This window comes from Cyprinus carpio, chromosome B23 (genome assembly GCF_018340385.1).
Source record: "Cyprinus carpio isolate SPL01 chromosome B23, ASM1834038v1, whole genome shotgun sequence".
In the NCBI taxonomy this organism is placed as follows: domain Eukaryota; kingdom Metazoa; phylum Chordata; class Actinopteri; order Cypriniformes; family Cyprinidae; genus Cyprinus; species Cyprinus carpio.
This window is the reverse complement of record NC_056619.1, coordinates 15,377,869-15,449,957: the sequence shown is the minus strand read 5'-3', so window position 1 is coordinate 15,449,957 and position 72,089 is coordinate 15,377,869. Positions and strand designations below refer to the sequence as shown.

Sequence of the window (72,089 nt, the reverse complement as noted above, 5' to 3'; positions counted from 1 at the left end):
AATTTGGAGACTGGTGACTCGATGGTGGCTGGACTCATTTCCATGTAGATGTGTTGGCTTGGGGACATGGAGTTAGCTGTTATCCTTCAACTTAAAGGCTGTGTGTAAGTTAAAAGAAGGTCCAGCTGCTTTCATCTTCAGTTGACAGCAAAACTTCAATTCACAGCTGCCCTTCACCTTGAAGCTGAATGTCAATGTGCTTGTTTAGGCTGCTGTTCCTGCATTGTTTTGACTCAATTCAACTCTGATTTGAAACGGTCTGTGCCCACAATATCAGGTCAGAAATCTTTCTTTCTAGGATCATAAATTTGTCTTGTCTAGTTTCTGACACACCATTATCTTTGCTGTCACATCACAGGTAGGGGAAAGCAGGAATAGTTTTAGCAGTTTCTGGCTTTTGCTCATTTATTCAGTAGACGTTTGTCTCAAGAACCCAGTTCAAAGCTGAACATAACACAAACAACATTACTGAACAGCATAAAATAATGCACATTTTTGTTCAAATGTTTGAGGTTTCATTTTTCTGAAAGAAGTCTCTTATGCTCAACAAGGCTGCATTTATTTGATCTTACACAGTAAAAGCAGTAATATTGTGAAATATGATTTTTATTATAATATATTTATTTCTGTGATGGCAAAGCTGTGTTACATGATTCTTCAGAAATCATTCTTATGTACTGATTTTGTGCAGAAACATTTCTCATGTTATAATGTTAAAAACGGTTCAAACTTTTTTCCCCCTTTTTAAATTTTTTTTGATGAACTAAATAAAATATCGGTGTCAAGCTGTAATTTTTTTAGGATGGTGGCAAAGGTTTGAATAGTTACAATTATTTAGGGTTCAAATAATCTCTGCTCTTTTGCCTTGTGGCAAAATATAGATTCTTCTTTTTAAATCAGTTTTTTGCTTCCTGTTCTTGACTGTTTTTGTGCTGTTATTCCAGTTTTCAGTTCTGTTTTTCTCTTAAATTAGAGGTTGAAATACTGTACTTGACAGGTATCAATTTTCTTTCCTTTCACAATAACATAAATTTCACATCATAATACAAATATAAATAAATAAAATGGAGGGTTTTGATTGTATGACTACTTTAATTACATATTATTTTGATGATATTTTCAATTGCAGTCTCTTACAGTTATAGTTCAAAAGAGGTTTTGTTGACTGGGTGTTATTCTTTATGTAATAATAGCACCTGACAGAAATATATTTGACAAATTACTGTATATCACATTTATGCAACTGATTTTAAAGATCTGTAAGCAACAATGTGGGTTCAGAGAGCATTTCAGGTCAAATAGACAGAGAATCAGCTTCCATCAGTGTAGCCAGAGGAAAGTAATGAGGCATAAGGCTTGTTTGAGTCATTTTACAGAATTCTGAATATAAATGGGTTCTTGTATCTGAGATGAATACAAACCTCCAGCAATACCAACCTGTAATTAGTCTTTTATCGTTAAGCTAATTGGCATCGCCTCTTTAGCTCATTTGGTTGTTATTGTCATCAACCCCTGTGAGTCTTTAAATACCACAATGGATCCTCACTGTCAGTACTATTCATCACCCGAATTCTATTAACCTGCTATTTTTTGCACCTTTAAAAACCTGATGTTGTGTCAACCCTCATGGTGATTATATGAATTTCTGAGAGAGATAAAAGGGTTAAAGGAATCATTTACTCAAAAATGAAAACTCTCTCATCATTTACTCACCCTCACGTCATTCCAGAAATGTGACTTTGACTTTCTTCTGTGGAACTCAAAAGAAGATATTTTCTTCTGTTAATTCAGTGAAAGGTGTCCAGTGTTGTTTTCGACCCCACTGACATTTTTATATAAACAAAAACAGTAATTCAAAAATCTTCTATGGTGTTCCACAGGAAAAAAAAGTGAAGATGAGTATGAAGTGAATTTTCATTATTGGGTAAAATATCCCTTTAAGTGCCAGTAGAGAGATAACTGAAACCCTTTCTAGACATTTGACATGGTAACTTATGGTTTGTGAACTCATTGTGGTCTATATCTTGCGGGTGTTCTTCGTTCTGTTCAGTGACTGAATCAAGTCCATATTTACATTCATTACACATAGATGCCTGAAACCCTTGTCCTATGGGACACATGTACTTGATTCGATAAATCTCTGTCAGCTGATGTATGGGCTTCCTTTGGCTGTCTCTGTCAGCTCCTCTGTAGTCATGGCAGAATAAGAAATAAACATCATTTGCAAGGCTCTACTGACTCTAAGTTCGGTCTTTGCCTTTTCGACTTAATTCCCCTGGTGTTTCCCGTCATTTGTGAAATAGGATGGAAATAATTTATTGTGTTTCAGTCACATTAGGAAGACTAGCACTTCCCTTCACTTGCACAAGAAATGTATTTATTGCACACATCTTCATTTTGTCAAAAATGCATTAGGATGCATTAGTGTTTACTCTTGTATTTCAGCCACATTTATCAGAATCTGCTCTTTTATTTACACACTTGGGAAAGGGAACAAGGGCCTCCAGAGTGTCCAGACTCGACCAACATTCATCCATCCATTTACCCTTTATCCGATGCAATCAATCATTCTGTCTGCAATTGAAAGAAAGGCCAGCACAGCATTACTTATTACTGTAGTAAGTGTCTCAAAGTGCTACTTCTGCACAAGGTTCAAAAGTAACCTGAATTGACTTAAGGAAGTGAACTTTAAACAGTTTTTTTTTTTTTTTTGTAAAAAAAAAAACATTATTTTATACTAACTTTTTATGCAATAGATGCAGATGCAACTAAAAAAGGACAGTAGTGAATATAAATGTAATATTTGAATTTAAACTCAATCAAATGTCTATTTAAATTACTTTTCCCACCTGTGGAAATTCATTTGTACATTTGGTGTTTCTTATATTTTGCAATATTCTATTTTTTTTATTTTATTTTTTTTTTATGCAGAGAGGATGCATTAAGCTGACCAAAAAGGACAGTGAAGACTTTTACAGTGTTACAAAAAAATCTGTTTCAAATAAATGCTGTTCTTTTGTGCTATCTGTTCATCAATTCATCATTTTTTTTACTATATTTATATTTATATTTGCTCCAAAATCCAGAGAACCGTGACATAACTTGCAAAATTAGAAAAAAAAAAAATAATTTGAAAGAGTAGAATGACTTGAGTGAAGCCCTGAAATTTCAGCAACATTTCCAACAGCGTATAACAGTTTTAGACTCTCATGGGCTTAGATCACAACAATAAGATATAATAATTGCTCTTTCAGAACTTTGTCATTGACTCAAATTCATTGACAGCAGACGTCTTACGACAGAGCATCCTAGAGCATCCTGACATGCTAAAACTGTTAGTATGGCTTTGTTCACACATTGCATCATTACGGAACTTTGCTGGCATTTTGACAACAGGTCCTATTCACACATGACCTCTAAACAGAAAAATAAGCCATTCAATTTATAGGAACTGCTGCATGTGTGAAAGCACCTATTATCCTAGAGTGGTTCTGTCTCCCAGCTATTCTCAGACCTTCAATTTAGCATGAACTGTGACCTGTAAAACTACAAGAACAGAGTGTGGAACTATGGGTCAAACAGAAAGTGCTGTAATGAATATAATACAAATACTGTGGTTGAACTACTACCATGTGCTACTTATACAGGTCCTTCTCAAATAATTAGCATATTGTGAAAAAGTTCATTATTTTCCATAATGTAATGATAAAATTTAAACTTTCATATATTTTAGATTCATTGCACACCAACTGAAATATTTCAGGTCTTTTATTGTTTTAATACTGATGATTTTGGCATACAGCTCATGAAAACCCAAAAATTCCTATCTCAAAAAATTAGCATATCATGAAAAGGTTCTCTAAACGAGCTATTAACCTAATCATCTGAATCAACTAATTAACTCTAAACACCTGCAAAAGATTCCTGGGGCTTTTAAAAACTCCCAGCCTGGTTCATTACTCAAAACCGCAATCATGGGTAAGACTGCCGACCTGACTGCTGTCCAGAAGGCCATCATTGACACCCTCAAGCAAGAGGGTAAGACACAGAAAGAAATTTCTGAAAGAATAGGCTGTTCCCAGAGTGCTGTATCAAGGCACCTCAGTGGGAAGTCTGTGGGAAGGAAAAAGTGTGGCAAAATACGCTGCACAACGAGAAGAGGTGACCGGACCCTGAGGAAGATTGTGTAGAAGGGACCGATTCCAGACCTTGGGGGACCTGCGGAAGCAGTGGACTGAGTCTGGAGTAGAAACATCCAGAGCCACCGTGCACAGGCGTGTGCAGGAAATGGGCTACAGGTGCCGCATTCCCCACAGAGAAGCAGCACTGGACTGTTGCTCAGTGGTCCAAAGTACTTTTTTTCAGATGAAAGCAAATTTTGCATGTCATTCGGAAATCAAGGTGCCAGAGTCTGGAGGAAGACTGGGGAGAAGGAAATGCCCAAAATGCCTGAAGTCCAGTGTCAAGTACCCACAGTCAGTGATGGTCTGGGGTGCCATGTCAGCTGCTGGTGTTGGTCCACTGTGTTTTATCAAGGGCAGGGTCAATGCAGCTAGCTATCAGGAGATTTTGGAGCACTTCATGCTTCTATCTGCTGAAAAGCTTTATGGAGATGAAGATTTTGTTTTTCAGCACGACCTGGCACCTGCTCACAGTGCCAAAACCACTGGTAAATGGTTTACTGACCATGGTATTACTGTGCTCAATTGGCCTGCCAACTCTCCTGACCTGAACCCCATAGAGAATCTGTGGGATATTGTGAAGAGAAAGTTGAGAGACGCAAGACCCAACACTCTGGATGAGCTTAAGGCCGCTATCGAAGCATCCTGGGCCTCCATAACACCTCAGCAGTGCCACAGGCTGATTGCCTCCATGCCACGCCGCATTGAAGCAGTCATTTCTGCAAAAGGATTCCCGACCAAGTATTGAGTGCATAACTGAACATAATTATTTGAAGGTTGACTTTTTTTGTATTAAAAACCACTTTTCTTTTATTGGTCGGATGAAATATGCTAATTTTTTGAGATAGGAATTTTGGGTTTTCATGAGCTGTATGCCAAAATCATCAGTATTAAAACAATAAAAGACCTGAAATATTTCAGTTGGTGTGCAATGAATCTAAAATATATGAAAGTTTAATGTTTATCAGTACATTATGGAAAATAATGAACTTTTTCACAATATGCTAATTTTTTTGAGAAGGACCTGATATGCTACTGTCTATATATTTATGCTCACCAAGGAAGAGTTTATTTGATCAAAAATTACAGTAAAAACAGTAATATTGTGAAATATCATTACAATTTAAAGAACCGTTTTCTATTTCAATATATTTAAAAAATTTCAGTTTATTCCTGTTAGGGCAAAGCTGAATTTTCAGCAGACATTACACCAGTCTTCAGTGTCACGTAATACTTCAGAACTCATTCTGTTTTGCAGATTTGCTGCTCAGGAGACATATCTTAAGATTATCAGTGTTAAAACGTGCTGCATGTAGAAACTTTTGTAGAAACTGTTAGACATTTTAAAAAGTTCAAAATGACATTATAGAAAGTTCAAATTAAATGTATTTGGATTGAATTTGTTCCTAACAATGTAAACATCTTCATGCTTTTGATCAATTTAATGCATCCTTGCTTAATTAAAGTATTAAATTCTTTAAAAAAAAAATCTTACTGACCCCAAAAATTTAAATGGCAGTGTATGCAAATATTGATATTTTCTGTAGAATATATTTTGTTAAAAAAGTAAATGGTAAATCAGCTGTCTTTACTTTTTAGATACCAGGCTGGTCAGTCTCTTATTTCCCATTTTGATATTTCTCAGCGTGTGTCTCAGTGTCTGTGCACCCAAGGATGAAACTCTCCTGTCAGGTTTGGAAATTCAGTACAACTCAATCCAAACCCTCTCGAATCAAATCCTAAAAATGTATGGATCACAAAAGTGGCTGAGACAGCAGGGTGAGCCATATCAGAACATGGCTGAACAACTCCTTGAGATGGCCAACAATGCTAGACTGCACTTAATCTGGTTCTGTCATGGCAAAATAACAAGACATTACACCCCAGGAGACTTGAGAACCACATGTCCCTCACAGTCTGAAGTACAGCTTTGCCTCACCCTCTGGAGGACCCTTCAATTAGCTGGCCCATCACAGGGCGGCTAAACAGCTGTGTCATTAAAATGGAGCCTCAGTGGGCAGAGAATGAAGTCAACTGATCATTAACAGGAATAAAGTGGGGCTTCACATTGACTAAACCTTTTTGAAGAGGCTTCTGACTTTCGAACAACTGCAGATTAAAAAATTCAATCTGGGCTCTTCAGACACACAGCTTGGGAGTGTATTTTTATTCACGTTCAGACTGTTCAGATTCGACCGCTGTGCTATTGTGAATCAATATGTATTTCCGACCAAGTATGCTTTTCAAGAAGTTGCTAAACATATCCGTTTTTCTCAGTGTTTTGATTATTACGGTATATCTTAATTATATGGTATCTCAATTATGGTATCTTGATTATATGGTAGTGGTAACACTAAGCCATCTTTCCTGTCAGTGCAGCTCATGTGAAGACATTCAATTACAGCTCAACTCCTATAGCAATCTCATCTTTTCCCATGTAATTCACTTTCATGATGAGGTTTCTCTCTCTCTCACCCACAAAACTTCACACTCCATTTGAACTTTGACTCTGCTTTCGGTCTTTATTATATTGCCGCTCACCCTCAAATCACCTCTCTGCCTGCAGCTCTCTAGAACATGACGGGGAAAGAAGAAAGGAGAAGAAAATTTGGCTCAAAGTCAAAGATGCACATCATCAGGTCTTCACATGTACTGAAGGTAAAAACCACACTGATGCTCTTTACTGTGGCGAGCTACTGAAATGTGTAATTATCCATTATATTTAACATTTCTGGCCATTCCAATTATTTCTATGTGGACAAAACTTAATGTGATGCCAAATGGAACAGTCTAGAGAACAGTGTCATTTTCATGGCATCTCAAATTTTGTAGTTTGTTTTTTGGTTGATTCCAAACACTTTAAAATAAAATGGCTGATTCTTCCAAGATGTGCTAAAACTAATTCCAAGGTTTGCATTTTATGTATCCCAAATACACAAAATTAATTAATATTTTTGTACTATTAAAGAAAATTATAGCCTGATGGGAATTATGCATGTGTGTGTAAAAAAAATTGTGTGTGTGTGTTTGTGTGTGTGTGTGTATATATATATATATATATATATATATATATATTATTATTATTATTATAATAATTCAGACATCATATTTTTTCATTTTTTAATAATTTATAATTACTTCAGACATCATATTTTTTCATTTTTTAATGCATGCTATATATATATATATATATATATAACTATATATATATATGTGTGTGTGTGTGTGTGTGTGTGTGTGTGTGTGTGTGTGTATATATATATATATATATTATGTATATATATATATATATATATAAAATATTGTAAGAAATGTTCACATATAAAAATAATAATAAAAAACTAAAAAATATTTGTTAATATATTAAAAATAAAAAATAAAAATCTAAGGTTATATGATAAGATGGTCATGTTTTTTGGTTATATGATAAGATGGTCATGTTTTAGCCATGTAGTAATTCATATTTTTATAATGGAGTTACACAGTTTATGATGGACAAGGGTATAACAATAAAATATATATTACAAGGCAAAAAGTGATGAATGCATGATAAAAAGTTTCTAAGACAGTTTTTAATGTGACCTTCATATAACCATGAGAAAAAAGTTAACAGAAAAATAACCTTTAAAAAGTCTGAATAAAAATCAACCCAAGGGACACAAAAATAGCGGGAGTTGAAGAAACGCCCATAAATATTTATTTTACATAGTATGATTTGTGCAGCGGTTTGAACATGAGTTAAGTTTTAAGAAAGCTTTTAGTGAATTTAATTGGCATAGGTAGGTTGGAGTTTTCTGCATGACCTCTTTCCTCTGACATTTCTCACTGTTTCTGCTCTTTCTTTGTTCTGGCTGCTGGGAAACTGTATCTGGGGGTTATCTCTCGGCTTCTCAGTCTATTTTTGTATGTGACGGCAGTTAGTTGTGTGACCTTTTGCTAGATGTCATCAGTGTGTTTTGCCCAGTGTTTGTGCAGTTGCGGTAAATGGCAGCATCCAGAACTTTTCTCTGCCTTCCGTGCGTTAATCTCCAAGATTGCCTTCCAAGTTGTTTTTGGTTATCAGCTGGTCTTATTGATCCAAAGTAAATGAAATGATATGTGACTCCTGTCTAAGTATAGACAGCATTTATTAACCGTGGAAGAATTGTACTTGGAAGAACTAGTTTTATAACAACATATAATCATATGTTGAAAGTTATTTCAAGAAAAGCTGGCAGTTGCTTGGTCATAATGATTTCCTCACCATGACAATTCTAAAATTAAATCAAGGGCCAGGAGATGGTGGTGAAAGTTGTATTTATCCACACAAAAATAAATCTTGCACCCCGGCATCACAGCCAAATCATTTCACCTGACTGATTTCAAACATTGAGCGACTGCTATTAGACACAGCACAGCTGGAGAGAAAGCAGCAAACTGGGGCTCAGAAAAAAGCTTTATTAGTACACTGATCTGAGACCAGCTGCACAGACTTACTTTCAATCAATATGTGTGGTATTTGAGAAAGGGGCAGCTGCTCCTAGGTCACTGTAAAGTCTCTGTCACTCTCGCTAAGAACTTTGCACTCTCTTGTCTGCTTCGGTGCAGACAGACTCAGACGGCTCTTGCTGTTGACTCGCTGGCTGACCGCGCAGCACCCGTAATTTCCCTGTCCATCTTAGGCTTTTAGTTACCAGAGTGAAATGGTGCAATTACAGTCATAGGCCAAATTAGGCAGGAGACTTAGAACAAAAGTTTTCATTCAGTACAAGTTTTAGAACTTGTATTTGCCTCGTATTATCGACATGAAAACATCTGTCAACTACAAAAACCAGATTAATAATTTTCAATATCCTCTTACTTTGTAAAAATGAGTTGTTTAAGAATTAAAAAAAAGGGCTTGACATTTTAAGTTAAAGTAAAGACATTTGAATACAATAAGTAAGAAATGTAATTTATATGTCAAGTTGATATGATGTCAAATCTTCTATGATTGCAGCAATTACCTGTAGATTAAGATTTATATACAAATTGTTTCCTTTATTTAGCTTAATTTTGTTCAATATTATGTGCTTAATATGATGTTTTTAATTAGAAAAGTTTGATGTGTTATAAAGGATCAACCAATGCAAGCATATTAATTATTCATAACACTGTACATAACACTGATTTAACACTGTACATAACACTGTACATAACACTGATTTAAATTTAAAATCAGGTTAAAGGTAATTTACACTAAATTAGGAGTTCAGCTGTATTAAAGAGTTTACAAACTATATGCCACTTCTCTAAAAAAAAAATGGAAAACACTAGTTTGGCTATTTGTCTCTGTCACTGATAAATTAAAAACAAGTAAGATATTAATTGTAAGAGTCACCTGTACAAACAGTGGCAGTAAAGTATAAACTACCACATCTGAGATGACAATGACACACAGCCTTGAGTTAATTCCACATCCTCGGCTCAGCAAGACAAGACAACCATGCCATGTTTGAGTCAGATAGGTGAAGGAGTTTTGACATGATCTTACAATGTATCACTCACATCACCTCAGGTGGAGCAACGATGCGACAGGGACATTAATAACAAAGTAAATATGAAGGGAGAGAGAGACTCTAGTGGACTTTTACATTGTAATGTGAACAAATGAGGCCTCTGAAAAAAAAGAGTGAAAGCAGCTGAAACTTTGATATTAGCCTACAGACAACAATATGATAAAATGTGGAAATCAGCATAATAACCACACTGTGTTCTCATGACTCAATGGACAACTTAAAAAACCTAAACAAAAAAAAATGTGAATTAGATTTTTTAGCTGTTAATATGATTTAGTTTTAGTGAGATTGTGAGTGTATTAGTTAAGAACTGACTGAAAGAAATCTTTTAACAAACTCAACTTAATCTGTAAAATGAATTAAATGGAAACTTCAAAGCGTTTGGCTGTTTAAAAAATGGAGGCAACAGGTGACCCGTGTGTGTCCTCAATATCAGCTTCTGTCTTTGAGGGTAATATTCAGTGCCTGGCCTCCCTTAAAGAGCAGCACATCATTTGCATCCCATCCGTCTCTGTGATCTCCTTTTGGATGAAATCAAAGTTGGCCATGGATTTATGCTCTTCTCTTTCATTTTGCTCTTATCAAAAAGGTTGATTGTGTACAACCTATTTCATTTCGGACTGAAATTAAAGCACTGTGCAGGAGAAAGGAAAGCTGTAAATGTTACTCGCCATGCAGCTATGATTTTGAATATTTCACGCTACTTGTTAATATTATTGCCACCAAATTTGAATTTTGTATACTTTAGTTATCTCATATTACTTTATCTGAATCATCATGTATCTTCATACATATTTTATTGTTGCTATTAAAGCTGTGTAGCCAGTTAAATATCTTTAATGTGGTAATCCAATTGTGTATTTTAGCATCACTTATGTGGATAATATGGCTTGTTTGTTGTCAGGTTCATGTTCAGTCTATTCAACTATCATGTTGTGTTTCAGTCCTTTTATCCAGAGGGGATAAATTTTTTGCCAAAAACTAAAGTTCTGTCATCATTTAATCACCCTCCACTTATTCAAAATCTTCCTTCTTTTGAGCACAAAAGATGATGTTTTAAAGATAATCAAACAGTTGATGGTGTGGCAAATAAGGTTGATGGGAATAAGTCTGTTAGTGTGTTGGATAATTATTTGATGTAAAATCTGGGTCCACTGAAGCAATACCAGTTCAGAACCACTGATCAAGGCAGTTGCGTGAAACTATTTTTGTGCTAACATGGTCTTGATTGAACTTGTGTACTTAATATTGTACCTTTTAAAATCACTTCCACATTAAACCATTCACTTAAGTGTAATGTTTGATTAAAATAAAGCTTCATTTAACCCATTTATTAGACACAGCTGGAAATGACAGACTGTATCAGAAATATGTTCTATCCTCCAAGAGGTGCCTATTAAGGGAAATTAATTGGCATGCAGGCAGAGATGTTTGATTACAGGGTTCAACTTGTAGTCGAGATGAAGGCTCGTGTTTTATGCTATCAAATGTAAATATCCTTGTACCACAGTAATGAAGGTATAGTATTTGAAATGCGATGCTTTGATAAATGTAGAGGATGTTATGATTGCAGAAGATGAGTGAAACGGCTGCACTCGTATCCGTTTTTTCCTCTGAGGTTTATGACGCTGATGGAAAAAATGGCATTCCAATAGGTTACTGCATGGTTCAGTGTAAGCTTTGTTTAAAATTGGATGCACTTCCTCTGGGGTTGGGTTATATTTGCTGATGGTCATGGTTATGTTTTATGGATGTCATATTTCCTCTTTGTCCCTTGGATTCATAGGCCATAAACTGACTAGAATCATATACTTCCATTTGAACAAAATGCATTCTGTTTGTTTATAAATACATACAGCTTTTCTGTCTGCAGCATCAAACAGTCCTTGATTAGCATGATTTGAATAAGCGGGCTCTTATGCCATGCGACAGGCAGACAGAGAAGTTTTGCACCTGCAGGTACGGCCTTGTCACTTCAGAGACTCATCACTGCTCTTGGACAAACTCCAAACTCTTGGAATTAACTTTAGTTATCTGAACTAAAAGTCTGTTTGGGGTAGTTTCTGAGTCAAAAAATAGGACAATAATATGACAGAATCTGGGGATAATTTTTAATATAATAGTTAAAAGAGGTCATTTTTCCAAGTAGTATAAATATTTCCATGGTCCATGTGAAATCATCACTAGTATTTACTGATTTTACTATTATTATTATTATTTTTTTGAATTTGTAAATAACACAAAGATCATTGGGGTATGTTTAAAAAAAAAACAATTTCAGTTTTTCTACTTTAAAATGTCATATGCAATTCAGTGTGTTACTTGCCATTGTTTGTCAAATTTACTAATTTCTGAATGAAAGTTTTTCTACACCATTTTTTTCTAGTATAGATCACTTAAATTAATGTCATGACATTCCTTTATGAGGCATTTCAGAAAAAAAAGAAATGTAATGCTATTGATATTTCAGTTCCATTTCCATGTTTGAAATGAAATGAGGGTGTGTAAATAATGGCGAATTTAAATGTTTGTGTGAATTAAACTTTTAAGAATATAAAAGGTGAGGGGAAAATATGGTGATGTGATAATGACATGAGAAAAAGTAGGATTTTTACACTACAACATAATGGTCTGTTCATTTTTTTAATACTTCACATGTAAAATTCACTTCATGAATAATTAACCAAAATGTATTACATTCCCCATTGTTGAAATCTGCTTGACTGGAGTTGATTGACAGTCTCAGTTTTCTACAAAAAAAGTGAGTACAACTACAAATAATCACAACAGTGTATCCTTCCAGATAAAATGCTGAATCAATAAAGTCCTGAGATTAGTTTTTTTTTTCTCTCCATTTAGGATGTTGTTTGTAGCCTTGATGCAAATGAACCTGGGGTTTATTGGAGCTGCTAGTGCCTGCTTTAAAACTTCGATGCAAACCATAATCTCAGTATCGATTTATTTACTTTTTTTTGCCCCTAAATGTAATCAAGTTATGGCAAATTCCTTAAATTTTGAAAGCTGAAATATCACAACATACACATTTAATCAACAATCCAATGTTGATTGTAATCAGAACCACTCAGTTTTTTTGATTAGCCTCTGGTCATTAAGCTGAAATGGCCCTAATGTAAAGGTGCAGTTCACTTCTGTTTAGGCTGTAGGCAAGAGGCTGAGATTGCGTCAATGGAGTGATTTGAGTTGCTGGAGGAAATTAGTGAACATGAAGGAGCATGAATAACCAAAGTGTCACCTCTCTGATGCCTGTCATCCCTCACTTTTCACAATCAGATCAGTGCAGCCAGAAGAAATAATAATCTAATGATGCAGAAAGTGAGCACCTGCTTAACCCTGTGTGTTCAGTGGAAAACACGACATTGCCAAAAGCAGGTTTATGATGCTGAGGATGGTACTGGAGTGGTGATTCTGATCCAGCTACAGAATATTATAGTATATTTGGGTGTTTTTTCAACTTTTATGTCCCACTTTTTATGTGTTCAGTATCATTAAATCCAACTATTTTTGCTTTTAATATATGAAGGTGACAATATATATTTTTTAATAATCTTTTTTGCCATAAACACAATACATCATATGCAATGTGATGGAAATTACACTGTTGTGGAACTTTCTTTATTTTTAAGTACACTATTGGATACTTTTTGTAGACAGATTAAACAAGCTAGTGATGATATGAAAAGTGTGTTTAAAGAGACTTTATTTTTTAAGTCTACAGGACCAAAAATGCCTTTGCTGAAGACACCCATTTCAGAATCCTGAGCATCATTCTTTCTGACCAAGTATTATTTCTTTTTGATGCCCTGCAATAAAAACATCAAGTACTGAGCCACATAAAAATAAGAATTATGGGTCTGCTGGTCTAATCATGACACTGTGATATCACTGGAAAGCACAGCACAGTTATAAAATTATGTTTTGCCCTATAGCACCCTGTAACCATTGCCTGACGGAGGCATTTATCTAATAATTTCTCTCTGTGATGGAATAACCCTTTATTATAGACAAACAGCTATCATCTGACCCTTCAGGGTGCACATTGCAGATAAAGTAAGAAGAATGCATGAGTATAAACAAATGGCTTTGTTAAGCCTTAGACTACTGACTCTGTTCTTATTAAACACGGTAACACCGAACTATCAGGGGAGTCTGGATGAGGATAAGCAGTAAATTAAAATGTCAATTAGCAAGCATTTACTACTTCTGTGTCACATCTTTAATTCAATGAAACTCACTGCATTGAGCTCTACAGTATTTAGTGAACTGTATGAAGCTTTTAGGAATCAAATTCATTTTAGAAGCCCTGCATAGGTATGTTTATTTAATGATTTATTTTATTCGCTTGAATTTAGAATTTAGTGTGTGTATATCAAATTAATATCAGCGAATGATTTCACACTGCATACACTTTGGTGTGTGTCACAAAATGGGGTTAAATATGTATGATTAATTTCATTTTCTTGCAGTTTACCTGACCTGACTGTAATTTACCTGGCCCTTTGTCTCAGAATTTATTTAGTACATTTTTATTTAAAGTGGTAGATTAAAATAGATGTAGACAATATAAATGGTTGTTGTGTATTTATATTATACATGTATACTGTGTGTGTGTGTGTGTGTGTGTGTGTGTGTGTGTGTGTGTGTGTGTGTGTGTGTGTGTGTGTGTGTGTGTGTGTGTGTGTGTGTGTGTGCATGTACAGTACTTATGTAAAATTTGTTAATCTCATATTTATTTTAGTCCATTTAACCACAGGCTGTCAAAATTGTTTTATTTCTACTTGATTTTATGGGTTTTAACTCGACTGTCATCAGCAATTAATTCCAGTGTTTAAAAAGCAGTGAACTCATCACTGCTGTTCATCATGTTTTTGTAAGGCTGCAATTAAACTTTAGTCAGTTTTAGTGGGTTGACATTTTTTACCGTGTAATTGTGCAGTGGAGACTTTGTTGGACTGAATATATTGTACTGTATTTGTAGTTTCATTAGTCCATTAGATTTTTCATTGATAGTTTTATATATTATATAAAGTAATATATAAAATAAGTGGAGATCAAAATTAGAGAACAATTTAACACTTGATTTGTTCAGAAATTATTCCATCTTCATTGTTCAAAATTGAAAGAAATTTTATTTGTGACTATACCATGCTAATAGAACAATGTCTTACAAAATAACCAAGGCATTTCAACAAAAAACCCTTTATTTTGTGGAAAACACAGTGTTCAGAATTAAAACACAATAATGATTGTGCACAAAGAACTAACAGCAGTAGTCGTGCACAGGCCAATGCTTTGAATTACTTCAGCACATCTGTGGCCACAAGACATCACTTGTTTCTCACACTGCTCTGGTGTGATCTTGCTCCACTCTTCTTCCAGTCTCTTCCATAGTTTGACGATGATTGTAGTGGGTTTCTTAGCCATAACTTTGTCACCAAAAATTTTCCAAAGATTTTCAATCGGGTTTAGATCAAGACTCTGAGCTGGCTATTTCATTACTTCATTGTTCTTAGCTTCAAGGAACTGTTTTACCTATTTTGCAGTGTGACAGAAGTATTTTCTTGCATGAAAATATATTGAGCGATGCTTGCAGGGAAGGAACTGCATGCTGCTGCAAGAGGTTCTGATAAAAAATTTGCATTCACCTGCTGCAGAAAACATCCCCCCAAAAATGACACTTCCCCCTCTTCATTTCACTAACTTTTTACACACTCGGGGTTCAGTCTTTCCCTAGTTAGATGACAAACATAATGTTTCCCATCAGCCCTAAATAAATAAACTTGCTTTCATCATTAAAGTGAACTCAGCAAAAGTTATCTTCAAATTCTCTTAAACATTGAGACACTGCTGAGACAGATCCTTACCCTGTTCAGCACTGAACTGAAGAGCAATTCCAGCTGTAGTGTTGAACCGATTGCCCACTGAGATTCTCCACATTATCATGTCATTTCATGTATTTGTATTTTGTGAATTACCAGCATTTTTGGGGGGGACTTGAATGAGTTGTATGACAGTGTCATTGTAAAGATGCAATATTCTGATGCAATGATGCAATGGCTGCTATTGGACAACCTGCTGTCGGAGGGCTTCAGTCATTTTAGAATGGCTCACCAACTTGCAAAGTCAGTGAAAACTGGAAAGTTAGGTTGCCAGTTAAATAAAGGTTGTCAGATAATTAAAGAAATTAACACCAATAACACCGATAACTGGGAGGTAACTGAAAGTGTTCTCTAATTTTGATCAGTGTTCTTTTTCAAATATCTCATTAATGTTTTTATACTGTGCTAAAAATATATTTAACTCATGAAATATTCTTTAAAAACTGTGCTTTTACTCCTGTTAGGATAACTTCAAATAGGACTAAGCAGTGAACTTGAAATCTAGAAAATTGTAGGTTGTTCTCTAATTTTGATCTCCACTGTATGTATGTTTGTGTGTACTGTATATATGCAGATGTTTTATATGTACATGTGTATATTTATATCTTTTTATCTGCTTTTCTTTACAGATACAAAATACCCCATAATGCTGATTCCTCTCGGCAGTTGAGTTGCATGAAATTAATGCGGCTGCTGACTGAGTGCTGTGAACATATTAAAATTTCCATAATAAATTCACATCCGCATTGAATATGTAAACACAGTTAACTACAAACAGCCACATATAGTTACAGTCATCATAAAACAGAAATTAGAGTAATGAATCATCCATAGTCGCTCTACAGAAGTGTCCTTAAAGACACAAGTGGTACATACACAAGCACACACTATTCCCTCTGCTCACACGTATGCACACAGGGCTCTGATCTCTGAGGACAGGCTCAGAGGAGGAGGCGGCACTGAGGGACACATCGACCTGAGAAAAACAAGCCCAATGGTCATAATGAGAGGCTTTTCATTACAGGGTGCAGGGATTGGTGTGGGGCGGGGGTGCAGAGAGCAAAGAGGGGCTGAAAGAGGCAGATGCTCAGTGCTGTATAATCACAGCCTCCCTCCTGCGCCGCTGGACTCATTTGTTGCATTTCATTTGTGGATCTTGAGATTAAATGTGATGCAAAAATGCCATCTCTGGAATACCTGGGGGCGTTAGTGAATCATTAAGCACTGCACACACACGTTTATATGATACACCCACATAAATGCACAAACAGAAACTGTGACACACATTCTTGCACATGCACTTGAGGAACAATAAGAAACAGCAGCAGGAGAAACTTGCGTTCATGTGGCTGCTTCAGCGGCGCTGTGGGTGAGAGGGGGTGTGTTCGGATCCCGCTGGAGGAGCCAGTTACGCCGAGGATGCGTCAGGGAGCATGACTGCTGCCGGAAAGGGGCATGACATGATCTGTCAGAAGGCAGTGTCTCTCATAGTTGACCTCTGTACGCAGGACAGCCCGCAGCTGGACCACAACACCTGTGAGGAGTTCCTCTTTCTCATCTCCAATCAAGAGTACAACCACAAGGATTCAGGTAATGACCAGACTTTTCCTTTAGATTTATGGTTCTGCTGCTTGTAGAGTGGATTATGTTGTTATTGATGGTGTTTTTCTGAATGAGAATCTCATTTAAACCAGAAATGGTTTTATTTTGGCTCAGGAACAACTGTGAAACAGAGCCAGGCTGGTATCCAGATAAAAATTACCTACTCTCCGGATAGCATCACTCACGGTTTGACTGCTTTCCTGTGTGGGTTGTAATGGGAATAATTATTTAAGTCCAGAACTGCCCGCACTGCCAGATTCCTATCAGATGATACTCTTAAGAAAATTACTTTGGGAGAAATGTTTTCAGTGTCCCCAGGAGATAAAAATAGTTTGGATTTGCCACAGTGCTTATGCACCATGACAGAAAAATTACTGTGTGCTCATGCTTTTATCAGAACTATGTTGTATTATTATTAGATGTGGACTAAAATATGAAAAAATCTGAAACCTTTTTTTGTTTTGTTTTGTTTTGTTTGCAGGGATAGATTGAACATTTTTCTTGATTTAGGGTCACATTGATCTGTTAAATTTTTTTTTTTTGTTGATTAAATTAAATTTAAATAAAAAATGTGAATAAAAAAATTCAATTCAATTCAATTTTAATATGAGAAAACAATTATTTTAAAAAATCATATGATTAATCTTTTATTATAATTCATTTTATTTTTTTGTTAATATTAAAAAGCATTGCATTAAAACCAATCATTTTATATTTAATCAAAACAAACTTTAAATTATATTTAATTATTTTATTCATATACTTTTAAAGCTAATTTAAAATGGCTGCTTTTAATCTTTACTATAATTAAACATTAACATTAAACACACACACAAGCTTTAAAAGTAACCTTTTGCATTAAAATCAGTAAGGCAATTATACTAATTGCATAAAAATGAAAAACAATAAAAGCATCACTATATTGTATATCAAAATAAAACATTTTATTATGAATATCTTAAATTCTAATCTAAAATGTCTTAATGTTATTGTATATTTAAATGTATTCTATAATGTATTTTTGAAAAGTAAAAATATATTTATTTAAATTCTTAAACTTGTGGAGAGATTTGAGGCTTTTTGAAGGTCTCATATTATTTTGCTCTGTTCAATCAATTGGCTTGCAACCAGACTAGAGGTATTTTGGGCTGGTTTTGTTGTTTTCATTCTGCCATGTCGATGTGTTGACAGACCCCTGCTTGGAAGAAATGTGTCAAGTGAATGTAGACAAAAATCTTGTCACTTTGTATTAACCTCACTAGGCAAATCGAAGGCCCTCCAGCCCACCATTGGCATCCATGGCTGAGCCGTGGGGGCACTAAATGCCACGGCATGTTATCGGACCATCACTGTGAATCACTAGTGCCAGATAAAAGCTGAATAGAGGCTCTTTTCTTATATTGTTGAGCAGATTTAAAACCAAGTGTCTGGTTTCCCTCAGAGGGAAATGTCAAGCAGCTTGTTGTGTTTGAAAAGTGGGAGGAAACGTTCCTCAGGAGTAATTTGCATGGAAAATCTCACATTGTGAGATAATTGTGCGAGGAGGTGATAATCTTGCATGTCTCAGTGACAAAATGTTGTTTTTGTACTATATTTGTTTATCATTTTGCAGCATTTCCTCCTGCATTTTGCTGGCTGCCAAATCATTGCAATTCTGTAAACAAGCCAATTTTCAGTGCCTTCAAATGTCAGAAGCCTTGTCTAAGACCGAGGCATTCAACATGTGCGTCTGTGATTTCTAATCTCTGGCAAACTCCGGCGGATGCAAAATTTGAAACATTCTGACAGAAAAGAAAGAACAATAACACATTTCTGTGTTTCAAATCCAAGCGTGTCTGTTCCAAGCACACTGAGGTAAATACTACATGGCTCCAGGTTAGTTTGAATGTATTCCAGCATGAAAACCTTCATGGGATTGGGTACTGAAGCACAGATGCTGTTCAGGGATGGCAGGACACAGTGTGGCTGTGCATGATGGATGGAAAGCCCTGCACAATCCCATTAACAGTCAACAGATGTCTAAAGATGAGACACACAGTAGAGGAAAAAACAACACTTACCTCTATGAGTTTGGAGTGCTGTTTAACTGAAAACAGACTGACGCCCTCACAGTTGTCCTTGTCTGCATGCAAACCTATTGAAATGATGGATGCCGGGATCACAGGTGATGTGTCAGATTTCCACATCAGCTCTAATTAGATTGTATCTCATTTTCACAATCCCATCATGCCTTTATTAAGCCAGACTCCCTGCAGAGGACATTAGTAGCAGATGAGTATTCATTAGATTCTGCTGCATTCTTTGAAAGGATGGAGAAAGTTTTGCATTGCAGGTGTGGGGAAAAAAGCGGTGGTGCAAAATAAGCCACTTTCTTTGTTGTGGTTTAGAGTTTTGCTCTACATGCAAAAATACGTTTTCAATAATTCATATGTGTCTCATCAAGTCTTTTATAGAAAACACAGTCTTTACCCTGCAAATTGGCCAGCAGCCATTTTGGCTCGAGAAGATAATAGACTTTTGCTGCACTGGTGTTTACCGAGGCAGATAGATGCTACTACAAGTCCAACAGCACTGGCTAATTTACATGATTATTATGTGTCTTTCTGACACTGGGGTAATTGTTGCTGTGTGTGTTGTTGGAGCCCAAGCTTGAGGGGACTGGGGTCTGAAAAGAGAGAGGTGTGAAAACCAGTCTGTCTGGTATAAGTACAAGCTGCAGCTGATGGATACAAATAAACCAAGTCTATACAAATCATTAAAACAGCTTGCTCTTTATGGTATATAATCCTTAGTTAAGCATCTTCAATAACATCAAGATTCGCTTCTGCCACATTATCAGATAATGTTAGTGGAATAGGAAATACTATATTTAAACCAAACCGGTGCTTCAGTATAATTTAATCTAATAAGGAAATATACATGAGCAAGAGTGATGTGGTTCACAGCTGTGCTGGTATTCAGTTTACATGTAATATTGCTTTTATTCAATGGTTAATAGTGACTACCTTGCATTATAGATACACTGTTGCCAGTTAATTTATTTTTGATATTTCTGAAACAACAGAAATCATCTCCAAGGAACATAAATTTTAGTGTTTCATGAATGAATCAGTGATTTTGAACAAATTGGTTCAATAAATGTTCCATAAAGAAAAGGTACAAATACCTCCAAATATTCCTAATATCAAACCATACAAAATATAAAATATGCATGAAAAAAAAGATTGAAAAATCAATGAAATCTCATAAAACAATAGGTGAAAAAGGTACGGATGACCTACTACTTTCCCTGAGATTCTGGAGTGCACATTCAATGGACGCTTTACTATACCATGATTTTTTTTTGCGAAGATCGCAAAGTTACTTTTAAACCAAATGTAGTACCTACTAGACAGTATGCAAATTCTGGCATAACTAGTCACTTTTTTGTTCCTATTTAAAGGGGTCCTATTATGCTTTTTCACTTTTTCAACTTTAGTTAGTCTGTAATGTTGCTGTTTGAGCATAAAAAAGATCTGCAAAGTTACAAAGCTCAAAGTCCAATTCAAAAGGAGATGGAGGAGTTTATTTAACAGAAATCACTTTTCAAAAACTACAACAAACGACTCATTTGGACTACAACGCATATTTTCTGGGATTTGTGATATCACAAATATCAACGAATGGGACGAGACCTGGTTGAGCTGCACTAGAGAAGGCAACGAGTGTTATCACTGTGTCAGACACGCTAGCTTTCCCAAGACAGATGAGCTTAGAGTGGTTAAAATCATCCGGGTTTAAATCGTGCTCAAATTGATTTGATTCTGACGCAATATTTACACTGAAGCTCACAGCAGTGATATGGGGCTATGAAAAGGGGCAAGACATTTCCTGACCAGGCACCGAGTGGAGACAATCCCAACACACACTGGCCCAGCTAACCAATAAAAGCACATTTCGTATTTCAGAAGGTGGGCCTTCATTTGATACAGGAACTATTTAAGCCGGTCAGGCCAGACTGGTGTTTTAATAATGTAAAATATGTGAAAAATAATGTGTTTTTTCGAAGAACCTCTTATGAGAGCCTGTTCTAGTACACCCACTAAAACAAAATCAAGACTTTGTAAAAGAGCATAACAGGACCCCTTTAAATCAGTGATTTTGAATGAATGTGTTGGTTGAATGATTAATTGACTCACTCATAATGACAGTCAATTATTTTGTTACTAAACAAATCAGTGTTTGAATAAGTCAGTTTAGTGAATTATTAAAGGTGCTTCTTTTGAAGGTATGAATGTAATTCAGGCCGAACTACAATCATTATACTTCCCTCTTTTAAAAAAAAAATAATACAGTCAAAAAAACATTCAATATACTACCACTTGTGTAGTATGAATGTAATTCAGGCCGAACTACATTCATTATGCTGCCATTGTGGCCTGACTTACCAGCATGAGTTTTGTCTCTTCTTTGTCATTCACAAATCCTACCCCGTGGCCTCATGGGATAGTAGTGTCTACTGTATGCACACTTACGAATCTCACTGGAAGTAGTAGGTCATCTGGGTACATTTCGCCTACTGTTTTTCATCTACTATTTTATAGGTAAATATATTCAGAAGCTGCCAATCACTGGCCCTGTCCTAAATGCTACACTTCATGTGCACTTGCGGTCTTGTGGCCATACAATGACAGCTGTATGCACGTGTCCATTAAGCCCATGTCATTTTAGCTTTTAGAAGTGTGCTCATGAGTGCCCCCTTTTGATGTGCACTCGATGCGCCCACACTGAAGCGAGCTCTTCAGCAGACTTCACCAGAGAAGTCAAAGCGGCATTACGTCACAAAATGGTGGACTCAGAGGAAGACCGCAAGGGTTAAGGGTGCGATTTGGGACAGAGCCACTTTCATTCTTGAATGAATCAGTATTTTGAACAAATCCTTTCAGTGAATGATTCATAAAGGCCATCACTTGTCACCACCTACTGGCATAATTATATAACCTAGAAATGATTTTTTTTAAATATATTATAATATAATATAATATAATCCGTCTCAGGTGAGCCGATTACTGCTCAAAATCTGTGTAGTGTGACGTGAGTCATCATCAGGATATTGGAATATCTACTTAGGAGTACACCAGCAAATAGATAACCTCAAAGCTAACAAACTTTAACCAAAAGCCAGAAATCTGAATTTCATGGGAACCTTAAGCAATATAAGGGTAACATTTTTAGTAGCTTTGACACTAATTCATTAGAAATGATTTCAGTTTTGTGTACTTATTATTCATCGTGTTGTATAGAGCCAATCAATCATTGCAAATACATTATATTGCATGTAATACTGTATCTTCCTTGTCAGTGTAATGCAAATGAGGAAGCATGTTTGGCAGCAAACTCTTCCTCTCGTTCTGTGTCATGCTGTGTTAACAGACAGTCTGGATGTTACGGTGCAGCAAGAGCATCTGTTCTAACAATGACAAAGCTTTACAGACATTATCTTCCCTGTTTCCTTCAAACCGCTCAGTTGAAGAAGCTGTGTTTTCTGGTAAAGTGTTATCTTGAACCCCCTGCAGTTATGCTCATCACAGTAGGGGCCAACATTATGGGTATAATGTGAACAAGCAGAACCGTACCATCACGGTACATCAGAGACAAAAAGAAAAAGATCATATGTTAATTATCTTGTACAAGAATGGGTTCATTTTTTTGTTATTTGTTTGTAGTTGTTTTTTTTAACTTTGCATGTATAGTTTCACTTTCAGCAGATCAGTGTTACTGGTACTAGCTAAACTATTAACTATTAAAAGCTGAAACTATTAAAAATTGGTTTTGTTAATTGAAATAAAGATGAACTAAAATAAAATATAAATATTAGATGGTTGCTGTCAAATCAAAATTGTGAACATATAGGGGTTTTAATGTTTATTTTATTTTTTATTTTTTGCTGTCAAACGATTAATCATGACTGATCACATTCAAAATCAAAGTTTTTGTTTACACAATACATGTGTGCTGTGTATATTTATTATGTATATATAAATTCACACACATGCATATATACATTTCAGAAAAATTTGTTGTTTATATGTTAAATATATTTATAATATAAATATAGACATGTACATATTTTCAAAATATATACTGTATGTGTGTGTATTTATATACATAATAGATTTACACAGAACACTACACACACACATATATTAGCCAAACAAAGACTTTTATTTGGGATGTGATTAATCACAGTTAATTGTTTGACAGCACAATTTTTTTTTCCCAATATGTATTGTTTTGTTTTTGTTTTGGTTTTTTCCCTGGGACTACAGAGAAAATTAGCCACCCTGACTAAATCTGCCACATTTTTACGTTACCTAAACCTTTACAAAAAATTATAATTGGAAACTAACAGAAATAAGTATTAATAATATAAATAAATAATAAATAATATATGAAATATAAATATTTATAAATATAAATTATTAAATATCTATCTATCTATCTATCTATCTATCTATCTATCTATCTATCTATCTATCTATATTTAAAGTACATACACAAATTACTAAAACTTACACTACAGTTAAAATGAAAATTGAAAATATTAAAGTATGAATAAACACTAATGTAATAGTATATTACGAAATTTAAGTAATAAATAACATTGTAGATATACATATTTAAAATTCACAGTCTTAGTCCTAGGAAAATTAAAACAACTGTATTGATGACTCATCCTGAACTACACAGATTTGTGTTCAGTCAAATACTTTAATTAAAAAAAAAACAAGCAAGTAAAATGATTTCTGGCTATGACATAACTAAAACATACTGGCTATTAATTTATTATAATTTATTTTAAAGACAAGCCCTTCAGTATGTCTCACCTAGACTTACAGTTTCAGTATGAGAGAAAACTGCACTCATCAAGCAACTGCATGCCATCTTTAAACTTCAAATCAGAAAAATTGCTTGTGGCTACATAAACAATCTTTTACTAACTGAGGCAATCAGACAGTAATTGAAAATGTATGAAAGGATCAAAAAGCATGCAAGTAGAAATTTGGCAAGACAGGCCTATTTGATTTGATTAATGCAAAGTCAATTGTATATTTTAGAGCTGCATTTACAAGGGAGCTTGTTAACATAAACTCCAGCAGAGGATACGTCTGACGGTGTTGATTTGTTATGCTTATGACTTTATTTTCATGATAAACTCTCCTAGCAGCATAATCTTCACCTTTTTTGTACCGTATATCATGATTTCATGCTCTCTGGCCTTTATAAGACACTCATGACTGCTTTTAATCATGCATGAAAGTTGGTGACCTTTAGGTCACTTCTTGAAATTCCAACATGCAAATCTAGAATCCACATAATAATTCATTTTCTCTCAGATGACTGTCTTTCACTGTGACATAATCCAGCGAGGCGTGAAATTACAAACAACATAAGAGTGTATGTTTTCATGTGATGTCAGTGACATGTTCTTCATTGGCCTTCTGCTGCTTCTAAACCATGTGTGAAAAACAAGCCTCTCGTTCAGCGACAGCACAATGTCTGAAGCCTACTCCACTCATCTGTTTACGCACTGAGCCATTTCAGTTCATTAAACTTCAAAACAGTTATATTGTGCAGCCGAACAATAGACAGCAGTCCAAAAGAAAACCGTTATCTCTCCACACAAGCACTTTCGTAATGACATTGTGGATTGAATTGTGTTTGGAGTGCACTCGTCACCAAACCACAGGCTCGCCTCGTAAAAAATGCATTCGTGAGTTGCGGGGCGAGTTAGATGTAATGTAATTAGAAAATGTGTGATTTACATGGAAAAATGTGGAATGAATTCAGTGACCATTAAAACAGGTGCTGGAGGGGGCGAGTAAAGGGTCGGGATAGGAGACCTACGCTGCATGTTAAACAGCCACGAGGAGTCATAGGTGACTTGAGAGAGGGAACATTTTGCTCCAACGGTCTGAAATGAATGTCTAAAATGACAAGATGAGATCTCTGTTATGACTATCACCTGAGGAAAACTTGCTTTTTTCATCAATGGCCAACAGCAGTATCTGTTTATTTGTGGAAGCCCATTTCTGCCTCAAAGTAAAATCACAGAATAAATTAATTAAAAACAAATGGGACTTCATATCTTACAATTGCAATTTCATATCTCACAACTGTGATTTTATTACTAAGAATTGAGACTATGTATCTCAATTGTGACTTTCATTTGGCAATTGGTGCTTCATATCTGAAAACTGTAAGTTTTTCTCACAATTGCAGCCTTATTTGTTTAGTAATTGTGTCTTGCTATTTCACACTTGCTACTTTATTTGTCATAGTTCTGACTTCATATCTTATAATTGCAATTTTGGCTCACAGTTGTGACTCATTTTTAGTAATTGTGTCTTTATATCTCACAACTGTGACCCAATCTTTTTTTTTAGTAATTGTATCTTTATATCTTAAAACCTTATTTGTCATAACTGCAACTTCATATCTACAACTGCAATGTCATATCTCACAATTGTGGCCTTATTTCTTCTAAATGCAAATATCTCAACATTACAACTATTTTCTATTATTATTGCTACTTAATTTATTGTAACTGCAAATGTATTTCTCAATACTGAATATTGTAGTTCTGATGTATTATATCGTGTATTAAGCCAAATTTTCTCCAGGTTGTGCTGACATTATACAAGTGTTGGCAGGTAAATATTATTACTCCACAGTGAAATCTTTGGAGACTGTGAAGCAGAAATTTGTATTGGCATGTCACAGTTTTTCTGTCCTGAGAAGCTGTTGTAATTAGTGATAGGAAAATAGGATTGTGACTGCCTGAGGCCAGTAACTCCAAAGACATTGAATGATAGGAGATCAATCCAGAGAAGCTATTGTAGATTAGCTGAACAATATAAGAGTTCTGCTGACTATTGGACTCTCTCGAGAATTCAAGAGAACAAAAACACTTCAGAACACTTCTAGCTGGGAACCTGCTGCACTGGCGGAAACTGGCAGAGTCAATATCATGTTTAGTTGCCAAATATAGAGAAACTGTGAAAAGATTACTGTCAAAGACTAGCATCATTTTAGTCTCCGTGCCATTTGGAATCAGCAGGATTTGGGGATTTCATTCAATAGCTAAGATTCAGTGGATTATGCATTGTCCACTGTGTCATTTTTTTCAGTCAGCTGCTTTTCAATGCTTTTCTGTTCCTCACTCGTTCTCGCTTTCTTTGTAACAACCAATCTGCCTGGCTTCGTTTGATCAGGGAAAACAGGGAAATGGAGTTCTCTGAAATGATGGTGCTTTCACATTAGAGCTTTAATTTGGTTGTTTATTTGCTGTGAAATTAATTGAATTGCCATTGAAAGTCACTGGCTCATGAATGTGCTTGCAGACAAACATGAAAACCCAGTGTAACCCAGTGACGCAAATTCCCAGAGACAAAATAGCTTTGATCAGCTCATGTACTATAAGTTGTCGTATATAAAACACCTTTCCCCCAATTTCTTCCCCCCACAGTGCCCTTTTCAGATCATTTTCACAAGTCCTTCCTTAACCTTTTCTCCTCCTTTTAAGTGTGAGTGCCAGTCCAGATGTGCTTTATTAAAGGACTGGCGGATTTCAACGGATCTTAAAGCACACCCAGAACATCTGAAAATAACCAAGAGTATTTTGATTTTACTTTTCAACATGCTGAGACTCTAAAGCATGAAGCTTCAATCCCGAGTCTCTTTTGCTTTGAACCTCTCGCCCAGAATCTCCCAGCAGGCTTCCAGGTGCTGTCAGACCTGTGTCATGCTTGCTGCCAAAGATGACCTGAGGTATAGATATATGGCTCATTAGAAAGATGAATGGCATGTCCAGTGATGCCTGACCCTGAAGCCACGGCTTGTGAGCGTTCAGAATGCAACTTCCTCACATTGCGGATGCAGGCACCATGTTTCCCCTTGAGGTGCTTTAAAAGCAGAACCTCTCATGCGGGAACTTTATTGTCAAAAATGAAAAATTCTGATGTGTTCTTTATTGACATTCAGAAACCATCTCATTTGTCTTGAAAATACAAACTTCCTGGCATGTGTAAATAAATGAGGTTTCTTGTGCAAAAAGCTTGACTTGTCAGTGAAATTGGCCACAGTGTCAGCCTTTGCATATATGTATAATTTCACAAAAGAAGATTAAATGTTGCGACAAATCACTGTCTATGAGATATGCACCCTTTCTAGACTTTTCCATATGGTCTCTCATAGTGATTTCCTTCCTTTCCTTATACTGCATTTGAAAAGTCGTAACGGGAAGAAGAATTAGTAATGCAGCATCCATTTAATTTTTCACCTCCCAAAAAGAATTAAAATTCTGTCATCATTTACTTGTGTTCATGTCATCCCAAATGAATTTGATTTCATTTCTTCAGTGCAGCACAGAAGGTGAAATATAGTGGTGCTACAACATGTTTTCCATGCAAAACTTTTAGGTTTCAAAAAGGCATCATAAAAGTGGCCCATTACACATATTTTCTATGTTCCACGGAAGTAAATCAAGTGGGTTTTGAATGACAAAGAGGTGAGAAAGTAAAGACAGTTATTTTTATGTTTGGCTGAGCTCCTCTTTTAGATACAACTGAGGACATACCCTGATTTCACTATAATAATATTTTAAAATAAGAAGATACCCTTTTTATTTCTAAGCGGAGCCACAAATTAAGGTAAATTAATTTGGTGTAAAAAATAAAGTAAATTCTGTCATCATTTACTCACATTCATGTTGTCCAAAACAAATTTGGTTTCCTTTCTTCAGTGGAACACAAAAGGCTTTCAAGCTGAAAAAAAAAAAAAAAAAAAATTCATAAAGGCACCATAAAAGTGTCTTTTAAAACGTCTTTTCTGTGTTCCACAGAAGATAGTAAATCAAGTAGGTTTTGAATGACAAGGATGAGAAAATGAGAGTCATTTCCATGTTTGGCTGAACTACCCTTTTTCATTCAATAAAGCTTTTAAATTCCAAAAATTACAAATACTCCATAAAAGTGGTCTGTTAGACCTTCAAGATGACGTTTCTATGATCCACTGGAGAAAGGAAAAGAAGTGGGTTTTGAATGACACAAGGGTGAGAAAATAATGAGAGTCATTTCCATGTTTGGCTGAACTCCCCTTTTAGATAAAACTGAGGGCATGCCCTGATTTCACAATAACAGTTCTTTTAGGCTAAGCAGACACCTTTTTCCTCTCTAAATTAAGCAACAAATTAGAGAAAATCAATTTGGTAATTGCAAAATACTAAAAGAAAAGGCAATTTTACACCACAGTGCTGCTGAATTCACTCAGGGGCTCTTGTGTAGCCTTGCATACATTATGTGAATCAAAATAGCTCTCGTTCTTTAGGGCTGCTGTAATGGTTCCAGTTTGAGAAACACGAGGTGCGCCCTGGTGCAAAAGATAGCAGCAGGAGGAAGGTGGTCCCGGGGTTTGACTGCATTCCTCATTGACTGTGCTCAGCTGAATGCAGCTGATATGGGTGATGATAATCTGAGCGAGGTAGGGGGGAACTGCTATCTCTCCAGCTCGGGTGAAGATAGTGCTGCAGTGTGGTTCAAAACCCACCGTGGACGCTGCAGCCTGAGGCTGGGGTGAAATACAACCATTGGAATATTAAAAGGTGGCGTGTCTCACATATGTTCTCCATCCATCCGTCTTTGCAGCTGTCACGGCTCTCTTTAATCAGTCCAAACTGCATAATCATTGCTTTTCATCCATTGACACCTACTAAACTCAATCGATCTCCTGCATTCATTAAATATGTTTGATATTCATGAGGTTGCCTCATTAATATGCATGCACCAAACTTATGCAGCACCACTGCTTTCTTAGCTGTTTCTCTGGTGTTTTACATCTCTGCCCCCGTGACAGAGAGGTCTGTGCCCTGCGTGTTGTGTATTGCGCCGTGAGGTGCAACACCCCTGGGATTATGGGAGTGTGGAGTGTTTGTAAGTATGTGTGTAGAGCTCAGTGAGGGATCTGCCCCCAGCCTTTCGCCGTATCTTGCTGACTGGCTTGCTCTGACTGCCATAGAAACGGGGTTCTTAAGCACGGTGGAGGCTCATTCTGCCTGGGCGCTGCCGAGCGTAAGCATCACAGGAGGAGAGAGAGGGGGAAAGTGTGAGAAGAAAGATTCAAGTATTGGTGAGTACAAAAATGTTAGACCTTTTTAGAGTAGTTTGCATTTGTTTGAACAGCTTGTGAATGGGTTCGTGCATCAAGGGAGAAACAGGTTGCATGAGCATCCTGAAACAAAGAGGCTTCCTATACACGTGCTGCTTTGATTTTACAACTGTCTGAAGTAGTTCCTGCTGGAAAATTCAGATTATGCAAGCTAAATCTACCTTAAAATGCTTTTAAGGTGAATTTGACCTGGTCTAAGCTGGTTCTTAAGATCTTAAACAACAACAAAAAAAAAATAGCTCAAGGTGGTCAAGCTGAAGCATGGTGACTGGTCAACCTGTTTAGACTATCTAAAGACTAGCTTAAACACTTAAAATGGATTTTCCAGCAGGTGTATCAATGCGCGCATTTACTATGTGTGTGTGCACGTGTAGCAGCGTCCATCACATCAAAGGGGGGATGCAGTTACTCGTGCGCTCTTTATCACATTTATTTTATCTCTCCGGTTGAACGTGAACACTTTGAAAGCAGACTGAGTGGCACTGTAGGTTTTTGTTTTTATCCCTTGCCCTTTCAAAAGCCTTTGTAAATATTTAATCAATGGGGTTTCTGCCCACACCACGTCCTCTGTGTGCGTTTTTGTTGTTGTTTTCTGTCTTTTATGAGTTCTTTCCATCTGCCGGCAGAGTACATACTGATCTTGTAGTCTGGCAGGTGAATTGTGCTTAGCAGCGCATAATAGTGACTGTGATCTTGTATCACTTTGTGTGTTTGTTTGCGTGTGCGTATTAAATGAGCAATCATGGCTGCAGGGTACATAAGTCCCCCCCCTCCCTCCAGCAGTGATACTATCTTACCTGCTGCACAGGGATCCTACACAGATCCCACAGATCCTAGCGGCGCATTGAGTTCAAGAACAGTGCATGGGGTAAAGATGTCAGGTCCGGTAAAACTCAGCCTGATCAACTGGGGGCAAGTCTCGGTGTCTCACCCTGCTGGAAACCCCTTGTAAATATGTCAGTCCATCTGTGAAGCACAGCACCAGCACTGGCACACCCTCGTTCCACAGAGAGAGAGTGCAGCAGTGCAGTCAGAGTGAGCAAACTTTGGCTCTATCACCTCCCAAATATACAGCACTATCATAAATCAGTAGTGTTGCATTATGCATGGAAAAGAAAGTGTTTTAGGTGCTGATGGTGGAACAGCGTGGATCTGCACCTCACGGCTCTATTCTGTGTTTGTAATGCTGTGCATGTCTGCGGTGTCACTTACCCACTTGTTTCATGCCGTCAGTTTGAAGACCATCTTATCGCTGCAGTGTGTGGAGATGCTTAGTGATCACAGGGCAGATCATGTGCAGATTAACACACTTCAGTGACATGATGGGGGTTGATTAGCCTGACTACAGGGGGTTTTCTGTTTCTGCATCTCTTTTACTGTCTTTTTCACTTTCTATCCCAGACTTCACTTTCAGTTTTTCTCCTAAGGCTTATTCAAAATATGTCTGAAAGATTTTTCAAGATAAACAATCTTTTTACATAGAAGAAAGGATGCTAGTTAGCATGTCCGCATTAGCTCCTACTGGTATGTGTTGTAAGTACACACACTTTTTTTTGTAACTAACATAAGTTTTGCTAATATTTCAGTATAATATAGTAGAGGTTTTGTCAGAGCCTGGATATTTTGTAGTGCTCTTAAAAGGATAGTTCACCTAAAAAATGAACATTTTGTAATTATTTACAAACCTTAATGTCTTTCTGAACTTGTATTTTTTTATCATTTCATAACAAAAATTATGACAAATAGTGCTAGGTGATATACCGTTTCAAACGGTAAACCGGTTACGTAAACAGTATGTGCTTTTAAAAAACAGACAGTGTTGTGAATTGAGAGGAGGTCCTTGTTAACTGCATACACGTCTGACTAGTGGTTTGAGAATTTTTAGAACTATTAATAACACACAACTAATTTTTTAACTTGGCAAATAAACCAACTGTAAACAGCCATTAGCAGAAGCCAGAGATACTGAAGACGAATGCAAAGAGGAGAAAATACTGTAGCAAGCAGAGCAAGATCACTGTTTGCGATGTGCAAAATGTTGGAGGAAAATCCTAAATACTGAATTGGGGTGGAGGTTTATATAAATGTATCTCTGAAGGGAACTAACTGTCTTCAGAAAAGTTTAGATGGTATTTTCTTTTCATCTTACTCTGTATAATGCATATTATAGTACTGTTAATAAGTGCAACACTGCTTTGTTTTTAGCTGTAACAAGGGAAATACTGGATCGTTGCTCCATAAGCGCCACCTGCTGTCAGAGAGTTAATTTGCATTCCAGTTCAGCCCATCTGCTATTTTTGTTTGGTGCAGATATGTTTTATGTAGCATAATTTTGCAAAGCTAAAATCACACCTTTCTATGTTTGCTTTAAATTTAAACTGTTTTTGGTCAAACCGCCCAGCACTAATATAATAAGTTTAATGCATTTAATTTAAAAATACATTTTCAGTGACAAGAGTGCTTGGAAAGTTTAGAAACATTGCAACTATTGTACATGTCCTTGTACAAGATGTGGACAACAAAACAATTCTTCAACAAAACCATTCTACAATCTATCATCTTTGATGTTCTGCTGAAGAAAGGAAGTAGCTTGGAATGATGTGAGGATAAACTACCCCCTTAAAGAGTGAAATGGACTGTATTTTTCCCTGTCTGCCGTCTTTCACATTACAGCTCAGGGTAGTTACCAGAAAAGGGTTTGTGATTGTTGTTGTACCATTAGTGGTGTAATGACATCATTTTTCCTGCAGCTCTAGAGAGTGATTAGTCACATGACATTTATGGCACAAAAACATTTGTGTCCAGAAATTAATGTAAATACGATGAGAGGAATTGGAATGCTAATGTAATGCTAATGTATATCCTACTCCAGGTGTTGTAAATCAGATTAGCATATTGCAATGATCTGTATTTTTTCATGTAGATGCTAGGTTAATATTTTTAATTGTTCGTAAAAAAAAGTAATTACCATGTCATAAATTCTTTATTGTACTTGATGTACATAGTTTTGTTTGCTGTTGCTGAGTGTCATTCTATCTGACTTCTTGTAAACAGGCCTTAACAACATGAGCTGACGGTGTCAAGAGAGAGGTTACCCAACGGTTCTGTCCCTGCAGGACGCTTTAGGGCTTCACAAATGTCACTGGCAGACAAAACTGTAAAGAATTCCCATGTAACAGCTGGATGTGTGAACCAAGTGAGACACTGTGGATTTTGTTACTTGTAAAGTCTGTACTGGCAGGTGGCAAATGTGAGTGGCGAGGTGTGAGATGTGCTTAGAATGTGTGTGTGTGATCCCAGGAGAACCAGTAAAGGAGCAGTCTGTCTTATGACTGTAAAACACAGAAGCGCTCTTCCCCAGGGGTGTTACTCTGGATCAGACCAAGTCTACACTTTTGAGTGGAAAATTATTGAAAATAACATCATTCAGAATAGTAAAACATAAATAGAGATGCAGATATGGTGCTTCTGTGAGAGGAGGGCAGCTGTTGGCTGTTTAACTTGAATGGATCTCATTTTTATGATAGTCACACACACACACAGAGAGAGAGAGAGAGAGAGAGAGAGAGAGAGAGAGAGACAGAAAGCTCTATGTATCCGTTTGTGTGCTACAGTAGTTTGTAGTGTGTTCTGTCAATAATTTACAGATGCAGTATTAGTTCCTCATGTTATTTTAATGGGAAATTCTCCCTCAAGCAAGACTAAGGACACTTGTCAAACTTAATCACTTCAGTTCGAGCAGGTTCTGTAAAACTTTCTCTCATGTGGAGAACATCCTTTGGCCAGTAAACATGTTTCTTCACAGTTTGTCAGGATTAGCAAATCAATCTTTAATGTGTCAAGGTAAATGAAGAATGCTGCACAGAACGTGGTGAGAACAGTGGTTGTTTTTAAAGGGATAGTTCACCCCAAAAAAACTGTTGCATAACCATAACATGCTTAAGAATTTTTTATTTTTTTATAGATCTTAATTTATATATATATATATATATATATATATATATATATATATATAAATTAGGGTTACATTTTTTAAATAAAGCAGGTAAGTTTAAATACAACAAAACATATTAATTTAACAAACAGGCCAAAAACAGTTAAATTTAAAATATTTATTAATGTTCTGAGTGAGTTTCTTTTTATATTTTAATCTTTCTATTTATCTTTATTTTATTTCGTTTGAATAATTGTATTGTCATTTTAATAGATTTTTTTAATCTTTCTATTTATCTTTATTTTATTTCGTTTGAATAATTGTAGTATTTAAAGTTAAACATAATTTATTATATCATGTAATATTTATATTTATTTCAGCCTTTTACTCAATAGCCTGAGAAGATTTGATAACACTTTACAATAAGGTTCCATTTTGTTAACATGAACATTTACTAATTCATTATTAAAATCTAAAGTTATCTGTTCATTTTAATTAATGGACCTGAGCTAACATGAACTGACAATGAAAAGTTGTACTTTTATTCATTAACATTAACATTAAGACACACTGTAATGTTTTGGTCATTATTAGTTAATTTTAGTTAATGCATTAATTAACATTAATTAATGAACCTTATTATAAAGTATTAATAGTAGTTTTCGTTTAGTTAATAATAATAACACTGGTCAATAACATGCATTGGTGAATCGTTTTTGTTAAACTGTTCAGTTAAATGAGTTGTCTAAATGAACCGATTCAACAGAATGAAGCAGAATTATGCTACATGTGAGTAAAATGGCCGTTTAGGATGAAGCAATTAACTAAAATTAACCAGAATTTTCTACATATTTAGGTGAGCGCCTTTTATTATTCCCTCAGCTCAGACATTACAAACAGCGGCAGCATTTGGTTGCGTTACTCATTGGTAGTAGATTGTTACTGGAAATCTATTGGAAAATAGTTAAATTTTTACAATTATTTACATCCCAACTTTGCAAAATGACATACAGTGCCGCATCAATAATATCAAAGTCATTGATTCTGGAGTGTCTTGTAATCCAATGCCAGATAAATCCAAACTGTCGTTATATTGAAACGATCTACAGTGTGACGGATTCTTCAATACTCTTGTGTTTCACAGAAACAAGAACAGCATCCACATGAGCAAATAATGGCAGGAGTAAGGGGGAACGACATATGCCATTAAACCTAGACCCAGTTGTGATGCATTAGCTGAAATATGATTTTCCCCCCCCCGTTCTATTCTACGTTGAAAATGTGCAAAATAGACTCCCCACACACTTCTCATCAGTCCTAATGCAGTGTGATGTTTCGCCCAACAGTCCTGTGACTCCCGCTGTCATGCCACAGTCAAGTCACGGATCAGTGAAGTGATGCATTGCTCTCTCTAGTGCTGACATGATGTTTATTTCATGTCACAGGCCAAAGGCCAGAAGGAACCAAAGCCCTGAGCTATCAAGGCAACTGATTAGTCAGCAATTTACAAAAAGCATTAATGTTATTTACAAAGGTTTATATCTGCAACAACTGTCTGCTTGACCTTCAAATAAGCCCTGATCCAGTGCTGGCCTGAGGTTGGTTGGTTGTGAGTAATGCACATAGACAGTTTTGACAAGAAAGGATGTGAAAAGCTCTGATATTACCTTCTACTGACACATTAGTTTCTTCATCTGTATAGAATGGGTGTATATATAATTTAAAATCCTAAAATCTTAAAATTATTTTATTTTGTATAATCATATTCTTTTTTCATTAATTATTTATGTTGATAAAAAGCAACAAATGAACTTCCAAGCAGCACTATTCATCATGCATTTCATACTCAATATTTTTCCTACTATTATTTTCTCCTTCCAGCAAGCTAAATGTTTCTCTTTTTTTTTGTTTTGTTTTTTTTTGCTTACAGAAAATATCTATTTGTGCCAAGAGGCCTGTCTGACACATGATATTAATGGCTAAACACAATAGCTTGGCTTTTCAATTTGGTTCACACACTTTTTCTCTGGGATTCAATCAAATGCTAAACGAAAGCATCTACCCATGTTCCATATTTTTATAAAACAGCAACTTCACAAGATCAGGCTGGCAGAATCATGACTCATATTAGCAATAAAGTGTCAAGAGAAAATCAGACATAATAGGCTTTTTTTCCCATGGACAGACAGGGCTTACCATTTTAATGCCAGCTGTAGTAAAAGAAGTAAAACATTAAATGAGTCTAATCTAATTTTACAGCGAAGAAATGAAACCGTTCTGAATTTATTATGATACGTGTTCAGATGAAAGCAACCATAAACCAGCAGGAGATGCGTGGGCCAAATCCTACAAAACTTTATCACATTTTCCATGTCATATAAATCTCCCCGCGCTCATATAACGCTCCTGGTGTCCATCCGAAGGCATCTGCCTCCATGATTTCTAGGATGTGTTTTTGCTCTCCATGAAAGATCTATAAAGTAGGTATATATCACTCCTGATAGAACCAATTAAAGTCCAGGATATGTGTAATAGGAAGATATGTGTGATGGGTTCAGGTATTAAGGAGACTGTAAATGCTGCAGTGGGCAGCGGGGACAGACAGCAGCTCTTTTATTGCCAGCCCACACAGTTAATTGGCACACCTGAATCCACTGTGCTAAAAATAAGTATAACAAACTTAGTCAACTTTCAAAAAAATGTCATATACCTGTGATTGTACTTTTTTTGTAAAATAAAAAAGAAAATAATTGTTTGTTGAGCCCATATGGCAACTCCTATAGTACATCTCAGTTTTGTTTGTCTGAAATGCACAGGCAAGGAAAATGTCTGCTATCAGTATTGCAACACATTATTATAAGGAAAAGTGACTCAAATTTTAAACTGCACCAACAAAATGTAACTTTTGTGCCATATTGAAACTCCAAACTCGTCTTCAATAGAACAGAAACTTATTTTTTTATAATACGGATTTCTTTTTGTCAAAAAGTGATAAAAACACTGTGAAAATAACACAAAGGTAGTTTATTCTTAATTTTAAAAAACAGTTTAATAGCATCCAATATGTATAATAGTAGTGTACAATTATATGTATGTTTAATTAAAATATTAAATAGTATTCAAAATAGTATATTAAATAATATAAAATAGTATATTGGATACTGATTCTGCAGAGGAATCCTTCGCTCTGAGGATAAGACTTCACATGACTGACACCGTTGATGGTTGCTGAATTACAGTCATAAAAGTAACTTCTCTTCTCTTATGTGTCTGCCCTGGATATGGCTGGTATATCAATGCAGTACATTAAAAATGTTTATTAATGTTTTAGTTCATCTTCCCCTGCTTGTCTGTTATTCCAATTAGTGTGTTTTCTGTTTATATAAAAGCACAAGTGGGTGTACTATAATAGAAGCTCTAAAAATAAAGATGATTATTATTTTACATATCAACTAGGATTTAAATTAGTCATCAGAATTAATTTTCTCTTCCGAAATGGTTGTTTTAAATGTAGATGTATGCAAAGCCCTAAATAAATACTGCAGCCTCACCACATTAGCTACTGGAGTAAAAAGCCTGAGCCTGTCATAATATTTTTTTCCAAACTGAAGTAATGATGTGCAAGTGTTGGTGTTATAGTGTGCTCAGTATGATATAGTATAGCATATGCCAGTTTAATATAGCTTTATTGTCTTTTGTAGTGAGACAGAAACACACAAAGGAGACACATAGATTGTCACTGGAACTTTTGGTCCTGTTCAGCAATAAGATGTCTTGTAAAGTACACTGTTCAAAAGTTTGGTGTCAGAAAGATAAAAAAATAAAAATAAAAAAAGGCCTCTTCATCAACATTTATTTGTTCAGAAATATAGTAAAATATTTAATATTTTAGTAATATTTTGAAATATTATTACAATTTCCTATGACTATTATCTATTTTAATATATTTTAAAATTTATTTATTGCTGTGAAGGCAAAGCTGAATTTTCAGCAGCCAGTACTCCAGTCTTCAGTGTCAGTCGAGCTGCTTAATATTTTTGTTGAAACTGATACTTTTTTCTTGATAAACAGAAAGTGCAAAAGAAGAGCTTTTATTTTTAGTTTTAGCATCATCTCAATGTAAAAATTAAATAAAATAAAATAAATAATCCTACAATGTTTAATTTGACCATATTTAATTAGACATATTTTGCTATCGTAGGATATTAAAGGATTTCTAATCACACACCATATTAAATAGTGCAATAGCTAAACATAGAAGTGTCTTTTATTAAGATACAGAATAACCACAAACATTTGTCGTCATATAAACACCTGGCTACTGTTGAAAAGATCTGCACTGGCATGTTATTGCAAATAGGGCAGTGTGGATGTGAGTGTGCACAGCAGCTGTATGTGATTTGTAACACCTTTCTCACAGAGGTCTGTGTGGTAGATTCAGATCAATAAACACTTCAGACAATCAAGCTGTGTCGAATAAAGGATGTGAGTTCAGGAATTTAATAGTGTGTGTGTGCATGCAGTCTGTTGCTAAGCCATGGGAACCATCCTGTGAGACATTCAGGTAGGAGGTGAGCAGATTACTTAGTGTTGTCATGGGACTGGCTATGGCAGCGCTTAACATTATGCTTCACTTAATACATCTTTCCACTGTACCCATTAGTATACCTTTCATTTTTTTCCCTCTTAAAATTGTTCCCACTTCCAAATATTGTCACTCAAAAGTTTTCAATGAATAAGTGAAAACATGCTTTCTCATAATCTAAATTTTTATGGCTAGATTGACAAGCTCTGCTAACAAGGTTTACTAGAGAAAACATACAAAGTCAAATAGTCAGAAAGTCCCTTTCAAAGAAGTCTGTTCACTCGGCGACCATATTTGCAATGCCTCCGGGCAGCTTTTTTTGGGCATCTAAGACTACTTGAATAAGGAGGAATGAAATCCTGAAATTGCTCACCACATTCACATTTAAATAACATATTTAACTGGTGACTAGCTCTTTATTTAAAAGGTGAACTTATTCTGCTATATTGTGTGATGTGCTTTTTCCCATTTATAAGTAATGTGAGTGCATTCTTTGTATATATCCAAAGTTTTGTCATGAAATTCTAAATGGTGCAGTCTGCTAGGTCTAACTCAGTCTGACATAATGATTCATCAGTGGCACAGCTGATTGCTTCTTTTTGTATTAGCAGCCAATGAGCTTGCTGCTCAACATTCAGATACTTTCTAGTGCTTGCTGTAGCAGTTGCAGTGCACTTCAAACCCTCCACCTTCCCCAGCTCCACCTGTATAGAACTGCTATGGGGTGATTCATGTATGTTACATTTGGAGGTTATTTATATATGTTATATGTGCAGCAGCAATATATCTAACATGCTCACAGCAGCAGCATTTCAATGACAACTTGGTTACTGACAATATGCTTTTATGTGATATTGTGTTCACAGCACAAGGTGTCTGTATAAATACAAGGTGATTAAATATGACTGTTGTTTTGCACTGCACACCAACATTTATTGACAGCACCATGAAAAAAAAAAAACTTGTATGCATATAGAGGCTATAAACCTAAATTTTTCCCCTTCTATTTTTTCTTTTCTCCATTTTTCCATAATTTAAAGTGCTTGAAGGAAAAAAATCTCCTTGATGTTTCACCAGATGTTTTATTCAGGACTAAATTCCAAAATCATCGCCTGTCTGTCTGGTGTATTTGAATATGGTTCTGTGAATATAGCATTTTCTTTGTCTCTTGGTTATCATTATCCTTAAGAAACTGTGTCTGTGGAGTTGTGAGCTTTCGAATATTTTGATGATAGGCTTGCGGTTCTCTTCTTAGACCCTTGGGTTTAGCTTAAAGTCTCATATGAGCAGGATATTCCTCAGATCACTTTCACTTACATGGAAAAAATCTCTTCTCCAAGTCTTCTTCGAGTCTGTCAAGCTCTGGGACTGTATGTCATTGCTAAGAACATGGTCCAGATGCATCAGACGGTGTTACAATGAATTTATGAATGTGCGCCTGAAGCTCTACGAGAGGCTGTTTACCTCCCAAAGTCTTAGTGTATGAATTCTGAATTGCTCCCAGCAGTCCTTCAGTTTGAGAACCCCGGCTTTGTTTGCTGTGGCGCTCCGCCATTTGGAGATCCAGGGAATTAGGGGATTTGAGATTGCAGTGGAGAAGGAGCTATGAAATAGAGCAATCTAAAAATGGCTCGGATGTGGCATGGAGATTTACTTGCAGAGCCGATATTTTGCTCTGTGAAGAAGCAAGGAGAAACGCTCCCCTAAAAAGCCTGGGATGTCATGCAGCATCATGTGGTGTGATTTATGCTCTGAAGCACCCAACTGAAGAATGTCCTCAAGGCTGCACCCTGATTTTTACACTTGTCCTATTCAATAAGTCCTCCTAGGAAACACTTGTCCTGTATTCTCTCCCTACGCAAGATTTTAAAAGCTTGATCAGATGTATTATTATAAACTTAAAATATTAAAATATTTTGTTTATTAAATATTTAAATAAACAATATATGATAAATATTTATAAATTAGTTGTTCATAATTGGCTCTGTTACATTTTCTGTATTAATAAAAAAAAAAAAAAAAATTAAGATACACTACCATTCAAAAGTTTGGGATCAGTAGGTCTCTTACCCCCAATAAAGATACATTTACAAATACAGTAAAAACAGTAATTTTGTAGAATATTGGCAAATCTAATTAATTTATTTTTTCCACAATTTTTCCAGTCTTCAGTGCCACATTTCTCCTTCAGGAATCATTCTAATATGCTGATTTCTAACATTGTGATCAGTGTTGAAAACTTTATATTTTTGACGAAACGTTGATTCATGTTTTATAGGATTCTTTGATTAAAAGAAAATTCAAACAATAAAAAATTATTTTAAATATATATAATGGAAACATTAAAAAAGTATTATTATTATTATATTCATTATTATTTTTTATATAGCCTACATTATAAATGCATCCTTGCTGATTGATAGTGCTAATTAAAAGTGGTAATAAAAAGTACTCTTTTTGAACAATAGTGTTTGTATATGGTACTGTTACTAAAGATCACAGAGCGCTCTTTACTGAGCTGTCACATTGATTTATTCAAGCCGATGTAATTGATCTTGAAAAATGTAGCAAGGCTTCGGTGGACTCGGAGGCTTTAGACCTTCTGTGGTTATATTTGCATACATCCTCTGGCAATAGACCCTAAAGGAGACAGATTTACACTTTGCAGTGCATTCTTCCACCAATTCCAGCATCGATATTAAATATAAATGTGTTCACACGGGAATGCAGATCTAGCTCAGAGGCATGATATGCTCTCACTAATGGTAGCCACTGATTGTGATGCCAGTTCCTATCAATGTGCTCCCATTGTCCTGAAAATATCAGCTGTCAGAGATGCGTGGGAGGAAGAGAGACTGTGTAATTGAGGGCCGCTGAGTTTGGTTAACACACAGTATCCCCCTGTCTTCCTGATTGCCTTTTGTGTGTGGGTAAATTAGGAAGTGTTAATACAGTTCTCCATTTTGTTGCAATTTTACCCTGTAATTAACAGAAGGACCATGATTTAATTGGCTGTATTTCAAGGTTCAGATGACCCCTTAATGTTGTTGTTTGTCGCCTGGCGTTAATTCTTCATTTCATGCTGTCCTTTGAGCGCACAACAAAGCTTTTTGTTTTTGCTTGGGATTCGATGATGAGAGCTGACAGGGCACACATCGCGTCTTATAGCTGGGTTTCTATGGAAACCAGGTTACATTGGAAGACATTTGAAGGGAAAACCCTCGGGCCCCAGTTTGTGCTCTGACTTGGTTTCAAAACAAATCTTAATTGAATTTGTGGGCCTCTTGATATTACTCATGTGCTCCAGACATGGCTCAACCCCGGTGAACCCTATGCCTGAGGAGGAGGGGGGAAATTAACAGCCGCCTCCTTTCATGTGCTATCTCATAGGACAGCATGTTCTCCTCTCTGCTCCTGCAGTACTGGGCTGGAAAATTTTGCTGAGTGCCAAGAGAGGTTTATGAGACGGGATACAGGTTCCTCAAATATAAATGCTGGATTCATTATGCATCAGAGGTTGGGATTGTTTTTTCAGTAAAAACAATAACTAATATAAAAATAAAAAAAGTAGCTGTTATCCAATCCAGTGATCTGTGCTTTCTTGTGTAAAAAAATTATAATAATAATAAAAACACACACACACACATATATATAGTAAAATTCCTATATTTAAAGTATGTGTGTTTAAATAACTTTCATTTTAAATAGGTTGTAAAATTCCTTAATATATGTCTCCCCGAAACAACATGTTTATATTGTATTGTAAAAACAATATTATATTATATTATATTATTATATTATATTATATTATATTATATTATAATAAGTGTATGTGTGTATTAAAAAAAGGCAGTGAAAGTGTGGTATGATTACCTAAAACATAGTTATTTATCAATTATTAATTTGTGATATTTGTGTGTGTGTGGGGGGGGGGGGCTTTTTCATTATATTTCATATAGTGAACATACAAAAAAAATGTTAGATGCCATTTACCTTAGTCTGGCTTTTTATGTTAGTCCATTAAAAAAGTGAGGCTTTTTTCCAACTGATCGCTCTAACCACCTCAAACTTATGACCTCTGTCCTGGTCAGCCCTGGGAAAAATATACTTTGACTGACTGGTTACATTTATGAACCATTATATGCACGGCTCATTAGCTGAGTATTATAACCAGCGTTGTGTGGAATATCATGCTGGTTGGCAACCAGGTCCATGGGGAGTCACAGTGTCATACTGTTTGGATTCATTATCCATATCTCAGTGGATGGAAGAAAACCCCAGTGCTCACATTGCTTTACTGCCGCATGTTTTCTGTGCTGCTGTCTTCATGCTGATTAACAGCCAATTAATCCTTAATATCCAGCATACCATAAATTGCATACCATAAATGCTCACACTGGGTAATAGCCTTGTTATTTAATTCATTTTGGATGTGAAAAGGATTAAATTTACATTCTTATAAAAAATTTTCACTAATTTTACACATGATTAAAATTATTATTTAACCACACCACGAAACTGCCACATCAGCTTGACATTATCACCGCTGTCCAGCTGCGCAGGCTAGTCAAACTTATAAGAAATCAAAAGACAACAGAGGCAAACCAGTGGGAGCCACATTTCAGAGTCTGGATCATTTTGGCAGCGTTTGAATGTGGAAATCCTCTGAACACATAAATCCCTGGACCTAGAAATTTCATATCCACACGGGTTAAACCCTGAGCCCTTCAAATGGACACTTTAGAGAAAGCAGTTTACAGAATTTACAGAAAATGCTTGACAGCTTATTCACATAAAACGAGGAACTTCAGCAAAAATACGGCTTGTAGCATCAAAACTATTAGAAACATTAGAGAAGCTACATCAGCACTTGCAGTATGATGCACTGCAAAATAAATAAATAAAAAAATCATTGAACCAGTATATTTGTCTTGTTTTCTAGCAAATATCTAAACATTGTTAAAGCAGGATGTATGAAGAAAATTGTTTATGCCTGGAAGGGGCGCCGCTATGGTTTGTGGGCCCCCTGAACGGCACATTTACTCGGGCCCCGTCTGTAAAAATCGTGTTCCGCAGGGGTCCCCGTCATTTCAAATCACGTTCCCCACTCTGGGGCCCACTCTAATGCCGGGCCCGCATTTTACAATATAAAATGTATTAAAATAGAAAACAGTTATAGTGAATTTAATAATAATTGAATATTATTTCACAATATTACTGTTTTTAATATATTTATTGTAATAATATTTCTCTATATTACTGTTTTTAATGTATTTTTTATCAAATAAATGGTGATTTGGTGCAAATATACTGTATATGCCTTCTTTTTTTTCTGTGTATATTATAAAATATATTTTTTATATTTAAATGGCTACCAAAGTTTTGATTAATTTCTCCAATTCTGCATTCTGACCTTGAGTCTTCTTCACTTTGTATTGTGTACTTACAGCTGTCACGAACTGAATGAAGAACAAAAGTTCTAAAAGACTCTAAATTAGACGTGGCCCTGAGCCCTTTGAACTGTCAGAAGAGATTTATATTCCATTTGAGCAAGGACACATTGTACACTCCTCAGGAAGCCCAGGGAGATCCTAGCATGCATTATTTCAAATAAATCAAACTGGTCGAAGCAGTGGGCGGAGAGTGTTGGGATAAAAAAAATACCGCAATCAGTATTTCTTACTGTGCAAACACACCTCAGACGGGAAATAAAAATAAATGTAGCCGCCTCAATATTATTGCTTTAAAACCTATAGAACCTGTATTCCTATAGAGCTCCCACACAAAATGACAGATCTCCCTTTTCTTTTAAATGAATGTTTACATGGTGCTTGTCAGCAGTTTTGGAGCTTCTCCAGTCCATTTGTTCTATTGCAAGCAAATTCTCTTTAATCGTGAAGAAATGAGTTAGGGCATGCTTTCCGCCTACATGCATAAGAGCCACTGATGGGTGGAAAGCTTTGCAGTGAGAGTGTTTGATATTGCTGCGGCATCTTCCGCTAGCATTGTTCCCTTGGAAATAGATTACAGGCCTGTATCTGTGATAACTTTAATTACATTTCATCATTTCTACACTGTGTGATTGTGTGCTTGGTATCAAATTCAGTGTTTGATTGGCAAAATATTACAGTAAACAACTCCATAGATAAGAGTCATTGCTCATTTGACCCTTCTAATGCACTTTTCTTGTCTGTCTCACTGTTTTGACCATCTGTTTGTCCATATTGTGCGGCCCATTGCTTCCGCCCGGCTGTAGACATCGCTGTTGGCCTCCCCATCGGTGTGATAATAGCGTGTGCCTTGGCGCTGCTGTTGCTCACTGCATTCGTCTCCTGGAAGCTGTGCTGGGTCCCTTGGAGGAACAAAGCACTCTCGTCAAGTTCTGCGGCCCTCGCACCTGACGACTGCCCCTCGTTTCATTTACCGTCTCTTCTGCCCAGTCCTCAGCCGTCTGAGGTCACTATGGCGACTGAGAAGGAAAAGTATCCTATGGCATCGATAGGCTTCCTGGAGGCAGCTGTTAAAATAAGTCACACCTCTCCCGACATCCCTGCCGAGGTGCAGCTCTCCATGAGGGAGCACTTCCTGCGCCGTACGCAGCGCATGCAAAGACAGACCACAGAGCCAGCGTCATCCACCAGGTAACAGTGCCAAATTACACACATACACTACTGTTCAAAAGTGGGGTCAGTAAGAATTTTAATGTTCTTGAATGTAATATTCCAAAAAAGTAATATTATGAAATGTTATTACAATTTTATATATATTAAATTTTTATATATTTTAAAATAGAATTTATCCCTGTGATGGCAAAGCTGAATTTTCAGCATTATAAGTCTTCAGTGTCACATGATCTTTCAGAAATCATTCTGATTCTGTTTTTTAGGACATAATGCTTACCCGTCAGAGGCTCTGTTCTTTATTTTAAAATATATATTGTATGTTAAGATATTCTAGCAGCATTATGGCAATGAAAAAAACATATTTATTGCCATTACTGGGAAATTACTGAACCTGCACATAGGAGCCTGATAAAACTGCTCATTTTAGAAAAACATTTCAAACGCCACTTAGAGGCTTTTGCAACTGAACTCTTCACACACACACACACACACACACACACACACACACACCCACCCACACACACACACACACACACACACACACACACACACACACACACACACACACACACACAAACATATATATATATATATACTGTGTGCGTGTGTGTGAGTGTATAATATGTATATTATTTTGAAGTGATTTTTGGGTTGGATGGCCCTCTGAGAATTTGAATAATGATTAATAATGATATTTTTCATATAATTTTATTACATTTTTATTCAAATGATTTCATATTTTACATGATTAAAACCTTTTTAAAAAATGATATCAGATATATTTTAGACATATTTATTACAGTTCAAGACACATGATTTATGAGGCTGTTTAAACAATACAAAGCAGGAAGATAAATATGAGAAAATGAAATTCTGCTGAAAAGCAGTTCTATAAAAACATTGGTGTCATTGTTTAGTTCACTTCAGAGTTGATTCAGTTCAGTTTGATAACTTTGTAAAGTTCATCAATTATAAAACAAGTACAATTCAGCTATAAGCAGCTCTACAGGAGGCAATAGTGTCATTACTCAGCTCAAGTCAGTTTAATGATGATATAATTCAGTTCAGTAATAGTGTCAATGTTTCAAAATTCATTTATGAAACAAATTCGATTCAGCTATAAAGCAGCTTTATAGAAGAAAATAGTGTTATTATCTGATTCAAGCTGATGAAGTTTTGTTCTCATCCAATAGAGTCAGTACAGTCAAATAATCTGAGTAATAATGCATACTAAGTGGTATTAGTGAATATTAAGTATGAGGATATTCTGTGAAAATCAGATAGGAATTAAATACATTTAAAAAGGAAGCTTCTTGCCCAAGGTAGGGGTCATTTTACCCCTTTCATGACTTTCAGTGTGAATGTTTTCATTTATTTCCCATATTTTTTCTACTCATCTCTAAATATGTTACACTTGAATTTAACTGCATGCCATTCATCCCTTTTTCCAAATCTTTTATACATTTTTTAGTCTGCGCCTGCCATCATTTACACACCCACTGCTGCATACACATTTCATTAAAATATGTAGCATTGTATATACCTGAGGGAAATGCATACTATGAATCAAACTGCCAGACCATTCACAGCAAGACTCGAAAGACATCATCAATCACATATACCCCATAACAGAATCTCCCAAAGACATTACAGAGCAGATGAACACTGACACTGACAAGAAAAGTGTAAAAAAAACAAATTTTCAATTTTTAACCTTTACAAAAACCAATGAACCAGAAAAAAATTTTGTCATAGATACAAAATTCGGTTAATTACAGGATTAAACTTAAGTTCTGTTCATGCATACTAATTTGGGGTAGTTCCAGGATACACTTAATTACAGCACTATACTTGTCCACTTGAAATTAAATATCTGTCATGTATGATTTGGCCATTAAGGAGTAATATTTAATTGAGCTTCAGTATTTGGCTGCTCTTGAAGATTTTCCACTGCTTTCGGTTATACAGAACATTGGCACAGCAGTGGTTTTATTCATATTCAATTATATGCAGTTGAATTAACTTCACCAGAATTCATTTTAACACTCCTTTTGAGAACAACTGTTTCATAACAAATGAAGGAAATGCTTTCTTTTGTCCTAGCATTAAGGTTTGTCTTCACTAGGATTAAAGGGCCAAACTGGTTCATTTGAATGGGTAGCCACACAATATTGGCCATGTAATATGTATTTTATTGGACAGGGGTTATCAAACCTTTTGATGGCAAAGACCGTCAAATGTGAAGGACCTTCTTTTTAAAATATAAAGGCAGCTCTGTATATTTTTGTGTATGAAGATATGTTGTTTGCTAAGTGCAATAATTGGCTTTTTTATTGCAATTGTACTGAAGCCAGTAGAAATGCTAACAATTTATATCAAATTTATATCGTATTATTATATATAATGTACAGTATATACAATGTAAAAATATATATTTTTGAAATTTGGAAAACTAGCACATTGTACAAGAAAATACTATTTTAGAATCTTTCTCATTTTGTTTAATTCAGTGTGTTACTTGCCATTTCTTTGTAATTAATTTTGAAATTTAACAGAAATTCCTGATTGAAATTTTTTTTCTGCACCATTTGTTTTAATGAATGGATATTTATGTGTGTAATATATAATATTTATTGTGTAAGTATAACATTAATATTTATTAATATAATATTATAATATTTATTATTAATAATAACAATGAGAATATTAAAAATAAATATTTTCCATTTCAATTTAAGGTTTTTTATGCATGTTTTGTGGCCCCTGAAAAAAAAACTTGCCTTGGGCAATTGTTCAGTTTTTAATCCAACTTTTTCTGAACACTCATCAAATCCCTCATGCTACTCTTTCTCTACTTTATCTCATTTTTCCAGGCATAGTTCCTTCAAACGCCACCTTCCCCGTCAAATGCAGGTAGGGAGTCTGGACCTGGGAGATGACTATGATGTGGATGAGCAGCCAACCAGCATTGGCCGTATCAAGCCTGAACTCTACAAGCAAATGACCACAGAGAACGACGAATCCGGCAGTAGCAAAGGCAGCAAAAACTGCGGCAAGATCAACTTTTCCCTCCGCTATGACTATGAGAACGAGATGTTACTTGTCAAGATACTCAAGGCATTTGATCTCCCAGCCAAGGACCTTTGCGGTAGCTCCGACCCGTATGTCAAGATCTACCTGCTGCCGGATCGGAAGCAGAAGTTTCAGACACGAGTCCATCGTAAAACACTCAACCCCACGTTTGACGAGTCCTTCCAGTTTCCGGTACCCTATGATGAGCTTCCCGTCAGGAAGCTCCATCTCAGTGTTTTCGACTTTGACAGGTTCTCACGGCACGATATGATCGGAGAGGTCATACTGGACAATCTGTTTGAAGTGTCTGATCTCTCAAGGGAGACCTCCATCTGGAAAGACATTCAGTATGCTACCTCTGTAAGAGAACCCTGCTGCTCTCTTTTCTCTTGATGTGTTTGCCAAATTATGATAGTACAAATACTGCTGGTTTTTAAGTCAATTTTTTATGGGGGAGAGATGCACAGTAATCATGCACAGATATGTATTGATCACATACGTATCAGATCTGCAAATCAATATACAGTGGGGTGCAAAAGTACAAGACCACTAGTTTTTAATAGAAAATGTTTCATTATTAATTAAATTGGGAGCATAACAATTTAAAGTTGAATTGGAAATTGTAGAATAAAATTTTATAACGTTTTCGTATTTGGTTTGAAAACATCTGACCAGGTGTACAGAGAAGTTCACATTATCACTTTAACAATTTCCATTTATTTATCTATTATTGATTACATTTTCAAATGTTCAGATCCAGGTTAATATGAGATTTATTAAAATTTTAATTTAATGTATACATTTTATTAATTATTTTTATTTTATTAAATATATTACAACTTTAGATTAAATTTATATTAAATGTACTACTGTTCAAAAGGTTTGGGACTGTATAATTTTATTTTATTTTATTTTTATTTTTTTGGAGAGATATTAATACTTTTAACTCCAGCATTACATTGATTAAAAAATGACAGTATACTGTTACAGAAAAAAATATTTCTATTTATCTATGAATACTGAAAAAAAAAAAAAATCCCTTTTTACACAAAATATTAAGCAGAACATTTTTTTTTTAATTGTTCTGCTTGGTGAGCCTAGGAAACTTCTTTCAAAAACATTAAAAATCATACTGACCCCAAACCTCTGAAGGGTAAGATTTTCTATATGGTCTTAAACTTTTGGACCCCACTTTATGACAAGATAATATAAACCTGGTCTATCAAGCCTGATAAATATTGTTCATCTGCAGCATTCTGCACAAATTTCGTTCTGCGAAATTCATTCTGCCTCAGCAAGTGCTCTTGATATTGCACTGCTCAGACAGATTGTGTAGATTAAAAAATCCATTGACTCTAAATAACAAGACTATTAGATGCCAGCTGAGGTATGTGAATTAGCTTTTTGCATTATTGACATGGTCTGGTAAAATGAAGTCACAATATTCAACACGTTGTGTGCTGTACACCCGCTGATGCTAAGACTGCCAAATTAATGAGAGTTCTACCCTACACTCATTAACACACAGATATGGTAGTAATTGACAAATGAAGATGACTGACATATTCTGATTGTGTGGACAAAATAATTGCCTAATTTTCGTAACGGCTACTAATAAGAGGTGCTGCCAATCACAGCACAATATTAAATGCTTAAGTTAACCTCCAAAATATGTCCTGAGGTCATCTGAGGTTAGTTGATCACTCCATAATGACAAGCTTCAACTGCTCCTCGATGAGTCTTATTTCTCTCGGTTTTCTAGACTTACAGCTATTCTCAGAGGAGCGATTCAATAAACCTGTGGTTATTGCTTTCATGGCAGGAGGCCGACTGCCCCTTGAACAAAAACACACATTCTATTGCACTTGGCAGGAGATTTGAATCTGGAACTCAAAACACTTCTTTTCAAAGCTATCAAAAGGGGTAGTTCACTCAAAATTGACAATACGTTCATCATTTACTCACTCGGAAGTAATTTCATACCTGCATTATATTATTTTTTTAACACAGATGTTTAGCAGGATGTTAATGCTGCTCTTTTTCATACAACACAAGTTAGAAACAAGGGTCTCTCAAGCTCAAAAAATTACACAAAGAACCATAAAATTATCATAAAAGTGATCCATATGACTCATTCTGTATTCAAGTCCTCTGAAGCAATACAAAAGCTTTGTGTAAAAAAAAAGACTAAATTTAAGTTATTATTTAATTTTGCAATATGGATATGTGTATTCAAAATTTGTATTGTTATTCAAATACAACATTCAAATACAATTCAAGTTAGGTGCTCTCAAGTTCAAAAAATGATAAAAAAAAAAGCACATTTATAATTGCTATTCAATTATGCATTTTGATTGTGTGGTTTTGTTCAAATTTGGTGATGTGATTGATTTCAAGACACACAAGAATCAATGGGATTTGAAATACTGACGTCAAACATGGTGTGAAACATCTTGACGTGCCATATTTAAATATATATAAAATTTGGACCTATTGTGGATGAGACGCTTATATTTGTGAAAAAATGAAAATCACATTTAATTTTTTTTCTCTTTTGATTTCAGAAGACTTGGGATATTTTATACATTTAGCTAATAGGTAACTAATCATTTTCATTAGAAGGAAAGGAGCAAAAAATACAGTTATACTTCTGCTTTTGTATTTCACAAAAGGAAGAATATCATGGGTTTGTTTTTTTTCGGTAATGTACTAAACAATTCAAAATTCAAATTGAACTGTCCCTTTAAGTTGATGCCAACAGACAGCGTCCAAAAGACATTGCCAGGTGGACTTGGGACAGAAGGACATTTACTAAATCATTAAGTCACTTAATGAGCTCAAGGACTGAAGTAGAGTGAAGCTTAAAGGAATTTGATTCTGGTGAGAGTAAAACTAGTAATATTCACTATATGGTCTCACATCGTTACTCTTTTTGAAATCAGACATAATTTTTCAAGCTTCATTATTCGATGTTTTATTTTTTGTTTACTTTTTTTAATCAAATCACTTTTTTATCCTGTGCCATAATGAGACATCAATGTTCAGTAATATCCGATAATTTATTTGCTTAAAGTTAATTGCTTTACAAATATTTTTCTGAAACATTTTTTGCATTTTTTAAACTCTCAAGCTTGCATTTACCCATCCATCAATCTACTTTAAAAAGTCCCTACTGAAGCACAACCTGCAAATAATCACCTTAGAGGGCTAGAGAGACATTAAGCCACAAGTAGGGGAGTCATGGGATATGTCCGTCAGAGAGTGGCTTACTGAGCTCATTTAAAGTGATTAATATATACACCAGACTTAATACCGCTGAGAGGATGACGCTAACACACTAACTCCAGTACAGTCAGATAGCATTCTTTGCCTGCATTGCACATGCTTAACTTTCAGAAAAGTGGGTGGTCTTGAAGTCTAAAAATACTACTGTTCAAGTACATTGCGTTTCACCTCTTAAAATGTTTATCTTATCTAGACAGATCTAAAAGAAACCCGTTGGGATCAGCTGTGAGGAAAATGATGGACCTTGTGCCCTGGTGGAAAGGCTGGTGTGTTTAGGAGAGTTGACGTTTAATTAACAGTATGCTTGAGTGGTGTCCAGGAGAGCAGCGTGGCTTGGAGAATCGTAACAACTAATTGGTCGCCATGGCTGTATCGAACCAAACAGGACTCCTTTAGACCTCAATATTGAGTCACGGGCTTATTAAACCCAACCTTCATAATCAAAATGCCAAACCACATCCTCAGACAACAATAAATAACTTCTCACAGTGCTAACTAGCTTTCAGCAAAAAAAAAAAAAAAAACTATGGAACAGTGACTGACTGTCTCTAGTCAGGCACTGTGCAGATACAAAAGCAAATAATAAAAGGTACACTATCAATACTGATACAATGATTCCTCCGTTTAAATGAATGAAACACCGCTAATAACGGGTAGCCATAGCATTGGTACGTTATTATAGAAGCCCATTTCCATGACATAAAAGATTATGGTTTGGTAAATTAGGTAATTAAGACATGAAACATGGTAATTATGAGGTAAAAAGTCTAAATTATGAGATACTAAGTCAGAATTATGAGATGAAAAGTCTAATTTATGAGATAGAATCATAATTATGGCATAAAAAGTCCCGATTATAACAAAAAGTAGGCCTAAAAGAATTCACTTTTTGTCATAATGACTTTTTAATCTTAATTTCAGTGTCAATGACTTTTTGTCATAATTTTGTCTTTTCATTGTCATTTTTTCCCTCGTATTTTCTGTACCACTTTTATCTCATAATCATGAGTCTTTATGTGGAGGAAATGGGTTTCTGTACTCTGATCTTGACCGCGAGTGATGCTGGGGGAACAGTGTCTGTTTCTGGTACATTATTGCACAATTACTGTTTTTATCACTATTATCTAGTGCTATGGGATTGAAAAGGTGCCCTTTATAACAGAATGTGCCAATACATTATGCTACATTGATTTGTGTGTGTCTGTGTGACAGGAGAGCGTGGACCTTGGGGAGATCATGTTCTCACTCTGCTATCTACCTACGGCAGGCAGATTAACACTCACTGTCATCAAATGCAGGAACCTAAAGGCAATGGACATTACAGGATATTCAGGTAGTATGTCATCAGCTTTACTGCCTTTGACCATCAAAATACAGACACGAGATTAAAAGCAGGGGAGAATGGGGGAAAATGTGTCATAAGCACTCTTTTAATATAGCAAATATTATTTTAGTCATGTGAACATACATCATATACACAACGAGAAAAGTGGGATGCATTTTTATAATAAATTTATTTATTTGTTAGTTAATTAATTGATTTATTGTTAATTTTGTAGCCAATTTCTTAATGTTTAAAAATATACAGTATATCATACACGTTGGTGATCTTCAACTATTTATAACCAAGTAAATTATTTGTCTACATATTCTAAATATTAAACCTTCTCTTGTCAGTTTTACAGAAAGGGTAATATTTATATATATTTTTTATTTATTCTCATATTTTGATTTAAAGGTGACATATCATGAAAATCTGACTCTTTCCGTGTTTAAGTGCTATAAACGGGTCCCGGTGCATCACCAACCCAGAAAACATGAAAAAACAGCTCAGTAATTTTTTTTGTAAGCCTTTCGCTGCAAGCTCGTGAAAAGATGAGCTGCTCAGTTTTTTCTCCCCCAGTGATGTAGAAAGGGAATATTATTATAATATTACATACAGTTTCCACCCACACTCTCAGAAAAAAAAGGTACAAAAGCTTTCATTGTGGCTGTACCTTTTCAAAAGGCACACATTTGTACCTAAACAGTCCATATTGGTAGCATAAGTGTACCTTTTGCAAAGGTACCGCCCCAGTGATAGCTTTTGTACCTTTTTTCTGAGAGTGCACGGTGCCACCATTGTGTTTTCTCAAATGGCAAAAGTTTGATCAAAGCATGCAAACTGTTCTGTCTTTGGCTCATCTGACGAGCACAGAACTCTATTTAGATTCCCAGCCACAGAGGAGACAAGGGAGCAGTGGATTTATTGAATTATCTGAATATAAATCACCCTCCACACAAACAAAACAAAAACAAACATGCGATTTCCCAGCTTTCCCAGCTGTTTACCTTCACAGACAAAACCGACTGTTTTTGTAACTGTGTAATGTGTGTTTTTAACAAAAACCTACACTAAACTCAAACATCAAGCAAAAAAACAAAAGAAACAAAAATTAACTTAATTTAGTGACTGTGACAGCTGCTTTCTGTGCATGTGCTTCGGATGTGTGCGCTCAGGAAACCGTATATCAGAAGTTTAAACTAATATGGTTTAAAATGCATGATTTCAGCACGATAGACATGATAATCAAATCCATACTTTTTTTTTTTTTGCAGAGTATCTGAGGTACAAGCTGTAAAGCCAGAGCCCTATTCTAGAAAAGGGGGCGGGGAGCAGCAGCTCATTTGCATTTAAAGAAACATGCACAAAAACGGCGTGTTTCTGCTTCCACTCAGAATAAATGATCTGTGGGGTAACTTCTGAAACTTCACAGACACATGCTGGGACTTATATTACATATTATAAAAAGGGACATAATAGGTCTCCTTTAAAATATATAAATCATTCATGCATTCCTCAATGATTCAAACCTCTTGACACATCCTGAAATATAATTATGTGTATTCGTTTTATCTCTGTCTCATTTCTCCTTGCCAAGAGGACAACAGTAGTAAAAAGTGGCACCACTCTCCCGATAATTGCCCAATTTAGTTTTATGGTTTCTGGAAACCTCTTTTGTTTTCCCATATGTTGTTAATGCACGTTTCCCGCATGTTCTAATCATTGTTTCATGTTCCAGATTGGCTTTTGTTCTGTCTGTCATAAACAAAATTTCCCAAAGGAAAATCAGCAGCATCACTGAGCGAATTAAACCCAAAAAGCTAAAGAACCACTCCGAATATGATCCAGGGAATGATTTTAAGCTCCAGTAACATGAATTACTCACACTATCTTGTTTTTTGCCTTATAATGACACAGTGTCTCACACCAGACATTTTTTCTCTTATCTGCTGAAGAGTAAACGTTTTTCATTTGCAGTAAAATTGAATTCACGTGAACTGGATAACATCTATTAAGAAGTGCCCCAAGCAAATTTGGTGTCAGAACAAGTACTTCTCATCTGATTTGTTCTTCCCAACCTGGAAGTAGTTTATGGCTTACTAATGTACAAGCATAATAGATCAAACAAATTGTGCAATGATGGAAAATCAGTATGCAGCTCTGATGCCAGAATCAGCACTCAAGTCATTCCATTAAAGCCCTAAATCTCAATGGCCTTCCATTCACACTGAATATTAAGATGGCTCAATGAAGATATCCGGCATTCATTTCTAATCTTCTCATCTAATACTCTCATCAACTTCAAGCTATTGTTAGAGGATTAATTAATTGAAACTAGTGCATACTACAATATGTTTAAAGATCATTTATAAAAACTCAAGCTGCAAATGTGAAATTAATAGCAGTTATATGAGCTGAACTGATAACGGTGTTCTCTCTGAGCAGATCCCTATGTGAAAGTATCCCTCATTTGTGATGGAAGACGCCTGAAAAAGAAGAAGACCACAACAAAGAAAAACACTCTGAATCCCACTTATAATGAGGCCATTATCTTTGACATCCCTCCAGAGAGCATGGACCAAGTCAGCTTGCACATCTCAGTCATGGACTATGACCTGTACGTAACACAAACAGCTATTTTTAAGTTTTATATTGAAATTTAAAGGGACAGTTTAATAAAAACAAAAGAAAAAAAAGAAAATTCTTTTACCATTTACTTCAGTTATGCAAATATGTATATTTTATGACTTTAAAAGAAGTGTGGACTTACTTGACTTAAGATACATTTATGATGATTTTGCATTCTCATTCTTTGTAATTGCATGGGGGGAAACATTTTTATTTATTTAACATATTTTATTATTTTTATCAAATAAATAATTCTTAATTTATTCTTTAAAAAATCGAAAAAAATTTAGAAAAAAATTAAAAAAATTAAAACAAAACTTGTAGAAGGGAACTGATTTATTCAAAATTTATTCAAGGTAGATACATACTTAACCTAAAAATGCTTTACCAATACTATTCATCACTGGTCATGCCAAAACAAATCAAATAAATAACAAAAAACTCCCCACGGTATCTTTGTTTCCGGATGGAACGTTAAAGAACGCAACACACAAGTCTCACGGAAATTCTGTAGAATTCAACCAATCCAATGACAACTTTGACACTCCTGAAGTGTTTCCACTTTTGTGTCCAATATGCATCAGACATTTAGCCAGTGGTCTGTGGCCATGACGTCTGAAGCTGAGACTACATTACAAATAACAACCTGTACAAGAAACATTAGAATAGCAGGAACACCAGACATCAGAATGATCTCATGGTTCATGTGCTTTAGTAGGAAGAGGAAAAGGTCAGGTGTCAGAGCATTTAGCACTCACCTCTCTACAGGCGGGTGACTGGGCAAAGAACCAGGTATATATATTTTACCCAACATTCTCAAGTCTCAAACAGTCTGTTTGTGATACTGAAAGTTTCTGAGAAAGGAACACACACTCTATTAAATGTCAGAAACCGCTATTTCACAATTCTCTTCTGTGGGTTCACAAAAGGACTCAAGTAAAGTTCAGCACCACTGAGGTAAATGCATGCTGATTTCTTTTATCCTGTGGCACATCATCTACTCTCTCTGAATATGCACATATTTTTACACAGATACCATTTTGCAAAAGAGGTTAGTTGCACTGGCATACAAACTCATATTATTGTCTTTTAACAAAAGGCTTTTAGGTCTTGCAAACTTTGGTATATTATTCATTGCCAGTGTGGATGTTTTTATTTTGGATCACTTAAAGGAATAGTTCGCCCAAAAAGTAAAATTTGCTGAAAATTTACTCCAATATGTAGATGTGTGTGTTTCTAAATTGAAACAGATTTGGAGAAGTTCAGCATTACATCACTTGTTCACCAAAGGATTGTCTGCAGTGAATGGGTACCGTTAGAATAAGAGTCCAAATAGCTGAAAAAAGCATAATAATAATTCATAAGTAATCCATCAAGCCATCCAGACCATCAATTAAAAAACTGTGTTTTTAAGAAATAAATCCATCATTAAACCATTGCTTCTGACAAAAATATGAGTTTATAATCCATAATAAGGCTTCCTCCTGTGGGCACCAATATATTTGTTTAGAACAGTTTTGGACTGTTTTTGCTTCTAAACACTACTTGATCTGTGCATATTTCTCTTCTGATTCAGGACAGCATTTGCACTGGAGAAAGTAATATTATGGATAAATGTCTTAGTGATGGATTTATTGCAAACACACAGTTTGTGGATTACTTGCACTACTTGTGGATTATTGTGATGTTTTTATCAGCTGTTATCTTTCATTCTGATGGCACCCATTCACTGCAGAGGATCCACTGGTGAGCAAGTGATGTAATGCTGATATAATGCTTCTTGGATGACCTGAGGATGAGTAAAGAATTATTTTTTTTATATTTTTGGGTGAACTATTCATTTACATTAAAGGAATATACAGATGTATAGATAATTTCTTAACAAATTTTTTTTTTCAGGGTGGGGCACAATGAGATAATTGGTGTGTGCCGTTTGGGCAGTGGTGCTGAAGGTTTAGGAAGAGACCACTGGAATGAGATGCTCGCATACCCCCGTAAGCCAATTGCACACTGGCATCCCCTGCTGGAATCTAAGAAATCAGAAAAAGAGGTAAGTAACCTCCCTCCAGCAAATGTAAACACACATATGAGGGGTAGATATAATAACTCTCTGAATTACTGTTTATATAGAACTAAGAACTTTTTTCATATGCAAATTGCATTTCCAGAATTCATTTCTGACTAGTCACCAATCTTTCTTTGTAAACATTCAGATCCCTCTAGTCACGTCCTCACACTTGCACTGTGCTTTATGAATAATACATGAGAAGAATATGTCAGTGCTGATTTTAATTCACACACTGAAATTCTGTCCCCTTTCTGACCTGCGGTCTAAAGTTAATCATGAGGGGAAATTTTTTATTTGGCCCTATGCAAATGTCAGGTTATCAGATTTTGGTCTCTTTGTTTATTTTAATAATGTTTTTCTTCTGTTAAAAATAATAATATGCAGTTTTAATAAAAGTTGCCTTTGTTTTGAACAAACATTAATAAATATGATTCAGTTGAGGTCATGTCTGGGCATCTATGTATTGTGTTTTGAGGTGTAGCTCTTGCTCTTTAATCTGAATATTTAATTAAGTAAGTCTGGGCAATAAACAAAGGCAGAGGCCACAAATCATTGTTTTTGATAATTAAATGGGTTAAAGTTGTATTTTCAATATATTTTGAGTTAAATTATCATATTTTATTAGAAGTCACCTTTATTGAAATGAGTGTTCATTATAATTAAGCCGATTAATGCTCACGGTGTTAATTTTTATACTGAATAATTTAGTTCAGGCTTGCCAAGTCTGCAGTTTTTCAGTAGAATTTGGGTACTTTTAAACGATTGTCATAGGTTAGAGGTTTGACATATCAAATTGTAATTGACTAAAATGCTTGTATTGAAATGTTTTATCCTTTTCATATTCCTCCAGTTATAAAACTAGTGCTAGATGAGATTGGCACTGGGAGTGGAAGTTTGAGCTCCTTCGTGAAAACAGGCAGTTTATGATTATTACTATATAGTGATTTTCAAGTTGCAATTTTGTATAATGCATAATAGTGACTGTACGGTATGTAGATTAGGTATGGGAATGGCATATCTGAGTTTTGATATAGTTCTGAAATATATACATGCATGTGTGTGTATTTATATATACATAACTGTAATTTATATTATAAATAAATATATTCATTATATAAACATTATATAAAAAAATTTCTGAAATATATACATGCATGTGTGTGTATTAAAACACAAATAATACTTTGGATGCGATTAATCATTACTAGTTTGACAGCACTAGTTTACTTTTGTTTGACAGCACCCTTCGCGTGTGCGTGTGCTGTGTTGCAGTTTTGCTTAAGTGGAACAGGAACAAATATTATCCCACTATAATTCAAACAACATAAAAATTTAAACAAAATATAAAAAACTCTAATAAAAAAAACGCTATTAAGGAGCATGTTCAACTTGTAATATAACTTCAGATACATCAATTTCATGCAACCACAGACTGATATCCATTCTATAGGGTGCAGCTCTTCTGCTATAACAATAAACTGCTCTATAATGCTCTCATTGATGGGTTTTTCATATGTCTTCTCTTCCAGTGGAAAGCTAGAACGGCCAGTTTTGACAGTCAGGGGTCTTGTCCCTCCCCCAAACCTCCTGCCAGCCCTTGATCAGAGCCATATGTAAAACTACAGGCTCGGCATCCTCCGTTTGTCACTCCGATGAAAACGAGAGCCCTGCTTTTTCAATTTTCCTCCTATGGGTTGTTTTAGATGGTTCCCAAACACTGATCTAAGATCCTGATGTCTTTGCCCTGATGTTCACCATGTTCAAGCTGTTCCAGTCCATACGATCCTCAGTCAATTCTTGGGAGTGTTGTACAAATCTCTGTACCTAGAATACTATTCAAAGCCAACATTGTGTTCCTAGAATAGCTTGGTATCGTCAGCGGAGATGTTTCTTTCCAATATGAATTTTCCTGAAACATTTTAAATCTGATGCGGTGTTCTGCAAGCAGTCTATGTGCAAACAGAAGTTTCTGCACAACACTGCAAGGCTCTTTGTAGATGGCTCTGCTCAGATCTAAAGACTTTGAAAGTAGGATCAACTATTGGAAGTACTGAGTGGGAATTGATCAAACATGTTCTATAAAATAAAGAAAAAAAAAATATTCTTTTGTATAAATGTGTAAAAAAAATGAACCATTTTCTCTGTTGAATCCTTGTATGAAAATTGTGTGAAAGTACACGTTTTATGAAGAATATTTAAATATTTATCAGTTTATAGATGTTGTATAAATGTTGTGTGTAAAAAGAGACTAAATTTATCAGAGCACAACAAATTTTTCCTATCCATGAATTTTTTGCCAAAACAAAAACGTTTACGTGTAAAGAAGTTCCTGTTCACACACAAAAACACTTCACATCTAGCTGGATAAATTTTTGTGATTACATTAATATTCATGGGTGAGACCTGGAGTACAAAAGTGGGCATTTAAGGTAAAAGTGCTGAAATATTCATAGAGGTCTGATTTGATTTATGTGGCTTTTATTCACTTTGTTACAATAGCATTTAAAGAGCTACAGAAGCAGTTCTATACACCAGTTTCAATCTAATGTTGACATCTCGTTCATCTTTTGACATGTAATTTCATTGTGAGTTAAAACATAACATCAAAAAACTACGAGTAAACAAAGTATGCTCAAATTTATAAAAAATATATTCATATTCTGTATTGTATAATAGAGCAGGGTTAACATTACAGCATAAAACTAATGGCAATTAATTAATGTTCATCTTCAGATTAATATTTTTATTTGCTTGTTTGTTTGATTTTCATGTAGACAAAAGGGATACTTGAAACTATGTGAATTAAATAGTGAATCAATTATCTGTATAACGCAAGAATTTAATATACAACTGTCAACTGATCAGTTTCTGTAAATTAAAAGAAAAAAGAAACAAAACTAATGCCATGTTGCCCAATAATTATTTTCATAATATGTAATGCATAACAAAGCTAAACTGAGTGATGAAAATAATAATAAGTATTCCTTTTTGGATTTTTAATGTCATAAATGGTTTAACAAAATTCAATATGTTTATTGCCCGCAATATTTTATTTGTTTATCGCTGTGGTTTCAATCATTTTGTCTTACATGGTAAATTCATTCATAACACAGTTTGACTTGGAATTTAAATTTAACAGAGATGCTCAGGCAAACCCCTGCTGAAGGTTAAATTATGATTACTGTAGTTAAAGTTTCTCCTGTCATTCATGCATTCATTTTAAAAAAAAGAAGAAGAAATTACAACACTGCATATGCTGGAAACAAATGACATAAATGCACAGAAATGAAATTAATTCAGAACTTCTATTCAAGGTCCTGGACATTTTGATTGTATGTTTCAAATAAGAAAAGACAGAAAATTCAATGCACGTACAAGGGCACAAGAGCTGACCCTTGATAGAAACAACCTACTGCAGGGCACAGTTCAAGATACCGGAGCAAAGACTTTACACTGATCTCCAGTTGGTGTTGCTGAAATATCTTAAAATATACATGACACTTGGGGCTAGTTTTACACAATGTCCTCCATAATCTCCTAGGGTATCTGTTAAGCTTTAAATATTTCTATATAGTAAAATAGATTTAATATTTTAACAGAACCTTTAAAAATTCCAAGTCAACTTGTTGAAGAAATGGTTGTGACAAAGTACAACTTTTGGTCCCGTTTTTACAATATCACCAATGTTGTAATACTCAGATAACAAGAGTGTGTTTCTGTAGATGAATGTAAAGTTAATAAGGTATAGATCTGGTTCTTTACCTCATCACTAACTCCTGTGTGCTGGTGTTTTTGCCCCCCTTGTGAATCTGAACAACTTTCTAATTTTGTATTGATCATTTGTACTTGCAATATAGCTTGTAATGTTTGAAAAAGTTCTTGTATTTCAAAAATACCAAAATAAAATGTTGGTTCAGTCATTTCAAGGATTGAGTTGCTTGAGTTGAGAACATCAAATCACAAATATTTGGTTAGGATTGATCAGTCACTTATTGAGATCTCATATTTTTAATAATATGTGCAACAAAAGCAATATACCTGTGTATTCTTAAAGGTAAAGGATTAGTTCACACGCAAAATGTCAATTTTGTCATCATTTACTCAAGTTGTTCCAAAAAAACATTTTTTATTTTATTTATATATTTTTTTAAATTTATTTAATCATTTTGCTGAATGCTGTGGACCATTTAATTACAATGGACTGGACGGGAGCAAGGAAACAAAACTACTATAATACAAGTGGTTGTACTTATATTATAAAAAAAAATTATAAATAAATAATTCAGAATTATAACATAAAAATACATATATTTAAGTTATTTTAAATTAACAATGCAGAAAAAGAGCTTTAAATTTTAACATAAAATTACAGGTAAAACTAAAACTTTTTTCATATTTTATTAATTTGTTTCCTCTTCATATTATAGCTTTGTGTGAGATAAAGACCCAAATTAAAGTTGTTTAAAATGAACAGATAATCTTCAGTATCAGTGATTTGAAAAATAAACCAGGCTAATTCATTAAAAAATAACAAAAAATACATTTCTTATATTATACTCAAGTTCTGACTTATGGTGGTTTTGTGTGCTTTTTGAAGCTCAAACACCTCCATCCTCATCCATTGTAACTGAATGGAAAATATTCTTCAAAATGTTTTCTTTAGAAGAAATTAATGCATACAGACTTGACAATATGAAGGTGAGTAAATAATGGCAAGATTTATGTTTTGCATAATTATCCCTTTAGGAAAATCACAAACTTTTTTGTACCCAGGAACATAGAGCCCTTTAAGAGCTAAAAAAAAGGCCACTATTCCTCAGGTGGTGGCATAATCGCCCATAACTTCTTCCTCAGTGCTAGTTTATACAGAATCTGGTACCCATCATCCCAAGCATAGAGCTGCCGCTCCTCAGGATTGTATTTGAGGCTGGAATGGGCACCATAGCGCCTGGGGAAATAAATCAAAGGGGCCTCTTCGCTGCTTACCATGTCATTCACATCAAACACACACTGCACACGTGAGCGGCTCGGTGGCTTGGTGTTGTAAACCACATAGACCGTGGCGCAGACAATAAAAGCAGCTTCAGCATTATTCCTTGGACACGCCGTGTCCCACATCTGCTCTATATCCAGAGAATCTATATCCATCTTAGCAAGATTAATAGTGTCTCCAGCCGGATAAAGCGCCCATAGCCCATCCTCATCCGCCACCATGTCCACCAGCGTCTCTGGATTGAGCTGGTACACCGGGCTGCGGTCATCCATGGGAAAAACTGCGCTGTCTGCAACAGAACCATTCTTGATGTCATATTTGATAACTTGGAGCTCTGAACTTTCACTGACGTAATAGAGAAATCCATCATAGACTGCATGACCGGTCCCGTTCCAAGCGGTGGGCACAGTGATCTGCCTGCCTTTAGATACGCCTGAAGATGCCGAGAGCTCTCGCACGGAGTTGAACTCGTACAGCGTGTTGTCGGACGTCCCGTTAAAAACATAGACTTTTGCTGATCTGGCATCTTTGGTCCAGACACCTTTTGGGCTTCCCAGTCTCTTAAGGATCTTCATTGCTTTTAGACTGGATACGATGTTCACGCACACTGACGATGAAAACAAACATGATTAATGTCAACGGGAAGCGTCCTATGATTAATATGGCAAACTCTGAAAGCAATTTATAAAGACTGCATAGTTTGCACAAGCACTGGAAGAGTTTATGAGTTTTATGAAAAATGAAGCCAAGATTATGAGTTTAAACCTTTGTTTTTCTTTATTAAAGAAATAAACCAAGAAAACAGACATTGTAAGCATCCAGCAGTGAAAGATCCACCCTTAAATGCCATGTTTGTTATAAATGTGCAGGCAATAGAGGATTGTGAGGGGCTTAATGAGGATAATTGTTAATACTCTTCATTATAATACACAGGCCTTTGGGAACTATTTCTAAGATACATAATTTCGAAGACACATAATTTATTGAAACATTTTGGGCTTTAATAGATTTGTCTGTCATACTTTGTCACATTTTGCTGCTAAAATTCTATTAAATGTATTCAATAAATTAAAGAGAGTCAGATTGTTCTAAAAATATATAATAAAGCTTATAGCAATCGTTCAATCAAGTACATGCTAATATATATTTATTTCATTATGTTTTTCACTTTTTATTTGTGGATTCCCTTGCCAGTGCTTCTCTGTTATAAAATTGTTTTGATAATATATACAGTAATGTTAAAACGTTTGGGGCCAGTAATACACTTCTTTATTCATTCATTCATTACATGAATTTTAATCATATTTCACACATATTAATGTTTAAATGTATTTTATGATCAAATAAAGGCAGCCTTGGTGAGCAAAAGAGATTTTTTTTCCCCCAGAAACATTAATGTACAACATGTGTTTGTATCTTTTGTTGCCAAAGAAATAAATTAATTACATGTATTGGAATTTTGGCTTCAGTCTTGGAAAAAAAAGTGAATGTCTAGTTTTGCCAGTGTCTTGGTATTCACTGGACTATACGCAGTGTTAACAACAGCACACTTCAGTGGAGACAGAAGAGCAGCCAAATGAAACACATTTACATTCATCTGCTTTGATTCCATCATATTAACAAAATAGGCTACAAGCCAACAGTTGTGTAACATCTAAACCAAAAGCCAACTGGCTAATCCAGTGAACTGATTGGCTTTATTCTTTATTCCTTGTTTTCTAATCAACAGAACACAGCATGTTTTCTCTAACTCAATAAATCCCTGGTATAAGCCGAGCATTAGCAGAAACCAGGGTTTTTACCATCAAAGCAAAGACTGTTTGGATGAGACGGCCACACGGCCTACAGCACAATCCCAATATGGGGGAGTGTAATTGCGATGCTAGTTCTCAAAACAAACAAATGTCTTAAATCAAAGCACATGCTCATCGTTCATACTCTCTGTCTTGAATTGCAGCTATTAATTTTCCCAGTTTGATTTTCCAGTGTTACAATTTTCCTGAGAAAACTCCAAACCTTTCCCCCAAACTGCTCTACTGTGTAATAGCATGCTAAATTTAGCTAGTCTCCCTCGACCGAGACTGAAAGTACATGATCAGACGTTGTGCTTCAGCTGTCAAAACTCAATTCTCCCGACTTACCAGACAACTCAAAGAACTCTTCCTTCTTCCTCTCTCTGACAACCACGTCCTGTTCCACCATTTTGTCTGCTGCTTTCACACAAGGCTTAGGGGGATTTTTGGTTTCAATGTAGTCCATCTCACGCTCCACTCGGTCTACCCGTGCTCCTGCACCCTCCATGTCTGAACGCAGTTTGTTGTGCTCCTTGCCCAACTTCTCCAACAGGTCTGCGGCCTGCTGCCTGAATTCCTTCAGGTCAGAGCTGTAACGGTTATTTTGTTCATGCCACAAGGAAATGCGTTCCTGGAAGAATTACAAACACACTAATGAGTCACTCAGTTGTTTAAGATGATCACAGACTGCAGCAAATTCTTTCCAATGATAAACTTATTCCAATGATGAGTTTTCTGTGCAATATTAAAGAGCTTGTGGTAATAAGAAGTGTTCTCTTTTTCCCAGTCAAGGAAACTGTAGAAAAAAAAGCTCATTCATTATTTGAAAGGTTTATCACAATCGTTATCTGGAGTCAGGGGATGGAGAACCTGAGTAATGTGTGAGAGTATTTTCGAAAGGACTCGAGGGAAGTGCAATACATAATTTTGACCAAATGTGAAAAACCATTGCCTCTACAATTTAGAAATTCACCTGTTTTTGCCAACATTTTTGAGATGCTTCAGTTCCATATATCAGATATAATAAGAGAAAAGCATTAATATGCAACATATTTACAGCTATACGCTGACTTAATTGTATATAATATTTTAATAAAATAAACTTTAATAACAGGGTACAATGGATCTTTGACAAAAGATCATATCTTTATGAGAATCAATGAAATGATCACATATATAATAAAATACAAATTTAGTGTGAAATATTATTACAATTTAATAATGTTTTCTATTTATTATATATTTTAAAATCCTTGGGATGTCTAAACTGAATTTTCAGCATCATTACTCCTCTCTACAGTGTCACATGATCCTTCAGAAATCATTCTAATATGCTGATTTGATGCTTAAGAAACATTTCTTATTATTATCAGTGTTGGAAACAGTTGTGCTGCTTAATGGTTTTGAGAAAACCATGATACTTTTTTTCAGGATTTTTACTGAATAAAGTTTGAAAGTGTGTGTGTGTGTGTGTGTGTGTGTGTGTGTGTGTGTGTGTGTGTGTGTGTGTGTGTGTGTGTGTTTTGTAACATTATAAATGTCTTTAATGCATTCTTGCTGAATACAATTTTTGAAAAGAAGAAAAAAAAGAAAAAGAAAAAACACTGACTCTAAACTTTTAAACACTAGTGTAACATTCATTTTTCTTCAAAGTGCTTAAATCAGTTATTTCAGCAGCTGTCAAATAGGTTCAATGATTTGAGATGCAAAGCCCCCTTGCTGTAGGGGCTACAGAACAAATATATGCTCAAACTATTCACAAAAATATATTACTGTATTAAAAGTATGTGAATATGGAGCCAAACTGTCAATATTGCCATTAAATATGCACAGCATATCATTGTGGTCACCCCAGGGGTCTTTTGCTCCAGGCTAGCTGCTCAAGCTGAATTTAATATTACATGATTTTGAATCAAAACAAACTTTGTTTTGCATTAATTTTGTTGCTCCATTAAATATTCATTAAAAATGCATTTTTCAGTCATCGTATTCTGTACTTTGAGACCAAGAAAAAAAAAATTCTTTTGAGGAGCTTTCAGTCCTGTTGTACCCAGCCTCACTCTCATTTTATGGAAAACACTGTATAATAGTTGAATGGACTATAGGTTATTGATAGGTTATTGACTCAGTGTTATATTTTTTCAGTTCAGCCTTACTGAGAACAAAACTGCTGAGCTAAACTATTCTGTCAGTCAGAGGGATGTTTCTCTGCCCTGGGCAACAACTTCACTCGAGAAAAGAAAGTCTATGATAAATCTTAAGTAGATGTGAGACATGCATGTCTAGAAAAGTGGACGTCTCTGCCAGATATGCCAAATTTCTCTTACCTCCAGAGCGACCATCCTGTTTTCCAAGTAATTCATCAGGCCCTGATAGTGGTACTGGCATCTTGAACGAGCCAAAACAGTCAAGAGAATGAAGAATATGGTGGCTTTCATGGTGGTTTTAGAGAAGGGACACTTTCAGGTACTCCACAAAACAAAAGAACACTCAAGACTTTGTGAGGCTGATGTGCTGCAGCTGCTTATGGGCCGCCCTTGTCCTCTAGTGAGCATGTGAGAGGAGAAGGGACCAGAAACACACAGACTTCCAGGGTTTCAAATTCGCTGGCTCTCTCACTTGGCTGGAATGTTTTTACTAACACTGAGGGAGGAGCCATGTGTCTCTGGCCTCTTTCCGTCCTCCATGTAGAGTGCTTGAAAGATGAAGTCAGTGAAATACAGTAAAAATATGAATTATATAATGTATTATTTCCGATTTCTGCAGCTTTATGATAAAAAAAAATACACTCTTAATATTAAGAAATGCAATAGAAGAACCATTTTGGGTTCCTTAAAGAACCTTTCTCTGAGTAGTTCTTAAAAAAAAAAAAAATGTTTTTGTTCCTATGAAGAATATTTTAATAATATGAAGACATGGGTGTTAAATTCAATGAACCTTTATTTTAAGATTCTACAGACTGTTGGCTGCACATGCACAAATTATGTGCACAAATTATCTCATACTGGCAACTTTATTTGTACAATAGTGGTTAAATATGACAAAACAAATTTGTTCTGAGTTAACCAACAACCCCATTTCTAAGTTTTAATAGAAAAACCTCTATCATGTTTGCTTGATCATATGGATGAGAAAATCACATCCTGGTTATGCAAATGCCACTGAAAGGGCACTCGATTCATTTAAAGTGAAATGCAGTTGAAGACCCTTTGAATGCCGAACTCAAATATGCAGAGTGAAAATCGTTCACGTTTTGCAGTTTTCAATTATTATGAATAAATCTCTCTACAGGACCAACAAAGTAAATGTTCCTCAATTCTCAAAGGAAAAGCTCTGAGAACTGAAGACTGTTGTTAAGAAAGAATGTGTGGTTTGACTGGGTCAACACTTTAAATTTTTTTTAATGCTTTGTACTGTATGTTACATTTTTTCTTTGTTTATTCTCAGAGTTTGAACCTTTTGTCTCAATGCCTGTCGATGTGCACTCCAGGTTAAGTGACTGAAGAAACTGACCTTTGGTTTTGACAGAGAGCTGAGCTCTATCAAGGATTCACACAGTCTGAGCTCAGTACCAAATATCCAAGAACAATATCAGAATTAAACACTCTAGTCGTTACAATCTATATTATGTGTTACTGAAGTAAACTAACATAGAGAGCAAGAACCTGAATGAAGAGGATCCACTTGTATAGGCCTACACAGAGACAAGTTTGCAGTGATCAGATCCTACTGCTCTAAAATTGGGTAAAAGTTCGTTTTTGAATTTATATAGCCAGATAAGTATAACTGGATAAGTTAAATATATGACCATACATGCAACAGGGCTACAAGTATTCACTGAAATGCTGTGATTTAACCTTTTCATATCTCTCTAAATTTCTTACTATTTATCTGGTTCGTTTGTGCATCTGGTGTCGTCATGGCAACATTCTCAGCTTACAAACTGGGGGCCATAAACCCTGTTGAGCTTTCTGACTGATTTTATGCCTCTGACCCAATCTATAGTTATGTAGTGTCATGCAGTGTTTGTGAGGCTAAATACAAGTCAGTCTATTTTAAAACAATGTTTTTTTTTACATAACTGCTGTGGATATTGACAACCAATTGTTTATGGAAATAATCTACAGTAAAATATACTATGATTAGCAAAAAGAACTCACAAAACTCATTCTCAGTAGCAAATTTGTTTCATGTCCACTAGATGGAAGCATAAGCAAGCTGCGAAAATAAGTTAATTGATTACCTGACTTTCCAATCTATGGTTCTCTTTCCATTCCATTCCATTTGTTGCTGTTTCACATTAGGTTTAAATATATAAGTGTAAAATACTTGAGTATTTTTTCTTTGATTACTGTACTTAAGTATTATTTGGGGGTATTTGTAATTTATTCAAGTACAATTTAAACTGCCTACTTGTACTTGATTACATATTTGAAGAAAAAAAGTACCTTTTACTCCTTAAAATTATATTTAATCTTGAAAAGTACTCATTACATTTTGCATTATTATTCTAACTAATGCACATTAAATATTGTAAATGTGCTTTTGACGTGCAAGAACCAGTGAGGTTTGTTTTCATGCATCAAGCACAACACATCAGCTTCAATTATAACTTTTATCATATAAATAAAAGTGGCCATGATTGCTTTATTAAATGTTACAACTCTCCAAAAAGTGTTTAAATGAACTTGTATGTTAAATTAACTGTAAATCATGTTTAGTGATGTTCTTATTAAGGAGTAGATAAGTCGTATTATAATGATATACTGAATAACACTTAGGACAGTCAATTAATTATTTTTTCTAACAAAGATTTTTAGCCCATATAATGCAAGTGTATGAGACCACTTCAAAAACCATACAAAGTTAATACAACGGTCAAATTTAAATTTTTTCCACTGCACAAATTAACTTTGTTTGGTGGACGGGCATTTTGTATCTCTGCCTACTCTGGAACTTTATTCCCAAACACATCCGTGACCTCTCATCACTACACCATTTCAAACCCCACCTTAAAACATATCTTTTTGCTTCTTGTTTCTGTGATTCCTGACTGTTTGATCTGATCCCTGACTGTATGATCTGATTTTGTTTATCATGATACATATGTAGGCTATCCTTGCTGATACATTTATTTGCTATATTATTGTTTAATTAGTGTAAAAAAAAAAAAAGGCGCTATATAAAATAAACTTATTCTTATTATCATTATTATTAATTGGTGTTTGTATTTTTCTTACACACACCTATCGTTAACAGGGTTGTCATATTCACTTTGTGTAGTTTTTGAAGCTTCATCTTTGGACATGCTGCACACTTGCATTAGGCCTATATGAATAGAGATGGGAAGATTCCCCGATTTGCTCGGTGCATCAGCATAAAAAGTTAACGATGCAATGCATCGGTTTAAAAAGTGTGCATCGGCTACAAGTTGGCATTTGTATCACGATACATCGTTTCTAACATATATCTCCTCTAAACTATTTCTCATGTGTGTTCTCTCATCACCACTGCTGCATGAATATGACTATCACAACTCCATGGAGACCCGAGGAAAAGCGGGGATTAAAGTCCAAAACGTGACCTGAAATAACCTAACAAATCAATCTGGGCAAACGACAAATTAAGTTAACACAATCTCACTAATTTGTACACTTTATTTTTAAGCAGCTCTTAATGTTGATCATGGATCAAATCAATCCACCATGGCAAACATCAAATAGCCGTTTAATGTATTTGAGGTGTTGAGTTTTCCTCAGTGCATAACTGACATGTCACAGTTATATTCTTCATCTTTAAATGTCACGCAAACATCCGTTTTGCTGTCAGGAGTGGGCGAGGCTTAAGCGAATGAACGAGCGCTGCTGCGCACACGCGCACTAAATAGACTGAGCGCAATCGAATAGTAGCGAATTAATTCTGAGTAAAATATACATTTTGTTCAAATATTTGTTGTTGGACATTAAATGTGTATTTTGTAGAATTTTAAAACCTACATATAATTGTATTTTTATGATAGCAGTAACTGTAACTATTGTAATGGGTAAATCAAATGTAAGCCAGAACACTCCTAATTACTAAGTTCAAATGAGTTAATGTGTGGTTCTTATAACAGTTAAATTATAATCATTTACTATATTATTTGTTTTCATTTTTAATTCAGTGATCTTAACTTTTAATTTAGTCATTTTAATGCTTTAAAGAGCAATTTTAGATTGTAATGTTCTGCTATCTGTTCTGCAAACTATAAAAGCTACAGCTGTCATAAAACCAGAGAGAAAGGCTGCATGGCTAGAAATTGTAAAAAAAAAAAAAAAGAAAAAAAGGTAAATTAATAATAATAGTATGTGAGAGAGTTGGTGGTAATATCATTACGTTCCTATCGGTCAGTGTTAGAGGAACTCAGCTTAGTCTGACAGTTAACCTGCTTTAGACCAGGTTAGTTTCCCAGCATAAGTTACCACAGTGACTAGCTTTATCTAGGCCTATGATAAATTTGCTTTATGAAACCAAATCATTTGACAATGAGTCAGACTTACTGAAATAAGCCTTTTGAAACAGGCCTCAAGGCATGAGAAGTGATCATATTTTTTCCATTGCATCATATTGCATCGAATCGCATTGTGTTGAATTGAACTGAATCTAAATCGGATTGCACTGGATCATAACAGGGGTGAATGAAATCGCATCGCATCGGTAGCTGCTGTATCGTATCGTTGGCTATGCATCGAGATGCGTATCATAACGGCCTCAGTCATGCAGAAACATGGATTATTTTTTTTCTAAAACACTTTGTATTCATCTGAAGAAGGAAAGTTGTTACAAAGTTGTTAACTTGTCCCAAAGTTAAGTGTGGGATGACATGAGGGTGTAAAGGCTGTATTTTTTACATTTTAATTGTTGTTGTTGCACTAGATTGATGTTTTTGACCTGCATCCATTGTGTTTTGTTTTCTCCTTTTAACCAAAACAAGAGTTAAAAGCTGAACTAAAAAATACATACATTTCAGAATGCCAAAATATTTTGTAAAAACCTATAATACTCAGCTGCATTAACGTCAAAAGTTTGTGTAAAAACTGATAATGTTCTCTAGCAAGATTTTAACATCTTGAGCTTCAGCAGAAGCAATAACATCTGACTGTCTGCACAGAGTCACATGATCAGTCACAAATTTATTTACATTATTTGATTAGTGTAGAATATAGTGGACAACATTTCTTTATCATAACGCTTCTGTGTTTGATTTTCAATAACATGTTGACCCTGCTGAATAACAACAGTAAATATATATACAAAAACATATATGTGCTCGTGTTATTTATAGGGTCATTATAAAAAAAGACAGTCTGACTGAGATTATGGTGCCTGCAGAGTAGCACTTCTCTCATAGAACACTTCTAGCTCCTAAAACACAGCCTAAATGCATATGAAAAGAAAGATTTTTATTGGGTCGAAATAATGATTGAGTAGGTCAGAAAGCATGACCACCTAGTGCCAGGTCATATAAAAGAACAGACTGTGCAAAAGCACCATAAATCCCTCTGCCTCTTGTAAATAGCTTTAATACACCCGAGGCGCCAAATCACTTGACCTGTGTTAGCCTCAGCGTTTGGGAACTTTCTGCTTGACTGAATGTTCCGGACCCACCCCCTCTCCTCCCATTCTCTTGCTGTCAGTCCAGGTAATAGTCAAGGCATAATTAGCAGCACGCTCACTTGATATTTATTTTTTCTGACTCCAACCTCGGGCACACTTTGAGGACTTAATCAGGTTGTGGGCCTTGAAAGCCTGGACTTTCCTCTCCACTCCACTTATGTGATTCATTGAGTGGTCATTGGGATGGATCTTCAAAGGCACTAAGTCTAGTGTAATGTTATTATAAATGGTTGCATTGGTGTGATATTCATCCCATTCCTACTTCTTAAGATTTAAGATTATTTTCAGAAGATAATCTTAAACTCTTAAGATTATTTTAAGAAGTGCTAATGAATAATTGTTAGTATATTAAGTGCAAAATTAGTCGATGGTGATAGCCTTGGGGAGCACACTGACATTTCCTGTCACATCTCCACTGTCCTATAAGGAAAAAGTGCAAAAATCCCCTTCAAAGTGAAAAAGGTGCACATTTTTCCAGCTAAGATGGCTGGAAACAGGTTAATTATGTGCTTTCAGTAAGGTCTGGAGAAATTTCCCGATTTATTGCAATGTTCATTTGAATGATTTTTCAAGATTCTTTTGCTCTATGCCTTTTAAATGATTCAGGCCAATTGCAAAGAAATATCTTACCAGAGTTATGAATGTGATTTCACTGTGATGCAATAAAAGACCATGTAGTATGAAATAATGGCTACAAAGTCATCGCA

The 72,089-nt window shown here is 35.3% G+C and overlaps 2 protein-coding genes across 3 annotated transcripts; one reads left to right on the top strand and one right to left on the bottom strand.

Moving 5' to 3' along the window:
- The first annotated feature begins 16,751 nt into the window (after positions 1-16,751).
- Positions 16,752-58,989, top strand: LOC109048606 (synaptotagmin-6-like). 2 transcript variants are annotated; one of them, XM_042750739.1, is made up of 7 exons: positions 16,752-17,205; positions 44,197-44,581; positions 47,437-47,995; positions 52,133-52,253; positions 54,690-54,861; positions 56,772-56,922; positions 58,470-58,989. In XM_042750739.1, exons 1-7 carry the CDS (start codon positions 17,049-17,051, stop codon positions 58,539-58,541), a joined length of 1,617 nt encoding a protein of 538 aa, XP_042606673.1. In that variant the 5' UTR covers positions 16,752-17,048; the 3' UTR covers positions 58,542-58,989. The 2 variants fall into 2 exon arrangements, with proteins under 2 accessions (XP_042606673.1, XP_042606672.1); XM_042750738.1 differs by lacking the exon at positions 16,752-17,205 and adding an exon at positions 28,720-29,382.
- A 2,488-nt stretch (positions 58,990-61,477) lies between these two features.
- Positions 61,478-66,323, bottom strand: LOC109048788 (olfactomedin-like protein 3B). Its single transcript, XM_042750982.1, has 3 exons — positions 66,054-66,323; positions 64,075-64,357; positions 61,478-62,540 (listed from the first exon to the last, which is right to left on the bottom strand). Exons 1-3 carry the CDS (start codon positions 66,162-66,164, stop codon positions 61,750-61,752), a joined length of 1,185 nt encoding a protein of 394 aa, XP_042606916.1. The 5' UTR covers positions 66,165-66,323; the 3' UTR covers positions 61,478-61,749.
- Between the last annotated feature and the right edge of the window lie 5,766 nt (positions 66,324-72,089).

Bases quoted from the DNA above. Each gene is read 5' to 3' on its own strand.
- LOC109048788 (XM_042750982.1), bottom strand. From the start codon at position 66,164: ATGAAAGCCACCATATTCTTCATTCTCTTGACTGTTTTGGCTCGTTCA. The intron at 64,358-66,053 runs GTAAGAGAAATT...TAATTCTTCCAG, and splicing joins ACAGGATGGTCGCTCTGGAG to GAACGCATTTCCTTGTGGCA. The intron at 62,541-64,074 runs GTAAGTCGGGAG...TTTCATCGTCAG, and splicing joins AGAGTTCTTTGAGTTGTCTG to TGTGCGTGAACATCGTATCC.
- LOC109048606 (XM_042750738.1), top strand. From the start codon at position 29,193: ATGTGTGTAGAGCTCAGTGAGGGATCTGCCCCCAGCCTTTCGCCGTAT. The intron at 47,996-52,132 runs GTAAGAGAACCC...TCTGTGTGACAG, and splicing joins ACATTCAGTATGCTACCTCT to GAGAGCGTGGACCTTGGGGA. The intron at 56,923-58,469 runs GTAAGTAACCTC...CTTCTCTTCCAG, and splicing joins CTAAGAAATCAGAAAAAGAG to TGGAAAGCTAGAACGGCCAG.